At 57.8% G+C, this 61,533-nt stretch overlaps 3 protein-coding genes across 3 annotated transcripts in view; 2 read left to right on the top strand and 1 right to left on the bottom strand.

Annotated features, from left to right (window-relative positions):
• Positions 1-3,362: 3,362 nt before the first annotated feature.
• Positions 3,363-18,648, top strand: GTF3C5 (general transcription factor IIIC subunit 5; the record flags this gene model as incomplete). Its single annotated transcript, XM_079706421.1, has 11 exons — positions 3,363-3,509; positions 5,671-5,890; positions 7,152-7,350; positions 11,446-11,641; positions 12,766-12,870; positions 14,342-14,456; positions 14,839-14,919; positions 15,129-15,226; positions 16,233-16,315; positions 16,999-17,141; positions 18,018-18,648. 11 exons carry the CDS (start codon positions 3,363-3,365, stop codon positions 18,191-18,193), a joined length of 1,563 nt encoding a protein of 520 aa, XP_079562547.1. The 3' UTR covers positions 18,194-18,648.
• A 4,955-nt stretch (positions 18,649-23,603) lies between these two features.
• CEL (carboxyl ester lipase) lies at positions 23,604-32,262 on the top strand (the record flags this gene model as incomplete). The annotated part of the gene is made up of 11 exons (XM_079706661.1): positions 23,604-23,865; positions 26,104-26,254; positions 26,331-26,453; positions 26,635-26,832; positions 27,412-27,542; positions 27,690-27,797; positions 27,898-28,015; positions 29,583-29,769; positions 29,953-30,156; positions 31,349-31,546; positions 31,860-32,262. Exons 1-11 carry the CDS (start codon positions 23,800-23,802, stop codon positions 32,260-32,262), a joined length of 1,887 nt encoding a protein of 628 aa, XP_079562787.1. The 5' UTR covers positions 23,604-23,799.
• An 8,135-nt stretch (positions 32,263-40,397) lies between these two features.
• The window catches only part of RALGDS (ral guanine nucleotide dissociation stimulator), a gene marked incomplete at its 5' end in the record, with an annotated part of 24,055 nt that continues 2,919 nt past the window's right edge, over positions 40,398-61,533 (bottom strand). The window contains 17 exons of the mRNA XM_079706179.1: positions 40,398-41,260; positions 43,737-43,851; positions 45,366-45,608; positions 45,740-45,941; positions 46,252-46,347; positions 46,542-46,663; positions 46,961-46,993; positions 47,481-47,567; positions 47,982-48,050; positions 49,408-49,492; positions 49,923-50,026; positions 50,206-50,421; positions 51,172-51,410; positions 51,602-51,795; positions 52,614-52,673; positions 53,253-53,446; positions 54,357-54,467. Coding sequence (XP_079562305.1) covers positions 41,085-41,260; positions 43,737-43,851; positions 45,366-45,608; positions 45,740-45,941; positions 46,252-46,347; positions 46,542-46,663; positions 46,961-46,993; positions 47,481-47,567; positions 47,982-48,050; positions 49,408-49,492; positions 49,923-50,026; positions 50,206-50,421; positions 51,172-51,410; positions 51,602-51,795; positions 52,614-52,673; positions 53,253-53,446; positions 54,357-54,467 — 2,346 coding nt within the window. The 3' untranslated portion in view covers positions 40,398-41,084. The remainder of the gene's footprint in view (positions 41,261-43,736; positions 43,852-45,365; positions 45,609-45,739; positions 45,942-46,251; positions 46,348-46,541; positions 46,664-46,960; positions 46,994-47,480; positions 47,568-47,981; positions 48,051-49,407; positions 49,493-49,922; positions 50,027-50,205; positions 50,422-51,171; positions 51,411-51,601; positions 51,796-52,613; positions 52,674-53,252; positions 53,447-54,356; positions 54,468-61,533) is intronic.

Raw genomic sequence — 61,533 nt, 5'->3', positions numbered from 1 at the left:
AGCCAAGTGGTGGGATGGGGAATGGGTGGGGGAGTCACTGCAGACAAAGCCAGAGTGAGATTTCATTCTAGAGAGCTCACTCTTGCTTCCATAAGGAGAACAGATTAGAGCAGACAGAACTAAAGGATCATTGGATTGGGGGCTAGAGGTTGGTCAGGACCTCAGTGGACACCCTAAGGCTGTGGGTAGTTTAGAATCAGCTTTGCAGGTTCAGAAACTCAATTCCTTCAATACCCAGGGTAAGAGTGTCATATTTAGCAAATAAAAATATACCTAGCTAAGTTGGAATTTCAGATAAATAACGAAAAAATAATTATTATAAGTATGTCCCCAACATTATGTATGTATCCAATCTAATTTAACTGTGTATCCAATATTTCATCAGGCACTCTACCGACAGTGACAGCTCTCAGGACTGACTCATGTGTACCAAACTCACAGGGGGCTGATATAAACACACCAATTTATTAATTTACAATTGTGGGCAGGGGTAAAAATATACATCTGTTATTCAGATTCTCCTTTCTGGAAAATTAAACCAACCCAGAATACTGCTTGGTGAGCATGGAAGGAGAGCAAAGGACATGAGAAGTTTAAAATGACATTTCCTCTCAAGGCATGGAAAAGCCTAGAGAATTATCCTGGCCTCACAGCATAGAATCTTCTTTGATGGTAGAATATGCAAGTTCCCACAGGAGAAGGCCGGTCAGGGACTGCTAAGCCTTCATGTCCAGCCTCCTCTGGCCCGTCCTCCACATCCTCTCGGTTGATTCCTCACTGTGCTCTCAGAGGGGCCTTCTTTTCAAAGTCTCGGGGCTCCCAGCCGATGACACATATCTCACACTCAGATTACACACTTTTCTTTTAAAAATGTATTTCGTGGTCTTTGCAGCCATTTATTTGGTCTTCTTAAATCCATCTAGAATAATGAGGTAATCTCGATTCAGAAATCACTTTGGAAACTTGGGGTACCCATATCCAAGGGGTCCCTTGCTCTTACTGATTTTTATCCCATGACATCCTTAAATCTGATCCCTTCTTTCCTTTTTTTTTTTTTTTTTTAAGTATTTATTTATTTATTTGGCCACACTGGGTCTTAGTTGCCGAGTGCGGGATCCTTTTTTTTAAATTGTGGCATGCATGCAGGATCTAGTTCCCCAACCAGGACTCAAACCCAGGCCCCCTGCATTGGGAGTGCGGAGTCTTAACCACTGGACCACCAGGGAAGTCCCCAGTCCCTTCTTTCCATACTCACTGCCACTTCCCTGACCCCAGGCAGCATCTCTTACGTGGATTATGCAGCCTCTCCTGGTTTATCTGAATCCACTTTTGCCTTTTCTGGTCTATTCTCTACACAACAACCATATAGAGTCTTTTAAATGCATAAATCAGATTCTGGCACTCCCTGCATAAAACCCTTCAAAGGCTCTCCACTGCACTCAGAAAAAGCCAATCCGTTAGGTACATCCTTTTTAGGTCTGGCCTATGTCGACCTCTGACCCTTCATCTCCCCCTACTTCGCTTCTTATAGTTTTGTTCCTGGTGAATTTAAGGTTTTTTTTGGGGGGGTACACGGGCCTCTCACAGTTGTGGCCTCTCCCGTTGCGGAGCACAGGCTCCGGACGCGCAGGCTCAGCAGCCATGGCTCACGGGCCCAGCCTCTCCGCGGCATGTGGGATCTTCCCGGACCGGGGCACGAACCCCTGTCCCCTGCATCGGCAGGCAGACTCTCAACCACTGCGCCACCAGGGAAGCCCAGGTTCTTTTTTCATCGCGAAAGAATTCAGAGATGAAGCAGGGAGGTTTAGAAAGTAAAGTGAGAATTTATTTAAGCAAGAATACCCTCTGAGGGAAAGCGAGCAGACAGGTGAAGCGCTGCTGCCCTGGGTTTCTCTGGCAAGCCAGTTGTGAGGGGCATACAAAGGAAGGGGCGGAATATTCACTGGGGAAGGAGGAGTTTGGGGTTCGTATTCCCTGATTTTCATCCCAGCTCCATCTTCCCGAGGGTAGGAGGGATTTTTGTCCTTATTTAGCTTAGATGAGAATTGTCATGGCGTCGGTGCATGATGGGTATTTCTGTGAGGCTAATATTATTGTAATGAGAGCATACTGAGCAACAGGTTACATTTGGACGCAAGAGACTCCCGCCTTTCCTCACCTTTCTTTGTATGCTTCCAGGACACTTATCACTCAAAATGTGTCGTTTCCTGTCAGTCTGGAGGCTCCTGTTTTTCCTTGTCTGCCCATGGACCCCCTGCCACCTGGCCCCTGCCCCTCCGTCTCTTCTCATACGTAGCTACCTGCCTGCTGTTAACAGTTTTGTCTTCTATCATTTCCTAGAATGGCCCCGGTCCCTCCTTTCAGGGCCTTCCACAGCCGCTCACTTAATGCTTCTCTCCTCTGTTAGGTTCTGAGTAATGCCCAGCACACAGCAGGCGCTAAATAACTGTCTAAGAAACGAAGGACAGACACCCGCATTCTGCCCCGAGCTCTCACGGAGGGAGGGGGGCGCTCCCGGTTTTCCGTGTGTGGAGGTGGGCGAGCATTCAAAGCACAACTCCCAGGAGTTCCCTGATCGTCTAGTGGTTAGGATTCCGGGCTTTCGCTGCCCAGCTGCGGGGGGTTCAATCTCAGGTCGGGGAACTGAGATCCCGCATAACCCGCGGCGTGGCCAAAAAAAAAAAAAATTCAAAGTGAACTTCCCTTGCGCTCCCCATTTCCAGGTTAAACTCCTCCTGGTCTCCGTTCTGGGGAGGCCAGCAGGAGTGGAGGGCCAAGCCCCCAAGAAACCCCTCCGGCGGACCCGGCGTCAGGAAACCAATTCATTACTGGGACCTCAGCGCGCAAGAAGACTGGCCGGAAGTCTACCTCGAGCCCGCCCTCGAGCTGTCATTGGGTAGGATTCGAGGAAGGGGCGGAGACCCGGCCTAGTCCTGGTTCTTTATTGGCTAAAAACCTATGCAGGCGGAAGGAGGGGGCTGAAACTTCGCTTCCTCCTGACTCTTCATTGGCTAAAAAGTTCGGCGTGTCCCTCGGGTTCTCATTGGCTAAAAGAGTGGGCGTGTCTTACAAGCCTCCGGGTCCCTCGCGGGTTGGTGGAAGAGACAGGTCCTTACCCCGCCCCTCGAGTTCCAACCCTCCTCATTTTAAACACGAAGTTGAGGGACGGGCTGTCGTTTACCCCGAGCCTCGGGGCCTCACCTCGGGGGTGTGCTCCCAGAAGCCTTCGAGCCTCGCGGAACTCAGGGATTTAGACAAACGCGAGCGGGGAGGAAGCCCGGAACGATTCCTTCGCGGAACAGTTCAGGCGAGGCCTCTAGGAGCTCGAGGAGGGACAGCCCGCGGCGGGCCCGACGAGCAGGATGGCGGCGGCAGACCGGGGTCCGGGGGTCGCCGTCCCCGTGGAGCTGCGGCGCGATCGCCACATGGTGTGTGTGGAGTACCCGGGCGTGGTGCGCGACGTGTCCAAGATGCTGCAGACCCTGGGCGGCGAGGAAGGCGTCTCCCGGGTGAGGAGCGGGGAGTCTCCGGGGACCAGAGGGGAGGTCTGAGTCTAGACTACGGCCGAGGGGCGGGACTACCCAGGGATGTGAGGTTTCCTTGGCAACGGAGCTCGAGGTCGGCTCTGGAGCGGCCAGTGGGCGGGGATTTGCTTCAAGACCGCCGGGCGTGGACAGTTTATCCCTGGGATCAGAGGGAAAAGGACTGCAGGGGAGACCCAGAGAGGGGAAAGGGTGTCCATTCCATCCCATCATTACTGCCATGAACGGAGCTCAATTGCACCGACCCCCCCCGCTCCCCAGGATGTGCTGGGCTGCCACATCCTCATTTCACAGAGCAGAAGAATGAGGTATGGGGAGATTAAGAACCGTTGACCTACAATGAGAGGGGTAGGAAGGATTATGTTATTAGTGTTAAAAGTAGTAATAGCTAACAATTTATTCTGTACCAGCTACATTTCTAGGTACTTTACTTACATTCAATTTGCATTAGAACCCTTCCAGGTAGAAACTGTCATTGTCCCAATTTTACAAGGAAGCCGAATCATCTTGTTCAAGTTCACCCAGCAAACAGTGGAGCTGGGATGAATTCTTACCTTGTGCAAAGCTCTATGTAAGTGACTTACATGCACCAGATCTTGAAGTGTCTCTTCTTTAGAGAGTCCTTCCTTGACTGCCCTTACTAAAGTGGCTGCTAGCAGCTAACCTCTAATTCCAATCTGAAATTATGTTTTAATGTGTTTATTGTCTGTCTTGGACCTTTGGCTCTGAGGCTGTAAACTCTATGAGAACGGGACCTCCCGTGGTCCTAATATCCATCACTGTGCCTGCTTCTAAAATACTCATCAAATGCATGATTGAATCTCCACGACAATCTAGTGAGTTAGTTACCATTATTATTCCCATTTTTCTGATAAAGACACAGGAAGAAAGGTTGGCTCAGATAAGCTCCTACCTGGTACAGTGGGAATTTGAACGCATGCACATCTCCCTCTGAAGCCTGAACTCTTAATTCTGCTTCCTCATCCTTTATGAATACTGAAAAACCTTGAACCTGTCATTAAGCCTCTACAGGAGGCCAGTAGAGGCCCAGTCAGTCAGGTTTTCTTCTTTTATCCTGACTTACTTTATGGCGGCATCGACCAGGACCCTTACTCCTGCTAACGCCAGGGATGTTTGGACACAGTTACAGTGTGACCCCTTTGGGAAGAGACTGGTCCTTCATTCATTCCATTCCTGTTTCTTGTGCACCTCCTCTGTGCCAGCCCCACATCTGGGGTCATTCCCAGCGCAGCAGCCTCATAGACCTGTTTCCTGACAATAGGGGCTCTTTTTAACCTTCTTTCCCTAGATGCTTCCTGAGCACCTGCTAAGGGCCAGGTTGTGTCCTGGGTGTTGGGGAGCCAGCAGACCAGCAAGTAGATGACCTTGGCCAGTTAACATTGTTGGTGCTTTCACACGCTCACAGCTGACACTTACTGTGTCCCTCTTACCCCATGTGGGACAAGCATTCCTATATCGATGACACATTACCATGATTTAGGTGCCGGGCTAAGTGCTTTACATATATTTCCATTTAATCATTGTAACAATTTGATGAGTAGGTACTGTTACTATGTCCATTTTAAGGAGAAGGAACCAAGGCGTGGAAAGTGTAAGTCACACTAGTCAGGGCCAAAGTGCTTGTTACTTGTTGATTGCACCTCCTTTGGACCTCGAAACTTTTGTATATATGAGGCTGAATACCAGGACCTTTTGGGGTGGGTAGTTCCTAGAGAAGAAGCCCTAGACTAGTCATTCAACTCCCACCCAGGCTCTCCACGGCAGACACGCGGGTGACACCTCCGTGACGTGCTGCCCGAAGAGTAGGTGGTTACCCGCACTGACCTGTCACTCAAGAGACAATGGCTTTCCTTAACTGATAGTTATCGTCTCCAACTTTACAACCTCTTAGAAGGAAGAGACTGCCTTCATTTTCCCTACCAGATAAAAGCTAAGATACTTGGGTTTGAAAAATGAGTCTTTTGGGAATTGAAAGCTCAGAACGAAACAAAAAACCTCCTGGCCCTTCCCTGGCCACCTGGGTCGCCATCGGGCTTTCATTGAGGGAGGAGCTGCCAGCTGCTTGGCAGCCTTCTGCTTTACTCCGTCTCCTTTGACCTCGCCACAGATCTATGCAGACCCCACTAAGAGGCTGGAGCTGTACTTCCGGCCCAAGGACCCCTACTGCCACCCCGTGTGTGCCAACCGCTTCAGTACCAGCAGCCTGCTGCTCCGGATCAAGAGGAAGATGAGACGGCAGAGGGGGGCGCCGGGGCCTGAGGCTCACCCCAAGGTCACGTTCGACATAGAGAGCCTTGGCATCGTCTCCACCGTTTACAAATTTCAAGGTAACTGCAACGTGCATTCTTACCGCACTGGGTTATTTCAGGGCCCACGTCCCTCGTGCCTGCAGGAGCTGCGTGGGTCATCCACACGGTGAAGGGGGCCCGGATATGCCCAGGCGTGAGGGGCGTGGCAGAGCGCAGGCCCTGTCCAGGAGGCCCTGCTCGTTGCTGCTCGGTTTTCTGCATTCTAAAGAGAAGCTGGAATTCTCAGAGAAATCTCATTGTTAAAGCCGTGTTATGGGGCCAAATAAAACTGGTCCCCAGGCCCCCAGTTTTCAGCCCCACCCCCGCCCTCGTGTTTGGGGATCTTCTTGGTCTCGACTGCTGCGGGCCTTGCCGACCCTCTGAAGCCTTCCCAGATCACCTTAGCCCCTTGGGACCTCATGTCCTTTGAACTCTCAGCCAACTGGATGTCTCCCATGGGGTCCTCAGTCGAGTTTGCTCCCCACAGGGAACCCCTGGGAGGAGGTGCTGAGGCGTGGGGTGGAGAGGGGGAGCTGTGCCTGCCTCAGCCTCCCTCGGTCTCCCTGTCTGTGCAGTGGGAGCCCGGAGTTCCTCAGGCCCTCGTGGAGATTCAGAGATGATGGCCGTGTGCTGGTTCACGCACACTCATGGTACTTGGCGAATTACTAACAAGCCTCAAGAGTATCTGTAGTTGCAGCCGCAGTTCTGAGATAGAAGCTGAAGAAAATAAAGACTAAAAAGGAAGAGGGGGATAGAAAGTGTAAAGAAACTAAAACAGGGCCTGGGATCCCACAAGTTGAGCATTGGGAACATCCATCATTCTGGTGGAAAGTGGTATTCACCAAAGAGGGCCGTCCTTCCCGGGACGAGGCTTCCCAAGTGATCCGTTTCTTTCTCTCTCTAATTGAGCTGGTACCTCACCACTCAGTGTGTGTCCCAGACCAGCAGCATGGGCCTCACCTGGGAGCTTGTTAGAAATGCAACACCTCAGCATCTGCATTTAGCAAGATCCCAGGTGAGTCACGTGCATGGTGCAGTCTAAGAAGCACTGACCTAGACTTTATCCTCACATATCATGTAACTCCCCTACCCACCAAAGTAGCATTTATCCAAGCGACGGGGCTGAGTTCCCAGAAGCGACTCAGACGTGTAGTTTTGGGCCCTGCTACCATTGCCCGGCAGCCTCCCCTGCGAGGCCCGCTCAGTGCACCCGAGAAGACGTGGGTGCTGGTGCGTGGCAGCTGCCAGTGCCTGGGCGGGTGTAATAGGGTGTCCGCCGTCTGTCTACCTCTCTTCCCAGGAATGTCCGACTTCCAGTACCTGGCCGTGCACACGGAGGCGGGTGGCAGGCACATGTCCATGTACAGCAAGGTGCTCATGCTCAAGCCCGAGAAGGAGAGTTTCTTCCACCAGGAGCTGCCGCTCTACATCCCCCCGCCCATCTTCTCCAGGCTGGACACCCCGGTGGACTACTCCTACCGCCCAGAGACACAGCACCGGTAAGTACCTCCCTGTGGCCGCCGCCCCGCAGCATCGGGGCTCAGGGCAAGGGCCCTGCGCTCAGAGGGCTGGACTCTTCCACTCACGGGTCAGGCGGCCAGGACGGCCGGCTTTACTCAGGCCTGTGGCCCCAGCAACAGAGCAGCTGGTGACCAGGGGCCCTGACCAGGGGTGTCAGGAACCAGCCCTGGTCCCCGCGCCCCATCCGTAGGCCTTGCTCAGGGCTGTCCTCACACCAGAGTGTGAATCAGGTTGTTGCCTTTGGACTTAGACCCCTCCCCAAAAGCATGTACCTTGAGGTGTGGAGAGACAGACACCCCCGGCCGCAGGAGCCCTGGGAACGAGGTCGATATTTTTTGGAGAGCAACCTGGCAGAATCTATTACAGTTTTAAATGTTCTTTCCTGACCACCAGGCGGCCTGTAGAATTCATCCCACAGTGACTGTCGCCTCTGTGCTCAAAGATACACTGTCAAGAATGTTTTCTGGTTGGTTGTGGGTGGCAGCAAGAAGCTGAGAGGGCCTGGTGTGGTGAGAGAGCCTGGGTGGGCGGGGGCCCGTGTTCGGGTCCTGGCCCTGTGATCCCACATCGCAGGCCGGGCAGGTGAGCCCTGACCTCCCGCGTCACCCTCCCCACCTGTAACGGGGGTGATAATGACAGTAACAGTACTCGCTTCTCGGCGTTGTTAGAGGGCTGAATGCTGAAGCTTCTGGAAATACTCAGAACACTGAGTGCCGGCCAGAGTTTGATAAAGTGGGTAAGTGAGTGATCAGTCCCCTAATAGGGGTGACGTAGTTAATTAAACGACGGCCTGTCTGTGCCGAGGAAGGCCGCACAGCCTTTAAGAAAGCGGACTCCATGGGCCAACGTGGCTCGTGTCCAGAAACCTTGCGCTAGGAAAAGCAGGTGTTAGAGCAGACTCTGTGCTATAAAAGTAAACTGGGTGATAATAGAAGCCTGGAAAGATCGGGAAGATTGGGCCCAGAACAGTTATCTGCAGAGGGGTGGGAGGGCGAGAAGCTTCTCTTCCCTCATCAAGTATTTCCATCAACGAGTACTGACCGCCTGTCGGGGCCCAGGGCTCCCCTTGGAGCCAGTGTCATTGGGGACGTGACAGGCGGCTCCGTGCAGGGCCGGGGGCTGGGGAGCCGATGGAGCCCCAGTGAGGGATGAGTGGGCGGTGGGAGCCTGCGGGCAGGTGTGTGTCTTAAAGGAGGTAAGTGGGGAGTGGGCCGTCATGGACAGTGAGTGGGGTGCGGGAGGGTCCTCGGGGGAGCTGACCTTTGAAACAGACCTGTGTGATGACAGAGCCGGGCAGGTGAAGATCCAGGGAGAACGTTCCAGACCAGGGGGCTGGCACATGCAAAGGAACAGTCGGGGGTGTTGCCCCCGAAGCACAGAGAGCCGAGAGAGGGGTGGGGTGAGGGTCCCACGGGCCACAGAAAGGAGCTAAGATTTTATGCTAAGGAGAAAGGTGTATTGTTCCCTTCCTTTAAAAAATATATCCTGGGGAGTTCCAAAAGGAGAGAGGAGTGTCTGATGGACGCCCACCTACGTCACCAGCTTCAACTTTCTGCTGCTGGTTTCACCTCCCCACCACCTCCACCCCCAGCATCACAGCGCGTCCTCCAGAAACAAGTGTGTGTCTCTAACTGGGAAGGACTTGGTTTATTTTAACTTAGCCATAGTGCTGTCATCAGAATGAGCAAACGTTAACAGTGCCCTTCACGTCATCCAGGGCCCAGTCCTCACTTCGTTTCCCCGTTGCCTCAAAAGTAAGTCGAGAGCCAGACAAGGGTCGATGTCTCTCAGGCCGGTTGAGTCCATAACGCCACCCCCCCCACCGACCCATTTTCTGATTGCAGGAGTAAATTGTGCTTGTTAGAAAAGACCAGACATTACAGAAATGGATAACTGCAAGGAATCGGGTCCATTCCCTCCCTGCTGAAAACCCTAGTGTGTGCAGTTTTCTGTGCTTATGTTATACTCATTATGAGAGTTTCAAATTTTTTAACTGTACGTGTTTCTAAAATCTGAAACATTTCCCCCCTACAAGCATTTTACTCTTACAGTCAGAAACAAAAATATGTAGAAGAAGGAACTAGAGGCACCCGTCCCCTGCCCCGCATTGCCGGCCCTGATGCTGGATGGCCGCGTCAGAGTAACTGCTCTATCCTGTAGGGCCAGCAGACAGCTGTCTCCCAGCCTCTGGGAGGGGGACAAGGGTGGAGGGCCGGCTGACCTTGAACCCACAGGCCCTGTTTTTCTCCCATGTCGTTTATCGATTTTCCAGCGCGTGGAAGGAACCTGCCTTTTCTCCCAGGGCTGCCATCGATTTTTCTGCTCTGATGGCCCTCATGGGTACCGAGGACTGGCAGAGGAGGCCTGGCCCCCGCCTTGCTGGCCTTCGTGGGTCCAGGGAGGCTGAGCTTCCTATATGGCCAGTGGGCAGAGGACAGGCTGGGAAGCTGGCCTGACGGGGGTCCCCTCTCCTCGAGGCAGTTGAGGGGGGAGGGCAGGCGGCCCGCTCCCTGCTGCTGCTGCCTGGCCCAGAGGGAGCACCTGGGACTTTCCTTCGGGGGTGTCTGGGGCTTCTGGGACTTGTCTTGGAAAACAGGATAGTGTTCAGGATGGTTTCAAATGGAGTCATGTTTGTTTTTTTGTGTTTTTTTTTTGCGGTACGCGGGCCTCTCACTGTTGTGGCCTCTCCCGTTGCGGAGCACAGGCTCCGGACGCTCAGGCTCAGCGACCATGGCTCACGGGCCCAGCCGCTCCACAGCATGTGGGATCCTCCCGGACCGGGGCACGAACCCGTGTCCCCTGCATCGGCAGGCGGACTCTCAACCACTGCACCACCAGGGAAGCCCTGGAGTCATGTTTTTTTAAAAAAAGGCACAGATTTGATCCTGTCTTTGTAATTTTGTTTCCCAATGTGAAAAATCACTTTGTTGTTCTTTATAAATATGCAGATGGTATGTACTCATGTAGAAAATTACGGTAAAATGGAAACAAATTTCAAAGGTATTAATCACCTGTGTGACATCCAGGACATACTTTGAAATGCACTGCAAAATAATTGAGTGGGTTTGGGGTGGGGCCTGGATGGCGTGAAATTGGCCCTGTGACGGCAATTGTGGAAGCGGATGGTGGGCTTATGGGGGCTCCTTGTACTGTTCCCCCTGCTTTAGCGAAGCTGTGATGTTCCTGACGTCCCACCTCAGAGGGAAGCGCTCTGAGCCTCCTAGGAATCGTTGGCCCTGTGTGTTCTGTGCTGACAGCTGGTGGCAGAGCCCCGTCCCCCCCTTTTTTTTGGCCACACTGTGTGGCTTGCGGGATGGATCTTAGGTCCCTGACCAGGGGTCGAACCCAGGCCCCTTGCAGTGGAAGCTCGGAGTCCTAACCACTGGACCTCCAGGGAGGTCCCCAGAGCCCTTCTTTTAGCCTCTGTGACGAGAGCGTCTGGTAGTATCCGTCCTCCCTTCACGGGGGTATCGTCGAGATGCTTCCGAGCAGGGCAGAGGTTAGCGGCCCCGCCAGCCTCCCTGGGCTCACGTCCCAGCTCCGTCACCTCGAGCTCTGGCTCGAGGCAGGTTTCCAACCCCTGTGGCCTCAGTGACTTCATGGGAAGTGGGTCCTTCCTCGTAGGATTGTTTCGAGGGTTAGATAAGTGAATTGTGGACGCCAGTAAGCACAGCTGCGGTCTGACAGCTGATTAGTGGTTCCTGTGTGGCCGCCCGCGCCTCAGCTGATGCCACTGTCCCTGCCTGATGGGCATCTGGGCTGTTTCCAGCTTTTGACTGGCTGGATGGTGCTGTGCACGACGCGATGCAGTTCACAGCAGGGGCCCTTCCCCACGCCCCAGCCTCTGGGACTCTTGGCCTGGCCCTGCTTCAGAGCCTCTCTGAGCCGACTCGGACTTGCTGCCCCATCTCCTCCTGGTCATCAGCCTGAGAACACAGGCGCCTGCCTTCAGCGGCCAGGGCTGAGATCCTCTCCTCACCCAGATTCCAGGGAAACGCCCCCAAACGTGGGCTGCCCGTGTCCGGCCGGGCCCACGCCTGGCGCTGCCGCCCTCAGCAGCTCTCTGCTCCTAGGGAAGGCTACAACCACCCCTCCGTCTCCGGGGAGAACCTGATCGGCCTGAGCAGGGCCCGGCGCCCTCACAACGCCATCTTTGTCAACTTCGAGGGGGATGAGGTGCCCGAGCAGCCGCTAGAGGCTGCGGCCCAGACCTGGAGGAAGGTGTGCACCAACCCCGTGGACCAGAAGGTGGAGGAGGAGCTGAGGAAGGTGAGCCCCGCCCCCTCCGGCCACCTCTGCACTGGCCGCACCTTGTTTTAGGCTCATTTATTAACACATGGGAACTCTTCCCCTCCAGATGTTACATCTAAAGCTGTGCCAGTATAAGCCGTGTCTTCCCAGAGTTCAAAGTGCTCCTTAAAACTCATAAGAGGTCCCTTTGGGATGGTAAACATTGTCCACGTGTGACCTCGGCATGGAGCTCCGGGATTCCGGAAGCTTTTGTTCATCCAGTCCTTGGCTGCAACACACTAGATGGGGCACCTGGTGCGCACCAGGCCCGGCACTTCCTCCCCGTTAGAGTCGGGGTGGGCGGGGGCCCTGGGAGGAGGCGGCCTCCTGCCTTGCCCGCTGGCTTGCAGGTTCTGGAAGACCCAGGCCAGGGGACTGGTCCTTGCGTCGCCACAGGTGTGGACAGTAGGTTCTCAGCACGTCGCTGCTGACCGACGCTGCCTCTGCCCCTGTTGGACTTGACTGTCAGCTTGGTGCGGGACGGGGATGGGGTGGGATGTTATTTCTTAAGTGGTGGACACCTTGTTATGTTTCTAGCAGTCACTAGGTTGGGGGGAAGTGGGGGCCACTCTCCAAGGCCCCTCATTGTCCTCTGGACACAGCCCAATCTCCCACCTGGCTCAGGGCTGCTCCCACCCTGGCCCTCCCACTCCAGCCCCACTGGCCTTTCACAGTCCTCCCACTGGGAGGGGGCTGGGCCGTCCCCTGCGGCCTTCATCACATCCCAGCTCAGGCCCCTGCCCTCTGGGGCTGCTCAGGGTCCCAGAGCTCTGGCCTGTCCTCCTCCTGGCCCTGCTCTGGCTCCTTTGGTCCTCTGCCTCCCCGCTGCCCTTTGAGCTGCCTAAGGACAGGGACAGCATCTCTCATGGTCATTTCAAGACCCCCAGGCCCTGCAACTGCACTTGACAAGTGCTGGGCGGGCAGGGCGCTTCCGAGGGCGGGACAAGTGGGCGTGCGCAGAGGCCCCTCCCCACCTGCCTGGCCCCTGCTCCCTCCACCCCCGCTCCTCTCAGGAAGGTCCTCTGGGGCCAGACCGTGCGGGGAGCCTGGGGCAGGCGGGGAAGCTGCCTGTGCTCTTCTCAGCCTCTGCCTTGACCCTCCAGCTGTTTGAAATCCGCCCCATCTGGTCACGTAACGCTGTCAAGGCCAACATCAGCGTCCACCCCGACAAGCTCAAGGTCTTGCTGCCCTTCGTGGCCTATTACATGGTGAGTGTCTGCCCACCGCCCACCTTGCTTCCCAGCTGGGTTGTCCTGACCCCTGACGTGCCTCAGAGCCCCAGCAAGAGCAGGAGGCCCTGTCCCAGCACCCGGAGGATGGCTTGTTAAAGGGCTTATACTTTTTTTTTTTTTTTTTTGCGGTACGCGGGTCTCTCACTATTGTGGCCTCTCCCGTTGTGGAGCACAGGCTCCGGACGCGCAGGCTCAGCAGCCATGGCTCACGGGCCCAGCAGCTCCGTGGCACGTGGGATCTTCCCGGACCGGGGCACGAACCCGTGTCCCCTGCATCGGCAGGCGGACTGTCAACCACTGCGCCACCAGGGAAGCCCTGGATTATACATTTTTTAATGGCCTTGTATGGAGAGTTTTCTAAGGACCAGGCGCTGGGTTAAGTGCTATGTGCATAGCATCCTTTCTTCTTCCGTGGGGGATGGCAGCAGGGTTTGGACCTCTGATGAAGAGGCTAGGCTCAGATTGGTGACTTGATGGGCCAAGATCCTACAGCCAGGGAGTGGCAGAGCCCCCTGGGGACCCTGGCCTGTTTGGCTGCAGCGCCTGGGCCCCTAACCACAGTGCCACCTGCCTTCACGCATTCTCCCTGGGTTGAGGGGCGTTCAGTAGGGGTCACATGCGCCTTGGACTCAGTCCAGGAGGGCATGGAGATGGGGCTGTCATCACTGAGATTCCCCAAGGTGCTGTGAGGAAGAGCTCCTGCTGGCCAAGGGTCCCACCTGGGGCCTGGGGAGGCAAGCGGACAATGTGACCGTGACCGTGATGGCCAGGAGGTGGGGGGCATGAGACGGGCTCATCCCTCCTGGGCTTAGACCCAACATCACAAACTGCTGCCTGCCTTTTAGCATTGGCTTTCTGGACACAGGGACCTCGGGGGCACTGTTTGGGGACAGTGCCTCCATCCATTAGCACAGTTGTCACAGTTGTGACAGTTCTTGAGCTCTTGCTCTGTGCCAGGCACTGTGGTGAGGGCTTCAGGGGCACCGTCTCATTTAATCCTCACAAAAACACCATCTGGGGCTTCCCTGGTGGCGCAGTGGTTGAGAGTCCGCCTGCCGATGCAGGGGACACGGGTTTGTGCCCCGGTCCGGGAAGATCCCACATGCCGCGGAGCGGCTGGGCCCGTGAGCCATGGCCGCTGAGCCTGCACGTCCGGAGCCTGTGCTCCACAACGGGAGAGGCCGCAACAGTGAGAGGCCCGCGTACCGCAAAAAAAAAAAAAAAAAAAAACGCCATCTGACAGGAAGACCAAGGCTTGGAAAAGCCAACTGACCTATCTGAGGTGACCGAGCCACACGTGCGAGCTGGGGGGCAGGGTTCCAGAGCCTGTCCCCAACTCTTGGGGGTGTGGTGCTGCCCCATCTGGGCAGCCACCTGGGCCCGCAACTCAGGGGGGCTGGGGATCGGCCTTGACCGCACTTCGCACTCCCGCCCTTTCTGTCTCCAGATAACAGGCCCCTGGAGAAGCCTGTGGATTCGATTCGGGTACGACCCCCGAAAACACCCAGACGCCAAGATTTATCAAGTCCTTGACTTCCGAATCCGTTGTGGAATGAAATACGGTAAACAATTACTGAAACCTTTGCTTTCCTTTTCCCTTTATCGCTTTCTGTTTCCAGCATTCTCTTCTGTAGTAAGAATATATCCACGTGGAGAGGATATGTTCCCCACTTGGGGGGACTGTTAGGGACAGAATAGCGCAGACACGAGGACCCAAGCTCTCGTCCTGGCTCCTGTGGTGCAGGCCAGGCGTCCCGTCAGTCTCCTGCCCCCGGCCCGCGGTGACCCCCCGCACACAAAGCACCAGGACGCGGCGGCTCCTGTCACTGCAGCGGGGGGCCTGAGTCCCCTTCTCAGGAGCCGCCCCAGGGAGCCCCCGTGCGCCTGTGGCTGCCAGAAGGGGCTCTGTGCCCACCCCACCTGATGCGCGCCCCCCTCCGGCAGGTTACGCCCCCAGCGACATGCCCGTCAAGGCCAAGCGCAGCACCTACAACTACAGCCTCCCCATCACCGTCAAAAAAACGAGTAAGGGGCTCAGGCTCCCTCTGCGGATCAGGCGCTGGGGAAGATGGGCATCCGGACGGCGGGATGGGAAGGGGCTTCCTGAGGAGGTCGCTCCAGGGCACTGCTGGCCCGCGCACCCCGGGGAGGGAGGGCGCAGCCAGGCGGGCAGGGCAGGGGGGCGGGAGAAACACCCCCCCGTATTCCAAAGCCCTGCCGTGGTCCCCTCGCAGGCAGCCAGCTCGCCACCATGCACGACCTGAAGCAGGGCCTGGGTTCCTCGGGGTCGGCCAGTGCACGCAAGTTGGCCTCCAACAAGTACAAGCTCAAGGTCGGTGTCCCCTGAGCTGCCTGCCTGGGTGAGGGCGTGGGGAGTGGGGAGCGGCGGCCCCTCCCTCGGGCAGGCCCAAGACCTCTCACACAGCCCCCAGCCCCGCCTGTGACGCCAGGAGGGGCTCCGACTGAGGCCGCTCTGCCCTCCCAGTGCCTTTACGTGACTCCCACCTCCCGGGACAGCCTCTGGGCGTGGGTGCTGGGGACCGCCTGGGCACGTCTTAGGGAGGGGCTCAGACGCCAGCAGCCCCGCGTGGCAGCCACGGGGCTAGTGAGCATCAGGCGCTGTGGGCCCGAAGCCAGAGCGGACCATCTGCACCCCGGCCGCAGGCTGGACGTGGGCCGCCCTCACAGGCTCAGGCTCTCGTTAGCACAGGCACGCAGCAGGGGCGGCGACTCCCGGGGCCCTTCCCGTGCCTGGCCGACGTGAGCTGCTCCAGGCTCGGGGGCGGGGGAGGGCGTCAGGGTGGCCCCCTCCCTGGAGTCACCTGCCTCGTAGAGGGGGTGGGGCGGCTGTCTCCCAGCAGCGTCAGGTCTCCGCTCCTCAGGGAGGGCCCGGACCCTCGCCAGAGCAGCCGTCCTCCTCCAGGACTCTTGTCTTAGGCCTTTATCCCCACCTCTGGAACTGGCCTGCAGGGCCACCTAAGATGACCGAGCAGTGGAAGAGAGACGTGCGGAGGGCCCTGCAGGGAGGCGCCGAGGCAGAGCCCAGCCCCGGCCCCCGGCGGCTCACGGTCCCAGGGCCCAAGGGAGGGCCTGGCTGCTTCGACCACCCCTCGACGCCTGGGGAGTCGTGGCTCGTTTTCTGCACACCGGCTCCCCGGCCCGTGGCTTGTCTGCCTCGCCTGGATCCGGGGAGAAGAGCCAGGCCTGCCGGGTCCCGGGAGCAGGAAGCGCAGCCGCCCTGGGAGAGGCGCCGTGCGAGCCACGGCTTGGGGCTCTCCTGTGCCGCCCGCCCCGGGGACACTCCCTCCGACCTTGCCGTCTCTGCCCTCCTTTCTCAGGACTCGGTCTACATCTTCCGGGAGGGGGCCTTGCCACCGTACCGACAGATGTTCTACCAGTTTTGCGACTTGAACGTGGACGAGTACGTACGTGCGGGGCCCCGAGACGCCGAGGTGGGGACCGTGGGACTCGGGGTCAGGCAGAGAAACCAGCCGGGGACCGAAGTGTTTCCTGCGACTCTTCCACTCCACGTCAGCCTTAATCTCTCAGCGAGAAGGTCGGCCGCCTGGGAGTCCTCTGCCCGGGCTCGCGCGGCCCTCGGGAGTAGCTTCCCGGGCGCATCTCGGGCCGCACCTCTGAGCAGCCAGCTGTGCTGCGCGCAGAGCACAGCGCTGGGCCGGGGTCTTTGCCTTCCTCCTCCTTTGCCCGCATGGGGGTTCCTGACACGGTCCCCAGTCCCTGGAGTTGATCAGAATCCCAGAAACCTTTAAGCCAGTTGTTCCTAGTGATGTTTAAAAACCTGGGGGAGGGGTGCTGGGGTGGGAGGAGGCGGGAGCATGTTAAACCCAGCCTGGGACCTGCTGAACGCTCAGGCTTTCACCAGGCAAGTGGGCCGTAGCACACGTCCGCCTTGTGTGCAGTGTGGGGATCGGGGCCCCGGCTGGGGGCGTACGGCTTTCGTGGACGCCCTTTGTGACCGTGCTCGTCCCTCGGGATGGTGCTCTGAGTGCTGTTTTTCTGAGCACAACCCCAGCTCTGCCAAAACCGCTTACTGGCACCTGTGAGCAGAGACCCCACCCTGGAACTCTGTCTCCCAATGCCCAGGCTGCAAAAGATCATTCACCGCAATGACGGGGCTGAAAGTCTCTGCACAGAGCGGGACGGCTGGTGCCTCCCCAAGACCAGTGATGACCTGAGGGACATGATGTCCCTCATGATCCGGCACACCATCCGCTCCAAGAGGCCTGGTGAGAGTGCTCGGGGTGAAGGGAAGCCCTGGGTGCTTTGGGCCCCCCTCTGGGGCCCGAGCAAGTGTCCCTAGTGGACCTCCTCCCCAAGAAGTAGCACCCAGGTGGGAGCCTCTTGCCCTGACAGTGGTGGGAGGGAGGCCTTTGGAGCCAGGGCTCAGCCCTGGGGGTTGAAGGCAGGAGACGGGCCCAGAGGGGTGGGGCTGGAACAGGGCCAGTGCTGCCAGGGGGGCCGCCGCTTTATGCCCTGACGTCACCCTACACCCTCTGGCCACGTGTGGGCATGTTGCTCCTGTCTCCCCTGGGAGGGCAGGGAGGGCAGGGACGGCGGGGCCTGGGCTCCTGTCGCCTGGGCTCCTGTCACCCCCCAGCAAGGGGGGTGAGCCCTTGCTGCACTGCAGGTCTGATGGGGCTGGGGGAGAGCAAGCGAAAGTGCCCCTGTCGGGGGCTCCTCCCAGGCTCGGGGAGGGGGCGGCCCAGACCCACCAGCCCCTATGGAGCTGATGGGAGTAGGGGTTCTCAGCCTCCTTTAGGACGCAGCCCCCCTCTGAGAGTCCAGTTGAGAAAAGCACTGACACGGAGCCCTGCACACTCCTGGGGAGTCCACGGGACCCATGAGCTTCCCGAGGCTCCTCTGGGGAAGAGGTTTTCAAGGCCTTTGGCCTCAGTGTTCCCTGAAGTGCTTGTTAAACTGGAGTCCCAGGTCCCCCAGCCGTCCTACTTCCCAAAGCAGCTTCTCTAGAGCTTGAGCCCAGACACCCGTATTTGTAGACAGGCCCCCAGGAGCCGAGGGCCTCTGGCTGAGACCCGCGACAGCTGGTGTGGGTGCGCCCAGGAGCCAACGGCGGGACACACACGGCCTGTCTTTTGGCCCAGCTCTCTTCTCCAGCCCGGCCAAGGCTGACGGCGGGAAAGAACAGCTGACCTGCGAATCTGGGGACGAGGAAGAGGACGAGGAGGACGAGGACGAGGACGAGGAGGACGAGGAGGACTTCAAGCCGTCGGACGGGAGCGAGAACGAGATGGAGACGGAAATTCTGGACTACGTGTGATGCAGCCCTGGGCTCAAGGCTGGGCCCCCTGACCAGGCCTGATGAGGGACCCAGGACAAGCCGGGGCCCCCTGGTGCTGCCCGCAGCAGCCAGAATGGCCCCAGGCGGCCCCGCTGAGGAAAGCAGCCGGGTACGGCTGACCCTGGTCCTGCCTGGGGCCGCCCTCTGGCCCTGGGTGCCTGGGGACATCCCGAAGCTTGTGCCCCGGCTTTGCACAGCCGCGAGCCAGCCCGGTGTCCCTTGGGCTGAGCCAGCGCACAGTGCCTCCCTCTGGCTGAGACCAGCAAGCGCTGGAGGTGCAGATGGTGCCGCGGGGGAGGGCCGGCCCTGGCTGCTGCTGAGGCTAGGACGGGGCGAGGAACCTGGTCCGTGGTCACAGGTGGCGAAGACTCTGCCATTGTGTCTGGACCCCGTCCATTTGGGGTAACCTGGCAGAGGGCAGGCCCAGCTGGAATTGTCCGTATTAAACACATTTTCCCAAGGAGTCTTGGTGTCTCAGTGGGGATGTCAGGGCCAGAGAGGGGTTTCCTCTTGCCTCTGGGCTTGGGATCCCGCTGGACACCGTTTGTCCCTTGAGTCGTTCACTCAGTGACCTCGTGGTGGGTGATGCCGGGATGGTTGAGAACAGGCCTGATGCCCCTCGCACGGTGGGCCAGGTGAGAACAGCCAGAAGTAACTGCAGCCGCGGGGGGCCCTACAGCCTCACGTTCATCCCTTCCTGTTCCAAATGGATGTGTTCTTGAGAGGCTCACGGGAGACAGACCCTGTCTCAGGGCTGCCTGGTGTGAAACCAGAGGTTTCCAGGGGTTGCAGGGTCCCTGGGTGGGGCTGAACCTGCCCTCCCCGGGGAGTAACCCCCCCACACACGCTGCCTGAGCCAGAGATGAGCCCCGTCACCCCCTTCCTCAGCCAGCAGGCTGGGCCACAGAGTGTGACCACAAGTTCCAAAGTCAGACAGAAGCCCCCTCCCACGACAGGTCAGAAACCCTAGCGGCTCACAGTTGGCCTGAAGTGGTCAGTTCTGGGAACCGGCCCTGTAGAGCTGAGTGCCCCAATGTGCCTCTCGCTCCCGCCGGGGATGAGGCGCAGCTGCCTGGGCCTTCCCCCTTCCCTCACCTCCGTACCACTTTGGCTCAGGCCGAGGTCTCTGCTGGGGGATCTTAGCTGCGGCTGGTCCCACTAAGCCATGCTGCTAAACTCAAAGCTCAGGGGGAGAAGGTCTGGGTTCTGGCCGCCCCCCCCCCCCAGAAGCTGCCTTGGTCCCTGTGCAGAGCTGAGAGAGGCATGCTGGGGGACAGGGACACTCCCTCTGCAGCTAAGCCCCACCTTACCCAGAACCTGCCTTCTATGTGCCGAATTGGACGGGCTTCCCAGGTTCTTGAAAAGTATTCAGGGATTCCCTACTTAGAAACCTAAATACCTACACACACACACCCTTTTAAAAAGCATTTTATTATGGAAAATAGCAAATATACACAGAAGTTCTGAGTATTGTATAATAAGCCCCTATTTATCCATCATATGGCTTTATCGGTTACCTTCTACCAAACTTGTTGCATCTATTCCCCACGGTTGTGTTCTGTTTCGTATTTGTGTTTTGCTGGAATTGTGTTAAGGAAATCCCCTACTTCAGTGTGTGTCTTGACACATCAGGACTTTTTGTTTTCAAAGCACAGTGACACTGTCATCACACTTAACAAATTAACAGCAATTCAGCTTCGAATGTGCCCATCCAGTTGGGAGGCACCGATGTCTGCTGGGTCCCTTTAGTGACATGAGCATTGACTGACCAGCAGATTCAGGTGCTGTCACCCTCATCCACTGGCCTCATTTATGGCTCCATAGCAATGACCAGTGATGACCAGGGGGATGCTTTTAGCTTTGTAATGATCTGTTTCAATCAGTTGCAGTCATGCTTTTTGCTGCCCTACTTGTCTCATCTCTGGCCTGAGAGCAGGCCCAGGTTGGGTCTTGTGTCCTTTGACGCACCCTCTGGTCTCCCATGCCTTCTTGCTTCCAGCCACCATGATGGCCCAGGCTCCTCCACTGCATTTCCTATCTTAGATCCAGCCTAGCCGTTGCTCCAGGGTGCCACCCTCCTTGGTGTGGAAATGGTGTTTAGACACCCCAATCTGGGCACCAGGGGGTGCTTGTTGCTCCTGGGTTTTCTTTACCTCTGGGGCTTTGGATTACACAGAGCTACGAAATGGACACTTTTTTACCAAAAAAAAAAAAAAAAAAAAAAAAGTTGTGAGTTCATATAGATATCTCCCAATGAAAATGTAAGATTATAAGGTTTTACTTCTCTGCGCAGCATGTGGGATCTTAGTCCCCCGACCAGGGATTGAACCCACACCCCCTGCATTGGAAGTACAGAGTCTTAACCACTGGACCGCCGGGGAAGTCCCTCTCTGATCTTACTCTTATTTCTTTTTCCACCTATGCTGAAAATCTTATACCACTAGCATAATTACTTTTCCTCCTATAACATACATATATTTTCAAAATAGAAAATATTATAATCATATAAATTATCAAGTATACAAATTTAAATAACAAGTGATAAATTATATAAAGTAACCTTTGATAAAATAATACGACCATCAAAGATCATTTAAGATTCTGTTGCACTCGCTTTCTCCTTAGGATAACTGCTGCTATGAACATACAGTCACGCCTCCAAGTCACTTGAACTAACTGTTTTCTCTGGCTAGAACACCTACTGATATAGTTAGGTTCCCTAAAACTTAAAATGGACGTTTCTCTGCCTGAAAACAAATTTTAAATGTTCCTTTTGAGCACCTTGTAAACAGTAAGAACTGTAGACCCTGATAATTATTGTGCTATGAACCTCTCAGACATCGCTCCCTGAGCAAAGGTATCAGTGGGGAAGTTAAGAGAGGTAAAGACACATGTCCAGATCCCACAGCTATCGAGTGGCAGTGTCAGGGTTGGACCTGTGTCTGTCTGATTTACAATGTCTGCAAATGTTAACACAGGTGCATTTGCCCTTACAGAATGTGCTCCAGCCCAGAAAAACATTTTTTAAAAGTATTTGTGCCATTAAATCAATTTCGTTAGTTTTCTACTTTGTCAGTTATACCAATTCAGAACTTTTGATACTTCCAACCTAGACTCTTTGGAAGGTCATAGATGCTCCAAGCATACAGTGGTAACCATGGAGTCTTTCTGAAGGAAAACATGCTTACCCACAAATATGTGGATCAAGTTTCAGGGGCATCCAGGCTCCCATGGCCTGTCCTTAAACTTCCTAACAGGTCCAGGGACCAGGATTCAAAACTCCCAGTTCAGACACTTGGATTAAGTTTTCTCCACCAAATTACCATAATGCGGCTGATACGTAACAACCACACTGCTCCAAGTTTTGTCTGATTTTCCCAGTTTTTTGTGAGAACCAAGGAGTCAGAAGATTGCCTGAGAGAGGAAAAAGCTACAGTCGAGGCCGTGCACAGCAAATCCCACACAATCCACAGCAGGGGGACCGAGGTGGCCCAGGCACGCAGGCCAGCCCCTCTTCCAGGTTAGAGTCCCAGGGCTCTTGGGAGATCTGTCAAAGAAAAACCAGACTACACTCCAATAAAAATTATTAAACACACACACACACACACACACACACACAGCTGGACAGTTGTTAAAGCAGCAAAAAGACTTTTTTTCTTTTTTTTTGGCTGCGCCGCATGGCTTGTGGGATCTTAGTTCCCCAACCAGGGATGGAACCCAGGCCCCCCGCAGTGGAAGCGCGGAGTCTTAACTACTGGACCGCCAGGTAATTCCCCAAAACAGATTTTACTCAGGATTATTGCAATAGGGAAAGAGAGACTTCCATATAGAGCTGAGCTCAAGTCCAAATACAGCCTGGGCAAGTGGGGTTTCCTAGCCAAACAAGGGTGAGAGAGAGTCTGTGGATGGAAACTTACTAAGAGGAGACACCAGGGGAGAGGGGCTTCCGGAGAGACTGACCTAACAGGATTCTTGCTGCAGACAGACCAGGGCGGTCAGCGATCAGCGGTGCGGGGGACGGCAGAGGATGGGGACCCCAATCAGAGATCACGGCGGGGCAGATATGGAGGGTGGGGCATTCCGGTTAAAGCAATTTAGCCGGATTCTTGCTAAAACTGGACAGTGCAGAGTTGAAGAAAAGGTCAGGGAGCCTGAGTAGAGTTTGGTCAAGGAGAGGATCTTTGTCAGACCTCAGGCAGTGGCCAAAGCTTTCTTGGCTGAGATGAATGCCCCTAAAGTTGGTCTCTAACACAGGGTCAACCAATGAACACATTGGACAGACCCAGCCAGGAAGCCGGGGCGGAGGTTTTTTTACTGGACAGACAGTGTTAGAGTCTCCCAGGCACTTCAGGGCATGCTTGTCCTGTGTCTACCGATCACCTACTCTGTGCAGGACCATGTGAGGCCCTCACTAGTAGATGAAGAGGCAGCCACCCCCCTATTAGTGAACCGCAGGCCCCCTTCCCTCTCCTGCCCGCTTCCTTTCCTCCTCGGCTACTATAAATAACACTGCACTGAACATCCTGGAATGGTCCCCTCCCCCCTATTTAGAATTACCTCCTTTAGAACAGATTCTTAGAACTGGAGGAGCTGGGCAAAGGTGTGAGTCAACAAGTGCATTTCCTTGTCACTGGCAGCATCCCTCAAAACCTTTGTGCCCCGGCCCCACACTCGCCAGCCCAGCCTGCACGGCCTCTTCCCAGCGTCCTGACTCCTTCCCACCTACAGCCGCCCACCCCTCCCCACCTTTCTCCAGCCTCTCTCCAGTCACTCTGCGTCACAAAAAATCTGGGCACAGGAAATGGTAGGCGGACAGGCAGACAGACAGATGGACAGCTGTGTATCTGTAGGTTCCCTGTGGCCAGAAAGCCCGGCCCTTCCTTTTCCCCGGGAAGCCCTCAAGGCTGGGCTGGATCTCTTGTCCTGCCCTCCCAGGACTGTGCTGCTGACAGCGAGAAGCCCTCATACTCCAAGGGCGGGACCACCTCATGATGCTCAGCTCCCCACCCCACCTCGAACCGCACAGCCAGCCGCTGCCCAGTAGCCCGTGGCCCTCTCTGTCCCAGAAGTCACGCGCCCAGTTGCCTATCAGCACCCACTGCTGAGCTGCAGGCACGGCATGGGGACGAAGCAGGCCCATTTCCCCAGGAGCGAAAGCAAGCCCTTGTCGAGGCGCCAGAATGCAGTGCGCTTTGCACCCAGCCAAGCCCCAGCCCTCCCCACGTCCCCTGCACCTGTGCCATCTGCCTCTGTTCCCAGGTAGGCAGTAACCTGCACAGGTGCACTGTGGGGAACAGGTCACACGGCAGCAGCCGACCCTGGGAAAGATGAACTGTCCCAACGTGTGTGTGTAGGTTTGTGTGTATACGTGTGTTTGCACGGGACCTTGGCCCAGCCCGAGCCCTCCTGGAAACAGCAGGTGTCTCCTGACCCCAGGTACACCGCCTGGAGTTCGGCCAGCCTGGAGGAAAGGGTAACGGTAGGAGGCGGGGGAAAGGGTCCCTCCTCAGGCAGCTCTGGGCTGTCTCCAGGCCCATAAATACTGCAGGCCCAGAGGGAGGGCCACACAGAGGCAGCCACACACCATGGGGCGCTGGGAGCCAGTGGTCTTGGGCCTTGCCTGCTGCCTGGCTGTAGCGAGTGCGGCGAAGGTAAGTGAGGGTGCAGCAGAGGGGTCGGGCCAGGGGAGGGGTCCCTCTCTCCTCCGCTGAGCCAGACCTGGACACTGGGGACAGGGCCCAGCAGAGGGAAGACAGGCAGACAGAGTCACTGGCAGAAAGAGCCAGACTGAGAAAGAGAACCCGACAACAGACGAATCCGCCTTTCCCGGGCACTTACTCTGCATTTTGTGCTTTGCTCTTCGCAGGATGACTCAGGCTGCCAGATAAAATACTGGGTGCCCGATTCAACTTGAACTTCACATAAACCACGAGTAATTTATTTTTGGTATATGTTCCACCCAATATTTAGGACATACGCTAAAAAAAAAAAAAAAAAAAAAAAAATCATTATTTATCTGAAATTCAAGTGTAACTGGGCAACCTGAACTTTTATTTGTTGAGTTGGCCACCTGACCCACAACACCCCTCTGGCTCCTTCCCCTCTCTAGAGATGTCAACGTTGCCCCTCTTTTCTGGAAGGGGAGACAGGGGCCCAGAGCAGACAAGGGGTTTGTCCAACTTCACACAGCCACAGTGGCTGAGCAGGAACCTGGAACCGGGGCTGGTCCGACCCTGGAGTCTGGCTCGAAGTGTAACCTCCATCTCCTGGCCCCCCACCCACCTGCTTGCTACAGCTCCCCTCCCCAGTGAGAGTCAGGAGGCCCAGCCAACCCTCCTGGGGCAGCCATAACGCCTGAGCTCCCTCACTGCCCTCCTGCAGCGTGAGGGACTCAGGGCAGGGAAACACTTCCAGGGTGGAGAGAACAGCCCCACGCAGAGCGGACCATGCCGGTCCCTCCACCCCTCATGCTGATCTCTCAGGCCCTGCTCTTCCCACCCTCTGCTGTCCCGAGGTTCAAACCCCTGCTGCCTGGTTCTGGGCACCTTCTGCCCCCGAGAGAAGGTCACTCTTCTTCAGGGGGGGCTCTTTTCTGGGTGCTGAGGGGGCCCTGGTTCCCTCCGTGTTGCTCCAGAGCCAGCGACGCCCCTCCCCACCGGCCTTGATGGCCAGGGTCCCCATGCCCTGCCCCGCCCCGGGGCCCTCAGGCTGATCTCAATCACACAGACACTTCTGAGCTGCTACCCGCCCGGCGCTGACCTGACCCGTGCTCTCTCCCAGCAGCCAGGGAGGCTGATCGGGAAAAATGCCTGGAGGCCGGGGGTGTGGAGGCTCCTCGGGGACTGGACGGGGAGAGAGAGAGACAGGGGCCAGCCTGGGCTTGCCGCCTGGGCCCAACCCCCAGGCGCCCGGCAGGTGTTGCTTCCAGCCCCTTCCTCTCCAGTTCCAGCCCGCCTGATCCCCAGCCCGGCAAGGCAGGGGGCCCCTCTCAGCATAGACTTCGGAGGGCAGCTGGGATCCCGCCAGGCCTGGGATGTGGGGCTGCCCTGCCCTTGCCCACCTGGAACCGAGCGCAGGTGAGAGCCAGGAAGCATGGACCTGTGCTCACCCCGGACCATGGGGTGAAGCACTGAGAGGGGAGAAGGGCCTGGCTCTGAGTTCAGACAGCAGTTTCCCAGCAGCGACTTCAAACAGGAAAGCCTCAGTGTTCCCTCCAGGAACAATGGGTAGATGAGCACTAGCCCCCCGGATGCTGGTGAGGATTGGACGCATTGGTCTACGGGGGGCCAGCTCTGCGCAAGGGCTGGATATGCAGCAGCGGTTCCGGCGCCCTTGGGGTGCTGGGTTCTTTCCCGGCTTGGAGCACAGGGGCTGTGAGGACTTGAGGGGACACCGTCAGGGGAGATGAGCGGAGGAGAAAGACGGGCCCACCGCTCAGGGAGCGCACGGCTGGGCGTGAAACATTCAGTGTCCATGGTGCACCTACCACTGCTGGCAGCTGGACAAGCAAACGGGCCACGAGGGAGATACTGTCGTCACCCATCTTACAGGAGGGGAAACTGAGGCTCAAGGGCATAGGTGGCCACAGCGAGAATCCAAACCTCCACCCGACCTGTCCCGGCCTTCTTGGAAGGCTTTCCTGAGGACACACTGCTTGAACCAGCCTCCTCGGAGATCCAGGGAGCAGCACACCCAGGGGGCGAGTGGGGAGTGAGCCCCCTCCTCAAGCAATGGGGGCAGGTGGCAGGGGCCTCGGCCTCAGGTGCAGATGAGCCCCTCCTTGAAGCTGTCTCTGGGGAGCCTCTGGGCACCCGGGGCCTGCGGGTGGGCTCCCTGCCCCCAGGGGCTGACCGGCCCAAGCCCCCCTGATCTCCCACCTCCCATCCCAGCTGGGTGCCGTGTACACAGAGGGCGGCTTCGTGGAAGGCGTCAACAAGAAGCTGGGCCTCTTTGGCAACTATGTCGACATCTTCAAGGGCATCCCCTATGCCGCCGCCCCCAAGCCCCTGGAGAACCCTCAGCAACACCCCGGCTGGCAAGGTGGGTGTGGGTGAGGGTGGGGCAGGCCCTGTGGCTGGGGGCCCATCCTCATCCCACCCCCTCCGGCCGTCCCCAGGAATTCTGAAGGCCAAGAACTTCAAGAATCGATGCCTGCAGGCCACCATCACCCAGGACAGCACCTACGGGAAAGAGGACTGCCTCTACCTCAACATCTGGGTCCCCCAGGGCAGGAAGGAAGGTCTGCTCCCCCCACACACCCTCCAGCTCCCCGGGCCCTGCAGGAAGCCCCCAAGTGGCCAGAGGCCCGGTCCCCGCCCCTGGGTTGTGTCTGGGGGCTTCAGAGCTGAACTTCCCTGACATCAGCACAGAGCGGGGAGGGGGCTCATCTGGGGTCCCCGGGCCTGCTCCCCCCGCCTCAGTCTCCAGAAACCTGCCCGTCATGATCTGGATCTACGGAGGTGGCTTCCTCATGGGGGCCGGCCACGGGCCCAACTTTCTCAGCAACTACCTGTACGACGGGGAGGAGATCGCCACTCAGGGAAACGTCATCGTGGTCAGTTTCAACTACCGCGTCGGCCCGCTGGGCTTCCTCAGCACCGGGGACTCCAACCTGCCAGGTCCGCTGGGCACTTGGGGCACTGGGTGTGGGAGTGAGCATGCCCGGCCCCTAAGCTCTGAGCCCAGCGGGGACACCCCTCAGCAACCCTTGTCCTGAAACAACTCCCGACATCCCCCCAGAAAGGCCCAGAATCCTGCCTGCAGAGTGAGGGAGCTGGAGCTGGACCGTGAGACACAGCTGTAGCAAAAGAGAAGAGGTTGCCAGCCAGACCCAGAGAGAGCCGGGGGGAGGGACAGGGAGCCAAGTGAAAGAGACAGGGGCTGGGACACCGAGGCAGTGACTCGGGACACGGAAGCCCCAGGACAGACGAGAGGGCCTGTGGCCCAGCGGGAGACAGCTGAGCGGCCCTGGCCGTCCTGCGCCCCTTCCCGAGCCTGGGACCCGCTCCCACAGCTCCCAGCCCGCCAGCCTCCTGGGGACGCTGCAGGACGTACCATCCTGGGGCTCCAGAGGGTCTCCGCACAGTCGGGGACATTCTCATCCCACCCACACGGACAGCGCACCTTGTGTGGGCCGGGCCCCTAGCACCCCGGTCTGGGCTGAGGGTCCCCGATGAAGGCCCCTGCCCTGTCCCCAGGTAACTACGGCCTTCGGGATCAGCACATGGCCATCGCTTGGGTGAAGAGGAACATTGCAGCCTTTGGGGGAGACCCTGACAACATCACCATCTTTGGGGAATCAGCCGGGGGTGCCAGCGTCTCTCTGCAGGTCTGGGGACCCCTAAGGGGGGTGTGGGAGGGGGTGATGCGGATAGGGAGTAGGGGGTTGGAGCTGACGTGTGGGGTGTCCTTGGCCGAGCCCTGGAGACGGGGGGCGGGAGGGCAAGGCTGGTGACAGAACCTCTGTGTATTGCAGACCCTCTCTCCCTACAACAAGGGCCTCATCAAGCGAGCCATCAGCCAGAGTGGTGTGGCCCTGTGCCCCTGGGCCATCCAGAAGAACCCCCTCTTCTGGGCCAAAAGGGTAAAAGGAGGAGCTGTGGGGGGGAGGAGCCTTCCTCCTTTCCACTCTGTCCTGGACCCCGTGTTCTCTGCCCTGAGCACTGCCTCTCCCCAACCCCCAGATCGCAGAGAAGGTGGGCTGCCCCTTGAAGGATACTGGCCGGATGGCCAGGTGTCTGAAGGTCACCGACCCCCGTGCCCTGACATTGGCCTATAAGATGCCCCTGGCAGGCATGGAGTGTGAGTAGGGGCTGCTGGGCGGGAGACACAGGGGCTCCACATTGGGCTCCAGGTCTGATCCTGGCTCTGTCGCCAGCTCGCTGGCATCCCCAGGCAGCTTGCTGCCACCACTGCCCTTGCAGGCCTCAGTGGCCTCGGCCGTAAGGGGAGGAGGGGCCGTTCTTTCCTCTTGTCTTCGGTGGGTCACGACCCCTTTGAGAAGCTGATGAATGTTTGGTTCCCGTCCCCCAACAATGCACACATATGCAGTCATCTGTACACAATTTTTGGCAGACTCATGGACACCAGACCAAGAGCCTCTGTACTAGACGAACATTCATTCCTTCTTCCACTCATTCATTCAACGACATTTCCTGAACACCCCCTGTAGCATTTGGCCCTTCCAGCTCTGCTACTCTGTACCCCAGGAAGGTCAGGGGGACCCCAGCAGCAAAATCCTATGAGTGTCAGTCTCATCAGCCCAGTAGGTGAGAATTCTCTCTTGCTCCTTCTTCTAAGGCAAAGCATAATGGGACCCCATCATTTGTATTTTACCTAATGTGAATTAAACCATAAGTGCTAGGCAAAATGAAACCAAAGCAAACAACATGGCCCCAAACGCAAACCAACTTCATGTCTGAGGGTTCCGCATCTGGGGAGTCAACCAACTGAAGATGGAAAACATTAAAAAAAATAAAATTCCAGGAAGTTCCCAAAAGCAAAACTTGAGTTTGCCTCTCCCTGGCAACTATTTACATAGCGTTTGCATGGCATTTACAACTATTTACATAGCATTTACATTGTATTAGGTATTATAAGTAATCTAGAAATGATTTAAAGTACACGGGTGAATGTGGGTAGGTTATATGCAAACGCTGCACCATTTTATATAAGAGACTTGAGCACCTGGATTTTGGTGTCCTGGTAGCAATACCCGTGGATTTGCAGGAATGCGACTCTATTTCCTTTTGAGCTGAACTGGAGGGAAAACGGGCCAGGCCTAATGAAGGCAGGGCAACCCTCTGCCCCGAGCCAGCCATATGGTCCTTTCCAGGCCAGTTCAGGGGTTCTCGCACCATTTCCGGCTAACAGACTGGAACCCAGCGCGGAGAGGGGGCACTCTTTCTCCATCGGTCCCCTCAATGATTTCGAGGCCTTCCTCCTCCCTGATTTAGGCCCAGCAAGAAAAGAGGGACAGGAAAGGGACATCAGCTGCAGCGAGAGGACAGTCTTGGCCCCTGGACCAGTGGTTCTCAACCTGGGCGATTTTGTGCCCAGGGAACACGTGGCAGAGTCTGCAGACACTTTTGGTGGTTGCGGCTGGGGAGAAGGTGTTACTGGTGTCCAGTGGGTCAAGGCCAGGGAGGCCGCTAAACACCCTGCACTGTGCAGGACAGCCCCTACGACAGAATGATCGGGCCCGAATGTAGGTAGCGCTGAAGCCGAGGAGCCCTGGTCTCCATCAAAGGTGGCAGATCTCCACCGCGGCCTCAGGATGGAGTCAGCTCCTGGCCCGGAGGTTGAGGGGCGGGGCGGGTGGGTACCGGAAGGTGTGAAAACCTGCTGCTCTCCCCACCCCGCACCCCAGACCCCATGCTGTTCTACCTGGGCTTCCTCCCTGTCATCGACGGAGACTTCCTCCCCAGTGACCCCATCAACCTGTACGCCAATGCTGCGGACATCGACTACATAGCAGGCACCAACGACATGGACGGCCACATCTTTGCCAGCTTTGAGATGCCAGCCATCAACAAGAACAAAGAGGCCATCACAGGGTAAGTGGGGGGGTGGCACAGGGACAGTGCCCCAGGGCAGCTGGGGGAGGCATCGACCGAATGAGGAAGTCCGCACCGTGGCAGTGATGGGGGGTCGCCCGTGGCCTTCTGCGGCATATAGGGGTGCAGATACCCTTCTGTGGGCATGGGGTGGAGGATCCAGTGTCAGCTTGGACTCTGCAGGGAGGACTTCTACAAGATGGTCAGCGGGTTCACCGTCACCAAGGGGCCCAGAGGTGCCAACGCCACCTTTGAAGTCTACACCAAGTCCTGGGCCCAAGACTCGTCCCAGGAGAACAAGAAGAAGACCGTGGTGCACTTTGAGACCGACGTCCTCTTCCTGATGCCCACGGAGATCGCCGTGGCCCAGCACAAGACCAAGGCCAAGTGAGGAGGGGGGCGCGGGGCTGGCCCACCTGGGATCACGCACCTTCCCAGCGAGGCCTGTGAAGGTGGGTGGCTCCCAGGTGTCCGAGAGGCCCGGGAAAGGCATGCTCAGTCCCCGCCTGTGCCTGCACCATCTGCCAGGCCTGACGGGGCTTGAGAGGGCCCCTCTTCCCCTCCCAGCCTTGAGGGCTTTACAAAACCCTCCTGTGACCCTCTGCCCAGTGCAGCCCTGCACGCTCTCCCGTGCCCCGTAGCTCTTCCCATCGGAAAGTCCTGGAGTCTGCCTTCCATCCCTCATGCTGTGTAGAAGGAAGGAAACACTGGGTGATGTTCTCTGCCGTGGGTTTTGAATTCGCCAACTTTCAAAATAAGCATGTGGCCACATTAAAAACCTCCATATAATAATAGCCAGTGAAAATAAAAAATAAGTTAGGAATGCTTAAAAAGTAGAAAGATAAAATTACACCTAGAGGTCTGGGATGAAAGCTTTGCAATAAATTTAGCTCTGAGGTTCCTGTCAGTCAAAGCAAAAAGGGAAACATCTGAGGGCATATACTACCTTGTCCAATCAAATCAAGAATACAAATTCACTTGCAGAGAAAAACAATCTGTTTTTTTTTTTTTGGCTGTGCCATGCAGCATGCAGGATCTTAGTTCCCTGACCAGGGATTGAACCCGTGCTCCCTGCAGTGGAAGCGTGCAGTCTTAACCACTGGACCGCCAGGGAAGTCACAAAAACAATCTTTCTTGATACTGAATTATGAAAGGAAGATGCCTCCCTACGTTTGGTGGAGGCGAAGTATGAATACAATGGAAATTGTAGAACCCATGCAGTCATAAATTTGGCCACAGCTTTCCTTCCCCCAGGTGTAATGACCCAGATCCTTCCCGAGTCTTTTTTTAAAAAATACTTTATATTTATTTATCTATATATCTATTTATTTATTTTGTCCATACCACGTGGCTTGCGGGATCTTAGTTCCCCGACCAGGGATGGAACCCGAGCCCTCGGCACAGAAAGCGCCGAGTCCTAACCACTGCGCAGCCAGGGAAGTCCCCTTCTGAGTCTTGTGGGAATTCCCCAGACCCTTCCCTGCTCTCCCCATGGCCTTCCCCTGGGGCCCCATCTCCAGGGTGGGCGGCCCCAGGTGAGCACCCTGCCAACACGGGTGGTCTCCACTGCCCTCCTCAGGAGCGCCAAGACCTACTCCTACCTATTCTCCTACCCGTCTCGGATGCCCATCTACCCCCGCTGGGTGGGGGCTGACCATGCAGATGAACTCCAGTATGTCTTCGGGAAGCCCTTTGCCACCCCGCTGGGCTACCGACCCCAAGACAGGGCTGTCTCCAAGGCCATGATCGCCTACTGGACCAACTTTGCCAGAACTGGGTAAGGCAGCGGTGAGAGTGGCCTCCTGCCACCTTGCCCTGCAGGGCTGGGGTCCAGTTCCTGTTCCCTCACTTACACCTAACCTCCCTGAGCCTCGGTACCCCCATCTGTGTAAGGCTCAGAGCTCCTGGCTGGGCCTCAGGATGCGCACGTGCCCAGCCAGTGCCCAGGAGACAGGGAAGTGCTTACGGGGCAGAGGGTGGAGGACTGCCCAGGAGAGCCGGGGCAGAGCCGGGCCAGGGTCCTGGGTCTCCAGCCTGCCGTGAGCCCCTGCGCCCCAGCCAGCTACCCAGCCTTTTTTCTCACTCTGCAGGGACCCTAACATGGGCCACTCGCCTGTGCCCACGCACTGGGATCCCTACACCCTGGAAAGTGGCAACTACCTCGAAATCAACAAGAAGATGGATGGCAGCTCCATGAAGCAGCACCTGAGGACCAATTACGTGCAGTACTGGACCGTGTCCTACCAGGCACTGCCCACGGTGCTCGGTGAGGGGGCCACCCCCGCGCCCCCCGCGGGCGACCCTGAGGCCACCCCCGCGCCCCCCGCGGGCGACCCTGAGGCCACCCCCGCGCCCCCCGCGGGCGACCCTGAGGCCACCCCCGCGCCCCCCGCGGGCGACTCTGAGGCCACCCCCGCGCCCCCCGCGGGCGACTCTGAGGCCACCCCCGCGCCCCTTGAGGTGGCTCAGATGCCCATAGTCATTGGCTTCTAATGTCCTTGGCCTCCAGAGGCCCCAGGGTGGGACCCCAGGGCCCACCTTCCCTCCCGAGCTCTTCCTGAATAAAGCCTCATCCCTCTCTGTCTGGCATCTCCTTTTGCTCCCAAGACCCACAGCTGGAGGAAGGGGGGCCCTCAGCTCTCGTGACAGCACCAGGCGCCCGGCCCAAGGGGTTCACCCTGATCTGTCAGCCCTCAAGCTCCAGGAAGCTGACAGGACCATCCTCATTCTGGAGAGGAGGAAACAGGTTCAAAGAAGTGAAGCGTCAGGGCCAGGACTGGGATTCCGGCGTGGGTCCCCTCCACACAAGGCTGGGCTCTGCAGGCGGTGGCCGCCTCTGGACCAGTAGAGCCCAGTCACGGCCAGGTCCTCTGGGGTGCGGGGAGGGACCTCTGTGTTCTAACTACGGTCTGGGGAGAGAAACGAATTCTGCCTCCAGCTGGATGCGAGTCAGTGAGAGGGTAAAAGCATTGCACTGGGAGGATCAGAAGCAAAGGGTGCAAGAGAGCTGGGCGTTGGGCAGTGCCCGATGTCCCTGGCAGAGCCGGCGGCGGGAGGCAGAGGTCAGAGTCAGGGTCATCTCCACCTCTGGGAGTCTAGCCCAGGCACGTGCCCAAGGTCATCAGAGCAAGATTCAAACCCAGAGACTCCACAGCCAGTGCTTGCAACAATGCTGGGGCTTCTTCTCCCGGCTCCCCTCCATTCTTTAGTCATGTGGGGTGGGGGTGAGGGATCAGAGATTCCGGAGTCCTGAGCAGCTCAGCCTGGGGGCGGGGGTGGTGGTGCGAGTGGTGCAGCAGCACCGGGGGGCCAGCCGGCCACCCTCCCTCTCCAGCAGCCGATGGAAGGCTGAGCCCGGGCAGCGAGTCCTGCAGCCCCACGCAGCAGAGCTGAACAGGGGGCAAACCTGGCCCACCGAGGAGCAGGGGTCACCCCAGGCTGGCCTGTGACCACCTTGGCGGCTCTGGGCTTCCTGGCCTGGTCGGGTGTAAAAGACTGAGGGAGATAGCCCCTTGCTGCAGCGTGGGCTCTCCCGGTGACTAGCCCTGCTCTCGGCCAATGGAGCCCAAGGATGCGATGTATCCCTGCTCTGCGCGCACATGACTTCTCTAAGTGTTTCTAGCTGCTGGGTCTGCTCTCAGGAGCCTCCTCTGGGCCTGGACAGTGCTGCGACGTGGTACTTCTCCCCCTTGCTGGGGGAGAGAACAGCTATGCCTATCATTCAGGAAATCATGTCCCTGGATGGCTGGGCCTCATCACAATGGCCGGCATCCGGGTGTGTGCTCAGTCCCTAGGCTGCACAGGCCTCCCTGGCAGGGGCGAGCCCTGCTGTGTGTCTGGGTGACACTTGCAGCCGTCGGGACAACTTGGGGACGCCTCGTAATTCGTGTGGCTCTTGCCTTTCCAGGCTTTATCCAGGGGATGAAGCTGAAAATACCAAGGTGCAGGCCAGAGGCCTGTCCAGAGTCCTGGAGGCTCCCTGATGGGCCAAGTGGTAGCCCTTTAACTCCTATCATGATGAAGCCCCGGGGGAACACACAGGTGAGCTCAGGTCAGAGTCTGTTTGCCACCCTGATGAGATGTGGTGCTTCAGTATGTCATTGGCAAGGCTGTGCCCAAGCGTGTCTGTGGGTTGGCCGTCTTGGGGGCATCCCCCCCTCCCCGCCCCCATGCCTCATCTTTCAACCTTCCCCATGGGAAAGGTTCAAACAACCCCCCTCCCCATGACATAGCCAAAACACAGACTTGGACAAAGAACGCAGCCATTCTAGGGGACTGCAAGCTCTAAGGGCTCTGGCCCAGCTAACCTTTAGGACAAAGTCAGTACCAACACAACTGCATTTGTAAACTGGTGATTGTGTAAGACGGTGGACCTCAGAACCACACGGCCTCTGACTTTATCTTGGCTAGAGAGGGACAATGCAGGGGTCCGTCACTGGCAGGAATCAGCCTCCTTATCCTGGCAAACTAGCGCTCACACGGGATTCATCAGACGCCAGCCCGGATGAGTGGCCACCATGTGCCCGACAGAGAGCGGCAGGACGCCTTCTAGCGAGTTTCTGGGTGAAATCAATTGTATGAAGAGTTGCAGAAAATCCTAGAGTTGCTGTAAATCCTAGTTCACAAGAGCAGAAATCCTTAAGGAGTGAGGCCCAGCTGTAGCCTTAAAAGCTGCATCACAAATACTTCCCCCGGACGGGAAACCAGCAGGAAAAGGAATTCTGATGTCAGAGACAAGGATTCCAGGAGGTCAAGGGTCGATCACAGGGCCCTGGAGCATGCAGAGCCCCCGCTGTCCATAGCCCACTGGCTAATAATGACCCCCTGGCCTGTTCCTTCCCACATTGCACTTTTTGATCTGTTGACAATTTCTCCCCACTTAGTGCTGATGAAATTCCAGAGTTTGACCTTGAAATCTACAAGTGGTAGGCTGGTGGTCAAGACACTCTAACAGGACGAGGAGAAAATGCTCCCTCTTCCTCGAAACCTGTAGAAATCAGCTTGCATATGTCAATCCCAGTCTACTACATATAAAATAGATAACTAATAAGAACCTACTGTGTAGCATTCTGAACTCTACTCAGTATGCTGTAATAACCTATATGGGAAAAGAATCTAAAAAAGAGTGGATATATGTATATGTATAATTGATTCACTTTGCTGTGCAGCAGAAACTAATACAACACTGTAAATCAACTATACTCCAATAAAAATTAAGTAAAAAAATATTTTGCCAATAAGAAAAAGAAGAAAAGCAGCTTGGAAGGAAGTTATTTTTTAAGAAACTGGGATAAAAATATATATAACATAAAAATGTTAATTTTATAAACAAATAAACATTTATTTAAATATTAAATTATTAAATAGATTATTTATTTAAAGATTATTTATTTATTTATTTATTTATTTATTTATTTGGCTGCGTCGGGTCTTCGTTGTGGCTCTCGGGCTTCTCTCTAGTTGTGGTGCGCAGGCTCCAGAGCGCGCGGGCTCAGTAGTTGCGGCACGCAGGCTCTCTAGTTGTGGCCCACAGGTTTAGTTGCCCTGCGGCATGTGGGGATCTTAGTTCCCCGACCAGGGATCGAACGCACGTCCCCTGAATTGGAAGGCAGATTCTTAACCGCTGGACCACCAGGGAAGTCCCAAATATTTTATATTTAAAAATATGATTCAGTGACATTAATTCCATTCACACTGTTGTGCAACCATCACCACTATTTCCAAAACTTTTCATCACCCCAGATAGAAACTTTATACCCATTAAGCAGTAACTCCCCATCACCCCCCACCTCCACCCCAGTAATCTCTTCTACTTTCTGTTCCAATCAATTTGCCTGTTCCAGATATTTCTTACAAGTGGAATCAGTGTTTTCAAGGTCCATCCACGTTGTAGCATGAATCAGAGCTCCATTCCTTTTTAGATCTGAATAATATTCCTGTGCATACTGTTGACGTACAATTGTGCATAGTATTCTCTCATAATCCTTATTTCTGTAAAGTCGGTAGTGATGTTCCCACTTTCACTTCAGGTTTTAGTAATTTGAATGTCTTTTTCCTCTTTTTTTTTCTTTAGTCAATCTAGCTAAAGGTTTGTTAATTTCGCTGATTGTTTTTCAAAGAACCAACTTTTGGTTTTGTTGATTTTCTGTTTTTCTACTCCTCTGTTTTGTTTCTCTCCCTATAATCTTTATTATTTCCTTCCTTCAGCTAGCTTTGGGTTTAGTTTGCTCTTTTTCTAGTTCTTTAAGGTGTAGGGGTAGGTTACTGATTTGAAATCTTATTTTTTAATGTAGGCATTGACAGGAGTAAAATTTCCTTTGTACTACTTTTGCTGCATCCTATAAGTTTTTGGTACATTGTTTTTGATTCCTTTCATCTCAAGGCATTTTCTAATATCCCTGTGACTTCTTCTTTGACCCACTGGTTGTTAAAGAGTGTGTTGTTTAGGGCTTCCCTGGTGGCGCAGTGGTTGAGGGTCCGCCTGCCGATGCAGGGGACGCGGGTTCGTGCCCTGGTCCGGGAAGATCCCACATGCCGCGGAGCGGCTGGGCCCGTGAGCCGTGGCCGCTGAGCCTGCGCGTCCGGAGCCTGTGCCCCGCAACGGGAGAGGCCACAACAGGGAGAGGCCCGCGTACCGCAAAAAAAAAAAAAAGAGTGTGTTGTTTAATTTTCACATATTTATGAGTATTCCAGCTTTCTTCTCCTATTGATTTCTGGCTTTATTCCACTGTGATTGGAAAAGATACTTTGCATGATTTCAATCTTTTAAAACTTACTGAGACTTGTTTTGTGGTGTAATATGTGGTCTATGCTTGAGAACACGCCACATGCTCTTGAGGTGTGTTCTCTGTTATATTCTATATACGTTAGCTAGGTCTGATCTGATGTACGGTGTTGTTCAAGCCCTGTTTCTTTTTTTTTTTTTTTTTTTTTTTTTTTGCTGTACGCGGGCCTCTCACTGTTGTGGCCTCTCCCATTGCGGAGCACAGGCTCCGGACACGCAGGCTCAGCCTCCATGGCTCACGGGCCTAGCGGCTCCACGGCATGTGGGATCTTCCCGGACCGGGGCACGAACCCGTGTCCCCTGCATCGGCAGGCGGACTCTCAACCACTGCGCCACCAGGGAAGCCCAAGCCCTGTTTCTTTACTGGTCTTCTGTCTGGTTGCTCTAGTCATTATTGGAAGTGAGGTCTGAAGTCTCCAACCATCTCTTTCTCTCTTCAATTACATCCATTTTTTTTTTTTTTTTTTTTTTTTTTTTTTTTTTTTTGCGGTACGCGGGCCTCTCACTGCTGTGGCCTCTCCCGCCGCGGAGCACAGGCTCCGGACGCGCAGGCCCAGCGCCCATGGCTCACTGGCCCAGCCGCTCCGCGGCATGTGGGATCCTCCCGGACCGGGGCACGAACCCACGTCCCCTGCATCGGCAGGCGGGCTCCCAACCACTGCGCCACCAGGGAAGCCCAATTACATCCATTTTTGCTTCATGTGTTTTGGAGATGTGTATATGTTTACAATTGTTCTATAATCTTGATGGATTGAAACTTTAAGCGATATAGACTTTCTCTCTTGTTACCTTTTTGACTTAGTCTGTTTTGACTGATAATAATATAGCCGTTCAGCTACCTTTTATTATTTTCACAGAATATCCTTTTCCATCCTTTATTTCAACTCTTTCATATCTTTGTAGATAGGTGGATCAGGTTTTTTAAAAATCCATTTTGGGCTTCCCTGGTGGTGCAGTGGTTGAGAGTCTGCCTGCTGATGCAGGGGACACGGGTTCGTGCCCCGGTCCGGGAGGATCCCACATGCCGTGGAGCGGCTGGGCCCGTGAGCCATGGCCGCTGAGCCTGCGCGTCCGGAGCCTGTGCTCCGCAATGGGAGGGGCCACAACAGTGAGAGGCCCGCGTACCGCAAAAAAAAAAAGAAAAAAATTTGTTTTTGGCCACACCTCGCAGCTTGTGGGATCTTTAGTTCCCTGACCAGGGACTGAACCTGGGCCCTCGGCAGTGAAAGTGCAGAGTCCTAACCACTGGACCACTGGGGAATTCCCTTGGTTGATTTTTTTTAATAGTGCACCATTTTGATTCCTTTCTTTCCTGTGTATTTCTAAAAAAATATTTTCTTATTGATTGCCTTTGGGATTACAAGGAACATCTTAAACTCATAACAGTCTAGTTTGAATAATACCAAATTAGTTTCAGGAGTATACAAACATGCAGCTCCTATGATCTCCATCCCTCCCCCTTTATGTTGTTGTCGTCACAGATTATGTCTTTATACATTCTGTTCCCATTAACACAGACTTATACTTATTGTTTTATGAATCTGCGTTTTAAGTCATATAGAAAAAAAGAAAAGGTACAAACAAAAGTGCAACAATATAGGCTTTTAGACTTACCTATCAGTTACCTCTCCTAGTGTTCTTTACTTTTTCATATGGCTTTGAGTTACAGTCTAGTGCTCTTCCATTAAACCCAAAAGGCTCCCTTTAGCATTCCTTGTAGGCAGGACTATTAATAACAAACTGCCTTAACTTTGTTTATCCGGCAACATCTTAATTTCCCTTCATCCTTAAAGGATAGTTGACTACATATAGAATTCTTCTTCTTTCAACACTTTATTTTTTATTTTATTGTTTTTGGCCACACCACTTGGCATGCAGGATCTTAGTTCCCTGACCTGGGATTGAACCTGTGCCCCCTGCAGTGGAAGCACACAGTCTTAACCACTGGACTACCAGGGAATTCTCATCTTTCAACACTTTAACTATGTCACTCTATGGCCTTCTGGTTGCCATGGTTTCTGATGAAAAAAATCAGCTGTTAATCTTATTGTGGATGGACCCCACCCCACCCCTTGCACATGATTGTTTCTTTCTTGCTGCTTTCAAGATTTCCTTTTTGTCTTTCAACAGTTGTGTTGTAATGTGTCTTGTGTGGCTCTCTGAGTTTATCATGCTTCGAGTTCACTGAGCTTCTTAATGTGCAGATTTATGTCTTTCATCAAATTTGAGATGTTTTCAGCCATTATTTCTTCAAATAATCTCTCTCCTTCTGGGACTCTCTTTATGCATATACAGTTACATTCGATGGTGTCCCCATAGTCCCTCTGGGTCTGTTCAATCTTCTTCATTCTTTTTCCTTTCTGCTCCTCAGGCAGAATAATTTCAACTGCTTTAGTTCAGATTCTTTCTTCTGACTGCTCACATCTGCCACTGAACCCCTCTAGTGAGTTCTTCATTTCAGTTATTGTACTTTTCAGATCCAGAATTTCCACTTGGTTTATTTTTATAATTTCTCTTTACTAAATTCCCTATATGTTCTTACATTGTTCTCTTGATTTCCTTTAGTTTTTTGTCCATGGCTCCTTTCGCTCACCGAGCATATTCAAGGCAGTTGACTTAATGTCTTTGACTAGTCATTTTAATGTCTGAGCCTCCTCAGGGATAGTTTCTGTCCAATTCTTTTTTTTTTTTTTTTTTCCTGTGAACAAGCCCTATTTTTCTGTTTCTTGATATGCTTTGTGATTTGTTGAGACCTGGATGTTGAGTATCATAATATCGTAACTCTGGAAATCAGATTCTCCCCCTCCTCAGGGATCGCTTCTGTTGCTTGAGGGCTGCCGTCTTCCGTTTCTGTAGTGACTTTTCCAAACTGTTTTTGCAAGGCCTATATTCCTTGTTGTGTAGTCACTGCAGCTTCTGCCCCATTGTCTCAGGGGGTCAGTGTGTGACCTGACAGAGATTTCCTTAACAGTTGAAGTTCAGCAGCATCACCCTTCATCAAGCACTCTCCTGGCTGTTGTGTCTGATGAGGTTCCAGAGTCCCAAAATTGTTGATTCTGATAGTGTTTTTCCCCCCAGCTTAACTGCTGTTTCCATGGAGAGACTGATCTTTACTCCACCATTTTCTGTTAAAAACGTTATTTTTATTTATTTTAAAAATATTTATTTATTTATTTGGTCGCACTGGGTCTTAGCTGTGGCACGTGGGCTCCTTAGTTGTGGCATGCGAACTCTTAGTTGCGGCATGCATGTGGGATCTAGTTTCTTGACCAGGGAACAAACCCGGGCCCCCTGCACTGGGAGCGCGGAGTCTTAACCACTGCGCCACCAGGGAAGTCCCAAAACGTTGTTTTTAAAAACACTGGAATTTCATAGGTTGCTGCTATGCCGTGTGAAAGCACTTCCAAATTCAAATACCAGGGGTTCTGAGGGGCTGTCTCAGCTCATGGCCCAGTTTAGTGATACTGAAGTGGACATCTGCTCTGTGGAAGGCGGACTTCTCTGTCTCCTTAAGTGAACCAGAGAAGGGTGGCTTGCCCTTCTTGCTTTCCCTGCCCTTCTTTATTTCCTGTGTAAAATAAACCAATAACCCTGCAAGATTTCCTATGTGAACATGGAATGTGAGAGTCTGTATCTCACTTCAATGAGCACAGGCAATGAGAGAACAATACCACAACTCCCAGGCTATAGTAGAAACAGGGTTTTAATATAATATTCAAGTCTAGCATTTGCTATTTACAACAAATAAATATTGCCCCTCCCCAACTGGTAAACATGTTTTTCACCTTTTTTACAAATATTCAATCCCCCTCCCCTCCCCCCCGAAACCCTCCTTTCCCACCAATCCCCGTCTTGTGTGGTCTCGTAAAGCCCAGGATGCAGTGGTGAATGGCACTTACAGTGTCATGAAATCTGACATCAGTGGGACTTGGCCGAGACCGTCCTCACTCACCGGTTAAGAGTGTGGTCCGTGAAGGGGGTGTCTCTCTCCTCTGCCAGGGGAGGGCTGGAGTGGGCAGTGGGCGAGACTCCCTCATTTTCAGTTGGCCCTGATGATGGAATCTTTGGTGCAGCCTGAGGAAGGCCACAATGGTGGGAGGAGAGAACTGCAGTGGTCAGACCCGGTGGATGAGTGGTACCCTGGGGTGCCCATGGGCACAGGTGGCAGTGGCCCACACCTGGGAAGGTGTGAGGGAAGTGTACGGAGGGCAGTGCCCGGCGGCATGCAGGGCTCCGTGCCCATTGGCAGCGCTCCTTGGCAAAAGTCAGCTAGTCCTCTGGTTCCAGAGAGCAGAAGGCACCTAAGGCAGCGAGTGGTCCACGGGAGGCCAGGTCAGCCCATCGACTGGCAGGCATCAATCCCGGCAGCAGGAGAGGTTCAGGGTGAAACTGGAGTCTGGGGGTGGCCTGGGCTGGCAGGTTGGGACCAGGTGCCCACCTGGCCTGAGCCACTGTAGTCTGTAAGTGCTTAGTTGCCCAGCCAGCTAGACCCTGGAAAGGGCAGCTCTGTGGCCGGCCAGCTAGGGACAAGTTAGAAGATGCCCTTGGCAATCTTGAGTCCCTTCTGCTTCATGCGGGGGAGGGTAGAGCTGGCTCCATGCCTGACCTTTGCCCCCTTGGTGAAGGTCCGTTTCTTTAGGACAAAGTCATAGTTGGCAGTAGAGTTCATGGCGTAGAACACATTGGCGTTGTCAGGGATCTTCAGTTCTGGTCGGGGAGGGGCAGAGGGTCAGCTGTGCTTACGGGGGCCCCACTGGACACCCCACCACTGGAGAGCCCCCAGGAGGGCAGGACTGATCCAGAGACCTGAGACCCCTCAATGCAACTCCAGGACCACCAAGGACCCCTCTTAATGACACCTGTCTGGGACAGACTCTGCTGAGGCACCGAGGGACTTCCCTGGTGGCACAGTGGTTAAGAATCCGCCTGCCAATGCAGGAGACATGGGTTTGATCCTTGGTCTGGGAAGATCCCACATGCCGTGGAGCAACTAAGCCCACGTGCCACAACGACTGAGCCTGTGCTCTAGAGCCCGCGAGCCACAACTACTGAGCCCGTGTGCCGCGGCTACTGAAGTCTGCACGCCTAGAGCCCATGCTCCGCAACAAGAGAAGGCACTGCAGTGAGAAACCTGCGCACCACAACAAAGAGTAGCCCCCTCTCGCCACAACTAGAGAAAGCCCACGCGTAGCAACAAAGACCCAGCGCAGTCAAAAATAAAAAAATAAATAATTTTTTAAGAAAAGAAAAAAGGAACTAAAAAAAAAAAGGGACTCTGGGGACTTCCCTGGTGGTGCAGTGGTTAAGAATATGCCTCCAACACAGGGGACATAGGTTCGATCCCTGGTCCGGGAAGATCCCACATGCCGTGGAACAACTAAGCCCATGCGCCACAACTACTGAAGCCCGCGTACCCTAGAGCCTGCGCGCCACAACTACTGAAGCCCGCACACCTAGAGCCCGCGCTCTGCAACAAGAGAAGCCACAGCAATGAGAAGCCTGTGCGCCACAACAAAGAGTAGCCCCCGCTCGCCACAACTACAGAAAGCCTGTGCACAGCAACGAAGACCTGACACAGCCAAAAATAAAAATAAGAATAAAAATAAAAAGGACTCCGACTCCAGGAAGCCCCACCTCAGTCTGCAGCTGGCAAAGGGTCATCCCATCCTGCCCCCTGCTGCCTTCACTGAGCAGGAGCTCCAGCTGCAATAAGCTTTCTAGAACCTAGATCACCTCCCCGGAATCCTGCACAACTCAGGACAAGGGCTCTGGGGCCAAGTTAAGGGTGGGCTTTGCCCCAGGCCTCCTGCATAGGGTTCCAAAGGGTGCCAGGCTCCCAGCAGGTACTTGCTCTTGGCTCTGTTTCCCACCCTCTCCTCTGGCCTTGAGCCGGCTATTCTCCACTGCTGGGCTGGAACATGTGTGCTCTGGGCTCCATCGTGTGGCTCTCACTCTGGTCCTTAACCTGTCTAGGTCTCAGTCTTCCTTTTCTGTAAGATGGGGGTCCCACCTGCCTTGCCTACCTCACCAAAATGGTGCAACAAGGTAAGAGAGGATTTAGAAAACAACTTCTAGGGATCGTGGTGAGTCATTGCTACCTGTCTGGGTAATGGCTGTGAATGCGGGATCAGCTCATGGGAAAGGAAAGAGTGATGATAATCTTTGCAGTTATGGCACATCTATGGCACACGTACACACATGAGCATATAATCCATGTATATATGGATCAACTCACTACCTATTTTATCTCCATTGTGGGGATGGGAAAACAGGCACAGAGGACTTTGCCCAAGGTCTACAAGCCGTAGCTGTCTGGTTCCAAGTCTGTGCTTGTTCTTGATCCTTTCCCTTTCCCAGTTTTTAGAATACCCAGCTGCTCCCTAGTAGCCTCTGTGTTTAGTATCTACTATGGGCTGAAAGTTTGTGTCCTCGCTAAATTCGTTGAAATCCTAACCCCCAATGTGATGGGATGAGGAGGTGAGGCCTTTGGGAGGCCATTAGGTCATGAGGGTGGAGCCCCACGAATGGGATTCATGCCCTTATGAAAGGGACCCCAGAGAGCTCCCCACGCCCTTCCACCATTTGGGTTCCCAGGGAGAAGTCAGCCGCTGGCAACCCAGAAGAGGGCCTTCACCAGAACCTGACCATGCTGGCACCCTGATCTTGGACTTCTAGCTCCAGAACTAGGAGAAATAAATTTCTGTCATTTAGAAGCCACCTGTGGTGGTATTTTGTTATAGCAGCCAGAACGGACTAAGACAGTGTCATACGTTCATGGATTTTCACAAATTCGATGTTTTAATCCACGGTAGTCATGATCCTTTCTGAGGCACTCATTTCCCATCTTAGCCAGAAAAACGCCCTTTTGTATGGCCTGTGGGCTCGGCCATCCGGCTGCCTGGCCCCAGGAGAAAAGCCTGTTCTCTCCCCTCCTCAGCGATGCTAGCACCGAACGAGGTCTCCCACTGACTGTTCACGGCCAGGGAAGGGCAAGGGACAAGGGTCCAGCAGCCACCAGGGGCCAGTGAGGAGACACTGGGGGCATCCAGAGCTGCCCCTCGGCAGGTCCGCGTGTGGACAAGGCCCACGCCCACCCTGGTGGCATGTCTTCTGGGGTGGTGGGCCTGGGGCACGGTGCCCCCCTGCCCCCCGGCCGCATCGCCCACCTGACACCCTGACTTACTTCGATCATCCGAAATAAGCTGCACCAGCTCGTAGTCTTCTGGCGCATCCTCATCCAGGTTGTGTTTGTCCATGGCTTTGCGGATTACAGCTGGAGCCTTGTCTTGGCTGGTCACCTGGACAGGGTGGGGGACAGGCCATCAGGGCAAGGGTCTGGCGTAGCTTGAGGGTCCAGGGTGCAGCAGCCAAGGGCCCTCAGAGCTGCCTCGGCACTGTGCGCACAAGGGGCTCACAGCCTCTGACCGGATGCTGGGGCCAGGGGGGTTGTGCCTCCTTCTCCTGCCCCTCTGGGGAGGCCTCCATGTCCCCCGATCACTTACCCCCCATCTCCTGCAAGCCTGCCACCTCCTCCCAACACCACCCAGGGCAACTGCCTGCCCCCGGGGCTGCTCCCCTTAACTGTCCGCCTTGATCCTGCCCATCCAGGACAACGGTATCACTGCACCTGGGTACAGAAGGCATCTAGTCCCAGCCCTGCAGGTGAGAGAGGAGGAGCTGGCTGGATGCCCAGTGGCCGCCTACGTGCCAGGCCTGCACTGGCTGGAGGCTGCGGTGGTGGAGAGTGCAGGCCGACCCCTGCTGCCTCGACCCCAGGGGCCAGAGCACAGGCGGGCCTTAGACTTGGGGTGGCACGGGTGACGGCGTTAATGGGGCATCTGACCCAGTGTGGGAGGATGGGCGAGGGTTCTGGGGGTGCAGATGGCTCACTGGCAGCCTAGTTCTGGAGGATGAGAGGAGTCCCCCCAGCCCCCAACCCCCCCTCAACATACACAGTGTTTGTGGGCAACTCGCACTGGCCAGGTCTCGACACCTCCAACTACCGCCGGTGTCTGACACTGCCGGCCACCTCCGCGGCCACCAGCCTGGTGCAGCCACTGCTATCCCCCCTGGACTGCAGCAGCCGCCTCCTAACTGGCCACCCTGCCTCTGCTGGCACCAGCCCATCGCCCACGGAGAGGCCGGAAGCCACTGCTGCCCCTCCTGTGCTGCAACGAACAGTGCTCCCACCTGTCTCGCGTGAGGTCCAGGCCCCCGACACTGGCCTGCTCTGCCGACCCCTACGCGACCCCCGACCCCTGCTCCTTCACTTCGGACCTCCTGCTTCTCCTCCAAGCCCCAGGCACACCCCCGTCCTGGGAGGCTGCACGCTGCTCCCTCCTCCCCCACTACACTCGGGCCCTTTATGGGTGACGTCCTGCCCCACTGCTGATGTAAACCCCTAGTCCACCACCCCGGCACTGATCACCATCCATACACTAGCTGTTTTTTTTTTTTTTTTTTTGCGGTACGCGGGCCTCTCACTGTTGTGGCCTCTCCCGTTGCGGAGCACGGGCTCTGGACGCGCAGGCTCAGCGGCCATGGCTCACGGGCCCAGCCGCTCTGCGGCATGTGGGACCCTCCTGGACTGGGGCACGAACCCACGTCCCCTGCATCGGCAGGCGGACTCCCAACCACTGCGCCACCAGGGAAGCCCACACTAGCTGTTTTGATTCCCTTCCCTGGTTGACCCTCTGTCCTTCCCAACCCACTAGGAGAGCAGTTCTGGGAGGGCAGGGATGACCCATGGTGTTCAATATGGATTTGCTGCCCGGCAGAGTGAGGGGCCCGTGGGGACGCCTGCCCGGCTCACCAGGATGCTCTTGTACATGTTGCCATTGTCCACGTCCAGGCTCACCCGGATGATGCAGCAGTCGCCCACCTGCTGGTTGTAGAGGGGCAGAGAGGAGCTGTAGCTGCAGACCCCTGACACGGAGCGCTTGTGGGTGCGCGTGGTGGCCACGGGCGTGGTGGAGGCTGAGGAGGAGGAGGTGCTGCTGGAGGCTGAGCTGATGCCGGAGGTCTCCGGGGATGACTGGGAGGTGGACTCCCAGAACTGCAGGGGACGGCATGGTCAGCAGAAGCCCCGGGCCACTGTCCAGCTCTGGGGGCTTCTAGTGTGCAGTGGGGAACTCTGGCCCTAGGAAGGGCTGAGAAGGGCTGTCAGGGAGGGGGTGGGGCAGTCACCTTCTTCTCCTGGCCGTCAGGGGACTCTGGGACAAAGCTCATGTTGATCTCCTCCACATCGGAGCTGGAGGAGCCGGCTGAGTGGACACTGAGTGCGTCGGCAATGTCCCCGCTGCTGAGGTAGGGGCCACACCTGAGCTGGTCACAGGACTTGGAGTGGCAGCTGCTGCTGGTACTGAGCTCCGTGCTGGGGGCCTGGCGGCTGCATGGAAGGGCTGGCTGACTTGGGGGAGGCCTCTCCCGGGACACAGCCCACCCCTGTCCCCTGCCCTCTGTGCCGAGTGCTCAGGCAATCACCCCATTGGCTCCAGCGTCTGACAGATCATTTAGCATCACCCCATTTCACAGGGGGAGAAACTGAGGCCCAGAGGGGTGGAGCAAGTGGCCTAGTCACAGGGCTGTCGGCGGGGGAGCTGGGATCCCAGTGCCAGCTGCCTGACTCCTGAGCCCACTCGCAGCCCGAAGCTTCCCTGAGCCCCGAGGGAGCGCCCCTGCCCACCCGGGCACTCAACTCGCTCCAGCGCTTGACGATGGCCGTGCTCTTCTTGACCTTGAGGGTGTTGCTGGCCGACTCGGAAGGGGGCTCCAGCTCACATGACAAGGTGTAGCTACAGGGCAAAGCGGCGGCTGTGGGGAGTCGCACTCGGGTCTCCCTCCCGGTGCCTGCCCGGCAGCTGGAGTCCAGGGGCCCGGCCGTCACCAGCGACGGCACCCAAGGCTGCCCAGGATCCCACGCCACAGGCTCTCTGGAGCTGCCCAGGGACAGCCCACGTGTGCCCTCCCAGCGCCTGCCCGGACTCACCTGTCAGCCTCACTGAGCCGCGCCATAGCCCGGAACCAGGCCCCAAAGTGCTCGTCGGGTGCGATGCTGTAATTGTTGCAGGCCGACTGGAGCAGCTTGATCTGGGCAATCACTTCGAATTCCTGGGGCCAGAGGGAAGGACAGGACGCTGACGGTCTGGGTGGGCCGGGCCTGTGCCAGCCTCTGGGTCCCCACTTCCCACCCTGTCCTCACAGCCAGGTTCAAACAGCCCCTCCAGGAAGGTGTCCTTGATTCGACCTCCTGCCCCATCCTCCCGTGGGAGAGGCTCCCCCCACCTCTGTATCCAGCTCTCCCCAAAAATGTAACAGGGAGGGGTCGGAGCCAGCTGTTCTAGCCAGGTGGCTCTCTGATCCCGCCCCCCACACGGGCCCCCTTCCCGTGAAGCTGCGGCTGCTCACCTTCCTCCTCTTCTCGAAGTTGATCAGTCTCCCCTGGAAAGCACACGGCCAGCGTCCATCAGAAAGTGTCCCCTAGCCCATGACCACCCCTCACGGGTCTCAGGCTGCACTACCCAGAGCACGCACCAGGGGGCAGCACAGCGCACACCTGGACCTGGGTGGGACCCGGGTGCCAGGGCGGGGTGGGAGGGGCGCCGAGGCTCAGGGGTCTGAGAACAGCTAGAGAGACTGAGGCCTTGGGCAGGAAGGCCAGGTTGGCCACATGTGCCTGACCCTGGAGGGCCCAGCCTCTCCACCCATGGCCGCCACCTGAGGGAGGGGCTGTGTCCTGCTGGGTCAAACCCCCTGCAGCTCTGAGCCCCACCAGCCGGGCACCAAGCTCTGTTCACTCCCTGCCGAGATGGGCAGGTGTCCCCGGGACACAGGGACGGCCACGGGGCTCTCGTAAGATGAGGTGCACCCTCTGCTGAGAGCTCAGGGCTCAGAACCCCCACCCCGACCCCGCCCCGGGCTCACTCACATACAGATAGTCCTTCATTGCGGTGTCCAGCATCACCAGGTCTGTGAGGAACGTGCCCAGGTAGGGAACGGTGCCCTGGATGACACCCTGTGACAACTGGGCGGGGTGGGGGGGAACTGATGAGCAAGGCCCCTCCCCTGAAAACCCCTCAGCCCCACCCAGGCCTCCCACTTGGAGCAGCCTGGGGACCTTTAGCCATTTCCCCCAAATCCCCCTCCCAGCGTGCATGGACCCAAACTCCCCCAAGTCACCTTGCAGGCTTGGTATTTGGCAAATCCCCAAGATCTATGGCCCCCGGGCCCTCCCCCTCCCAAATCCCCACTGGGCCCAGCTCTTCCAGGCCCCAGCTCTGGTGGCTGCTAGTCGCCCTGACACCAGCTGGTCAGGGCGCAGCGCCCCCAGGCCCCGGAGGAGGTCGGTCTAAGGGTCATGTCAGGCAGCGCAGCCACAGGAGCGGGGGCTCGGGGCGGCCCCTCCTCTCCCAGCCTCGGGCACACTCACCACCTCCTTCGGCCGCCTCTGGGCTCTCCTGGGGTTCATCTCCAGGGTGGCGAACTTGGAGGTCCCCTCCTGCAGGGCCAAGCGCAGGGTCGGTGAGGGCTTCCGCCCCTCCCCCCCCATCAACCACCAGCAGACCCGACCTTGGTCCTGGTCACTGGTGCAAACGCTCCAGCCATCCCAGCGTACTCCATTCCTAGATCTGCACCCCTGCTCGGGTGCTCACGGGGTGCGGAAACGCGGGCCAGCGGCCCGGCCTCCTTGGAAAGTACAGATGAGGACTACATCTGCCCCTCGCGGTCCCCAAGGACTCAGCGCCACACCTCCATCACTGTGGCCGTGCTGTTCCCCCCGACCCCCCGTCTCTGCAGGAGGGTAGGAGGGTCCTGCACAAAACTCACGCAGATTTCCCTTCCCCCTGGAACCTCACTGCCTCTCCGTGAGGTTGGCACCCCAGGGTCAGCACTCCCCCACTTTCCAGATGAGGAAATTGAGGCCCAGAGACAGGCAGCGCCTTGCCTCTGAATGAGCCTCAGAAGGGCTCAGAGGAGAGCAGGAGGCCCTGCTGCCCACCCCCCGCCCTCCACGGACCAGGTCCCAGGCTCAGAGCCTCTGGTGTGTGCCGGCCCCCAGCCGGGAGAGCCATCGAGAGAGGGACAGGGACTCTGGGGGCGCCTGGCCGAGCAGGGTGTCTGCCGTGCCAAAGCCTTCACAACCCCACGGAGCCCCTCGGGATGTCCCCTGCACAGAACTCTGCCTTCATCCACTCAGGAGGGGGTCTCCTTGGTGCCACCTCTGAGATGGTGAGCTGGGGCTGCTGGGAGCACTGGGTGGTGACACTTTGCTTCCTCTTTACATGGAAGTTTCTGGGGAAGGACCCTCATGAATGCATTAGCACCCCCCTGCACTTGCCACAAGCCAGGTGGGGCGTTTGTCACAGCCACCAAAGGCCCTGTGGTGAGACTCTGAGAAGAGTCCCTGGATTCCTTTGCAGTGTCTGCCCTGAGGCAGAGGGAAGAGCTCCCAGCCCCAAGATCTACCTCCTGGGTCTGCTCATTTGGACGACGGCTGGGCGGCCCCTGCGGTACCATCCCTGGGCAGGCGGAGTGCCTGGCCCTCGGAGGTGAGCGCGGACAGGAGCAGCAGGGCCTGGCCTTGTGGGGACGGGCTAGGCTGGTCTGGGGAAGGAAGAGACCCTCACCCTCGACCTCATCCACCCTGAGTGAGGACCCCGGAGACTCTCATCCTGCCCCTCACCCGCCCAAAGCTCTGGAACAGCCCAGGGGCCCTGCTCCATCCCCGTCCTAGGGCCTCCTCTCTCCCAAACTGCCCCCCACCTGCCCACAGACCTGACAGATCTCATGAGAAGCTTTCGAAGAAACTTTCAGTGGGAACCTAAGCCCCTCCACCCCAAGCCCCCGGACTCTACCTTGATGAGCAGCTCTCTGCTTAGGGAGTAGTTGTTCTCATCTGAGAAAATCTCCGACAGCTTCTGAAAGATGCGGAGGCTGTCCCTGGGGGAAGGAAGGAGAAAGGAGGGCATGGTGGGGAGGGGTGCGGGGGCAAGAACATTTGAGGACCCAGAGACCCCAACTGCCTGGATGGGTGGTTTCCAAACAGAGTTCCGCTGGACCCTAAGGGCTCGGTAGGCCTGGAGGGGTGGGTCTCACGTGGGTCACCGGGGAACCCCATTCCCAGACGACTGAGCGGCTCTGTTTTGGCTAGTTCTGATTTTAAGTGCACAGAGTCGTGTGGTTGAAGTAGACACATGAAAATCCCCAGCGTGGCTCAATCCAGTACCTGCCAGAGAAGGAGACCAGGTCCTGCTGGCCCTGAGACCCCGCCCCCAAGATGCGCTGTCCCTGGGCAGGTTCCAGGCAGCACCCAGCCCCGTGGGAGGCCCCGGGTCCACCCTGGAGCTCCTCCAGGGAGAAGCCTGCCCACCTGGAAACTTCTTCCCACGTCTTCTTCAGCCGGTGGATGGAGTTGCTCTGCAGAGCAGAGAGGATAGCGTACAGGGACGAGAAGTTCTTGAGGACCCGGCACTCCTGGGAGGGAGGGGCCAGGCTGTGAGGGGGGCCGAGCTCCCGCCTGCTCCAGCTTCAGTCCCTCTTAGCGGGGAGCCCCCCTCCCGGATGGGGCAGATGCCCCGGGAGGTGCTCCTGGGGTCGGATGAGATCAACCCAGGGGCAGAAAGGGCTCCCCCGGGCCCTTGGCGGCCGCGTACCCTGGCCACCTCGATCCAGTGCTCCACCACCCTGGCCCTGGCGCGGGCCGTCACGCTCCGGTCCCCGAGGCAGGTGGTGATGACGCAGTTGGCCACACTGTTGAACTGGGCGACGGTGGCACGGACGGTGGGAGCCAGGTGCTCCTTGCCCCTCTTGTCCCGCTGGGACCAGATGGAGCCCAGGCAGTGGTAGGGCACCACCTTCTTGAACAGCTCCTGGGGGCAGGGGGAAGGTCACCCGGCTCTGCCGCACCCCAGCTCAATGCCCACAGTCCCCCCACCCCCGGCCCAGGCAGGGTCACTGGTCGGAGCTGGAGCTCTGGAAGCCGGGGAGGCGGCTCGAGCCCGGCCGGGGGAGGTGCGGGGAGGTGGTGTCTCTTGGTTTTGTTCCCTGCCCACTGCGGGCATCCGGCACAAGGTGACCCAGGATGACCCGGGCAGGAAAGAGAGGTGGCCACCTTCCCCAGTCCACCCTAACTCCCAGCATGAGATGCGGCTCACACCTGCCCATACCAGGTGGTGCTTTTAACCCTTGATCACGCCTCAGGCCTGTCCCCTGTCCAGATGCCCATTCACGTGGGCACTACAACCAGAGGCTGTGTCTGCTGTCTGCCACGGCTTCTCGCACGCACCAGGTGCGGGCTAAGTGCTGAAGCTGGTGAGGCCTCCTCAGCAGACGTGGGGGGCAGGGGGCGCGGCCCATGGAGTGAGCGCCCGTCCGCTACCGGGTGGGCCAGACCCCGCCCAGCTTTCTAGCGTTCCACCTCATCCCACCCAGACACCGTGTGCGAGGGATGGGGCCCGGGTCCACAGCCTGAGGGGAGTCGAGGCCTTCGGGTGAGGAAACCTGCCCAGGCTACACGGTTTGTCATGGGATTTGGGGCAGGACATCAGCTCTGGACAGGGCAGGGCAGACGCCTGAAGGAAGGTGCACCCCTGCCCGCCCTGCGGAGATGAGCTGCCTACCGCGTCCATCAGCGTGAACTGCTCTGCCACCAGGTCGGGCGGGAACGCCAGGAGGTGAGGCTTCTCCTCACCCAGCCCATTCTCTGCAGCCACAGGCGAAGGCCAGGAAGGCTCTGGGGCTGGAGCTGGTGCCGGTGCCAGAGCTGGCTCGAGGTCTGGACCTGGCACCGGCCTGGGTGCTAGAGCTGGAGCCGGCACTGGCTCGAGGGCTGCAGTTGGCTTCAGAGCTGGAGCCAGAGCTGCAAAGAGGAGTGGAGTTCAGCAACACGCCTGCCTTTTTTTCCAAGACAGAAACCACACCACTGCCCTCTAAGACAAGCCTCAGCTCAAGAAGCACCCCAGGACGTCTTCCCCAACAGCGGTCCCCACGTGGATGGTCTGAGGCAGCCTCGGGGGCTCCTGCGTGTCCAGCACCGACCCCTCTCCTCACCCTCCAGCTCTGCCTTGGTGAGCTCTGTGTGCTCCAGCTGGGCCAGAAGAAGGTGGGCCCGGCGCTCCAGGTCGGAGCCGGGCATGTTGAGCTGCACGTAGGCCACCAGCTGCTTGAGGCAGGGGAAGTCCGGGGGCTGACAGAAATCCTCGGAGTACTGGTCCAGCCAGGTGCCCAGGATGGAGGAGACGGCACTGGGGGCAGGCAGCAGAGTCAGGGGCCTGGCCTTTCCTTCCACGCGGCCCTCCCCTGGCTCCCCCATGGGGGCTGGGCTTCTGGGCCCGCCCCTGCCCCACCCGCACTGGGCTGCCAGGCAGGGGCAGGCCTGGTCGGCAGTCTTGGTAGGAAGGGGCCCTCCATCCCTGGTGACCACCTCTCCCTTCCTCGGGGGAGCCTGACTCTCTCCTGTCTGCCCCCAGCCCCCCGGGCCCTCCCCACTGGGAAGGAAACTGCAGGAGGGCAGGGAGGGCAGTGCCCGCTCTGTTCATTGCGCTGGCCTGGCCGCACACAGTAGGCGCTGCATAAACAGGGGAGGCAGGAGGGGACAAGCAGAGTGTGCCCCCTGCCCGGCCTTCACGGGCCTCGCGCACCTGAACCGGAAGCTCGCGCACCGACGGCTGCCTTGGTCTGTGCGCCGGAGCGCGGGTCTCGTCCTCCCAGGGACGCTATTCTTGGTGATGGGGACGTAGCCGGCCCCCTGACCCTGACTGAGCTCCCATGAGCCCCAGCTGAGCACTCACACTGGGCTGCGAGGCTGAAGTGTCAGCAGCTTGCCCCCCACACCTCCTGTCCTGGGCCCCGGATCTGAGTGGGGATGGATGCTCTCAGGGGCCGGCTCTGAGCCCCCAGCCTCCCCTCTGCTCCCTGGGGACATGGGACCCCAGCCACAGCTCTCTGACTCCTTTCCTCCTGCAGGAGGAGCCCCCAGACCTCAGCCCTCCAGCGGGAACCACAAGATGTGTGGCAGCCGGGTTCTGCCCAGCCCCTCCCATCAGACCCAAAGTCTACTCACTTCTTCAGTTGGTCCTGAGGTCCGCCGTCCTCGCTGGAATAAGGGAGGATGCACCCGTATCTAGAGGAGGCCGTGAGGGCGTCACATCTACCGTACCTGCTGTGACGTCTAGTGTTACTGGCTGACCCCCCGACTAGGATGGAAGCCCGGCAGGGCAGGGATTTTTGTCTGCACCGTTCACTGAATTAAGCCAAATGCCTAGAAAAGTGCCTGCACACAGTAGGTGCTTCGTATGTATTGCTGAATGAATGAGCCCAACCAGCACCTTACAGATGCCTGAGTGGGCCTGGGCCCTCAGCCAGCCCCCAGCCAGCCCTGCTCTGGCTACTCCCAGGAAGAACCCCTGAGACAGAATCTGGAACCTCCTTTACAAATGGGAAAACTGTTCTGCCCAGGGGCTGGAAGCAGAGAGCTTCTCCATGGGGAGAGGAAAACCTTAATTAAAGCCGCCCCAGCCCTCAGCAGCCCTTTCCACAGGGCCGGGCGAGGGGCCGCACCGTCCATGCTTATCCGACAGTCCTGGCAGCCCGGCCTTCACGTGAGCAAACTGAGGCTCAGAGAGGTAAAGCGACATTCCCAAGACACACAGCCAGTGGGTGGGCGGGGAGCCACTGTGCCGGGGAGGGGCGGGGCGCTCACCTTTGGAACAGCAGGTCCAGGACCCGCTGGGTGGTGGTGAAGGCTCGGTAGGTGCACAGGAAGATGGTGACATAGGAGAGGTCGCTGCCCTGGAAGGCGGGTACCAGGTGCTCCACCAGCTTCTCCAGCGTGCCTGCCTTCACGGTCCGCACCTTGCAGGTCTCATACAGGTTCAGGGCTGACTCATTTTCATACTGGGGTGGGACAAAGAGGGACAGACAGTCAGCGACAGCACCGTGGCCCACTAGGAGGGCAGGGGTTGGAACTCAGAGGAAGTCCCAGGCGCCCGGTGACTTCGGGATGGAGATGGGACGTGAGCGCCCCGAACAGAAAAAGGGTCTCAGCTTTTGAACTGGAGGTGGGGGATGATAAAAACTAGCAATACCAACACCTTCCGGTCATTTTATTAGCTGAGTAATTATAGCACCTTGCCGTATTAAGGGCAGAATCCCCGTGATCCCTGGCAAGGCACCCCCATTCTAGAGATGAGAAAACAGAGGCTCAGCCTGGGGTGGAAGGGCACGGTGTGTTAGGACCCAGAGGCTATTCAGGGCGGCACTGTGGAAATGGCTGCAGAAAGGAATCCCGTCAAGGTCCACGGCAGTGAAAGGCTGAGTTATGGTTGGTGCCCAGCCTCCCTTCTGAAATGTTACGCCTCTGTCAGGCCCCCGCTCTGACCTGGAGGGGTCATGGAGCTGTGTTCCGTGACGGCAAGGTGCAGAGAACCATGTATAGTAGGCTGAGCCCTTTTTGGGTTAAAAAAAAAAAAAAAGCCCTACTAAGTAAGGTGATGAAAGCCTTGGAGAAGGTATGGAAGGACAATCGTTAAAACCAGAAATACTGGGGCAAAATGAATAAATCATCCCAGTCTAACATGAAGTGGGAATAGCATGGAAGCGTCTTTTTTTTGATGTTCATACATATAAGTGAACAGTGAACTATGCACTTGGCCCAGCCCAGGGCTGGACAGTAGGGGAGGGGTGGGGGCCCAGATTCCTTTGGGAGCAGGACTGGGGGACCCTCAGGCAGGAAAGCCCTGGGAGGGAGCCCAGTGGAGTGGCCAGGGTGGCCCCTGGGTCCTGGAGCCCCCCCAGCCACACTCACCCCGAGCCAGCGCTGGCCCTTGCTGGCACCGTGGGGCACCTGAACCCTGCGCAGGGAGACAGAGTAGATGACGCCGTTGACCAACTCTTCGCCGATGTCCTGCGTGGAGCTCTGCAAAGACAGCGCCCGGCCGCCGGGCGGGGTGTCGGGGCCCGCCTGGCTGTGCGGCAGGGGGACGCCCCGTGCCACTTCCTGCTCCCTAGATGAGGCAAAGCTCGGTGGCCACAGACACCTCCAGCCCAGAATGAAACAGGACGACAGCGGGAGGGCCGGGGGTTACTATCGGGGCGGCAGGCACTGACCCCAGGACGCCCCTCCTCACCCCACCAGCCGTGGCTGGGTGTGAACAAGACATACCCACTGGGGTTCCAACGACAGCATACCCCTACCCGGGGGGGATCCCCCCGCTCCCGCCCCCACCCCAAGGCGAGTATTCTTATCCGGTCATTTCACAGGTGACCACACAGAAGCCGAGGGAAGAGCAACCCATCCAAAGCCATGCCACGGAGGGTTAACAGCAGAGCTGGGACCCCGAGGCCCTAACTCAGCCCACTGCACCTAGGGGGCTCTGGCCCCCCCGAGAAGATGCCTCCCCCAGGGCGTGAGGCCCCTGGCTCCCTCACCCTCACGTGCCCAGACGGCCCCCGCAACAGCTGCCCCGGCCCTGGAGTCAGCCTCCCGGGTCTGGGGCAGGTGGGGGCATCCTCGACGGCCACAGCCAAGGCCACTTCCTTCCCTTTCTGCTCATTCAGTCTTGTGCCTTCTTGGGCAAGAGGAGTTCCCAGTCCCCTGTTCGTCATCACGTGTATGGGGACGGCATGAGAATGACGACAGTGCTGGCGTCCGGGCTGACGCCTGGGGTTCCACAGAACTCCCAAACCACAGGACTTTGGCTAGGCCAGGAAGTGGGGGTGGCGGGGATCATCTGGCTGCTCCCTGGACCCCGGGCAGAAAGACCCTTGTTTTAAGAGGCAGTGATCCCGGGGCTTTCCTGGTGGCGCAGTGGTTGAGAGTCCGCCTGCCGATGCAGGGGATGTGGGTTCGTGCCCGGGTCCGGGAGGATCCCACATGCCGCGGAGCGGCTGGGCCCGTGAGCCATGGCCGCCGAGCCTGCGCGTCCGGAGCCTGTGCTCCGCAACGGGAGAGGCCACGACAGTGAGAGGCCCGCGTACCGCAAAAAAAAAAGTAAAAAAAAAAAGGCAGTGATCCCTCCTGCTGGGCAGGCTGGCCCGGGGGGCTGCATCAAGGCCTGCCAAGGTCACTCAGTCGTTGCTGCCCTGGGTTTCTCCCTCTCCACTGCAAGCTCACCCCGTCCCCAGACGGGGGCAGTGAGAGAGGGGGTTCTGGGAGTACAGAGACAGACCTCTGAGAGTTCAGGGAGGAGGGGGAGGTGCCAGCTGGCAAAGGGCCATCAGTCACATGGTCAATGCCAGCAGCTAGGATCACGGGTCACTGTCCCAGCTCGGGGTGGGTGTGGAGCTCACAGAAGGCCCAGTGGAAGTGCTGACTCAGCCTGGGCCCCACCGACAGCCCTTCCCTAAATCCCTCGGCCTAAGCTGGGCCCCTGGGTAGGAACCAAGTGGCCAGTGTCCTGTGGGCTGTACGCCCGGACATCAACACCCCTGGGGTCAGGGGCTAGGGAGTGGGGGTGGGGCTGGACCTCCTGCCTCAAGGGCTCTGGGAGGCCTGGGAGCCATCCTCCGGAAATCTACTTCCTCTGACCCAAGGCCGCCCTCCCACCCTGGGCATCGTACCAACAGGAAAGCTAGTGCAATCACACCGGGGCTCCTGACCCTTCACCTTCGGAGACAGCCAGGCGTTTCTTGGAAGTCAGCAGGGAACCCGCAGGTAGAGGGCCCTCAGCTCAAGAGCCCACGCTTGGGGAGGTCCAGCCCTTCCATGGAGGAGGGGAAACTCCTCCTCCTGAGGCAGAAGAACTGAAATAGACGCGCACTGTCCTCCCCTGGGTCACACTTCCTTCCCCGGCCTAGAAGAGGCCGCGGTGATGGGTGATGTCAGGGGCCTGCCATCCACCTGCGAGACCAGGGCCCTGTTCACCCACCCCTACCTCTCCTCAAGGGTCCTCGACTGCCTCTCGCCAAGGCTGCTGCCTGCCCTGGAAAGGCCCGTCCCTCTCCGGGGGATTCCAGCCACTTCTGGTCCAGCCTGGAGCCAGACAGTGCCCTGAGCACCCAAGTCACTGGCAGCAGTTTATAGAGTTCCCGTGCTGGACCTGCCTGACTGTGGGCACGGGACTCGAACCCCGTGGGAGCGCACACAGCACCTGGCTCCCAGCGGGGCCCCATCAAGGCCTGCTGGACAGAAGCGCTTCCTGGCCAGGCCAACCAATGGGAGGCCTCGCCATCCCTGAGCGGGTCTAAATAGCGGCTCTGCAGTGAGCCATGGGCCTCGCTGGCAGCCGAGCAGCTGGCTGCCCTGCCCAGGCGTCATGTGATCCCGAGCCCTTCCCCCACCCCGAGGGGCCCCCTTCTGCCAGCCCGGTGGGGGGCAGGGCAGGACGCTGAGAGCCGCACATGCTGGGCCAGGGGGAGTCACCGCCCTGTGGCACAGATGGGGAGCTGCTCCAGCCCCGCGGAGCTAACCCTGTCCTCTCCGGGCCCTTCGCCGCAGCCCAGCAGCAGGAACAAAACCAGATCGTCCAAGCAGCGCAGAGAGCAGGCGCCATTTAAACCGTCGACCAAGAGACAACGGCGGAGCGGGATCCAAAGAGAGCTGCCCGCATCCTGGGCACAAAGCGGCAGAGTGGGGCGTCTGCTCCGCGCTCCCACCGCGCTTCCAGGGACAGAGAAGGACAGCGGCCGACAGCCCTGGCACCTGCCCCGGGACCCTCTGGGGCAGGAAGGGCTGGGCCCTGGCCCCCACAGGTGACCCATCCTGTTGGCAGAGCAGACAGCACACAGGCCCGGGAACAGACAGCCCGTGTGGGCAGCACCAAGCCCCTGGGGATGCTCTGGCAGGGGCTGGGGAGCTCCCGGGGGAGGGTATGGCCGAGCAAACAGGAGATGCCCTGGGGGGAGGCGTCCACAGGGCAGCAGTGAGCTCTTAGGGGGAAAGAACGCCAGGTGGGTGGCTGTGTCCTCCTGTCCCGCCCCAAGCAGGCACCCACATATGTTCCCAGGGCCCGGGGACCCAGCTGGCAGCTGGGCCTTGCACACACTGCCCAGCCTTCCACCACTTGGGTCTGGAGCGAGGGTGGTGAGATGCCTCCAGGCCCTCGTGAGCAGAGGCTGGCAGAACAGGCACCAGGGTGCCCCACACCCCGCGGTCCCTCGGAGCACAGCCCGGAGCCCCAGGGACAAGGAAAAAGCCTGGGTGACATGTTAGTGTGTCCCCTGATCAGCCTTCTTGGGGTGATGGGCCAGCAGGATGCTGTGTCCCCAACTGACTGCAGGCCGAGCCCCGATTCCCACAAGACAGAGTAACAGGGTTGCCGGGGGCCGATCCCACCCTTATTTCTGGAGAGAACAGAGGGGACCTACTACTGGGCCTTTTCCAGCCCTGCCATCTCCCCGAGAAGGCGGCTCGTGCCTGCACACACGGGGGTGGCGCCTTCTCCCATCCTGGTGACCTCTCTCCTCCCACTCAGCTGTACATTTCCTGTGGAAGCTACAACTAGAGACCATGCGGGGCCTCCAGACCCACAGACGCCTCTGGCTGCAGACCGGCTCCTCCTCACTGGCCAAGGGCTCACGGAGGAGGAGGACCTGAAGCCACACCGTGGTCTCCTCCCTGGGGCTGCACGTGGAGAAACCTGGTCTCACTCAGGCGAGGGCGGGGGAGTGGGGTGGTGGTGGCCTCCACGTGCATGAGATCACCGCCCGGGGACCTCACGGCACCCGCTGAGCTGCTGCTCAGGCCCACTGAGTCACAGAGGTCACCCGAGGCCCTGACCCAGCCACCAGCCAGCACCCTGCAGCCCTGGGCACATGAGGCCCCTCCTCCAGGGCCCACCGGACCCAAAGGTACTGTCTTTCCTGCAGGGCTCTGGCTCCCAGCTCAGCTGAGCCCTGCAGCCCTTGGCCTCAGTGAGCCTGTCTGGGAGATGGGCGAAGGGCGGCAGGGGTCACGAGAGGGGACGTGAGCGGCAGGATCGGCTCGGCGCCAGGCACACAAAGCACCCAGGAACGGGACCTGAGGACGCTGTGGCTGGGGAGCTGACGATGGACAGCGAGCAGGGGAAAACCTCCCGGGAGACCTGCCAGATGCCCGGAGAGCTGGAGGAGAGCCAGGTGAAAGGCAGGGCGGGTCATCCTAAAACTGTGGGGAGGAGGGAACCAGGCCTGCGGCTGTCCGACCTTTTAGCCTTCTGTCTGAATGCAGCAGCCAAAACACGAGAGGGATCAGGGATCAGAGAGGGCTGCTCGGTCTCTCCGAATCCCAGGATCTGGGGACTGTTTGAATACAAAGTCGAGCACCCATTTTACAGAGGTGGAGACCAAGGCCCAGGGGAGATGGTCAAGTAGAAAGTGTCCAAGCCCTGGTTCATCTCTCAGATTGTGTGCCCTGGGAGGGAGAAAGAAAACGCCAAATGTGCGTGGCCCTCCCGGTGGGCGACGGGGCGCCACCCTCGGGCCTGCCCCCACCTCAGGTGGGTGTCCTGCACCCTGAGCCCGAGGACATGAACAGACCCCCAGTGAGGACTCAAGGTCAGCCCTGGATGGGGGTGGCCACGCTCCTGGTCCCCAGGCACCACAGCCCAGGAGTGGCCTTAGTAGGGGACCACACGAGGTGCCCTGGTGGCAGGGCAACCGGGGAGCTCAGTGACCCCGGAAACTGTAGTTTGGGGACCAGCCTGTGCTGAGCCTCCAAAGACACTGACCCATCTCCCCAAGAACCTTCTCGGCCAGCCCGAGCCTGGCTACTCGTCAGCATCTAGAAGAGAAACGTGCCGCCTGTGGAGAGCAGGGACCAGACCTCAGGCTGGCCTTGCCCACCTCGTCCTCCTGCCCCCCCAGGACCGGCTCCCGACCATCAGGCCTCTAGGGGCCAGGCCTGCAAGGGGGCATGGCTGGTGACAGCTGAGGAGGAGGGTGGCCTCTCACGAGGTGGTGGAGGGCGGGCCAGCTGACATCAACCCCACTGGCCACAGCATCCAGCACTTGAGGGCATTTCCCAGGTGTCAGGCCCTTTGCACACTCATCACATTTAATCCTCCCGATGCCTCACTTGATGTGGCGAAAGCCAGGCGGGGAGCTCAGTCCCGTCAGGAGCCAGGAAGAGGCAGCCGGGGCAGGGATTTGAACCCTGGCCCGTGACAGCCATGTGCTGTGGAGACACACCTAGGCCTCGCTCCACCGGTGGCTGCCACGGTCACAGCCTCAAAGTGCAGTTCAGCCCCTGCTCACACACATGCTAGAGGGAGGGAGACCAGAGACAGAACAGGCTTCCTCAGGTCACACAGCCAGAGGGGGGCGGGGGGGCGGGGAGTGGCAGTTCCCTCGTACCCGCACCTCTCCACTGAGAGGGGATTGGTCGGGGCTCCTGCCACAGGATGGCCAGGGCACCCAAAGGCCTGGGATCAGCTACGACAACCAGGCCTGGGAAGCACCATGCTGACCAGGCTGGCCAGCATCCTCCTGGAGCCCTGGGCACGGGCACTCCCCTGGCACCTTGTCAGAAGACACAATCGTGGCAGCCACGGCCTGTCCGGCTCTGACGCAGTACCAGGCACCACGGGGACTGCTTGTCAGGCCGCCTGTCTCTTTCGGTCCTCACCAGAAGCCTAGCGGGGCAACTGGAATCAAGTCCAGATAAGGAAACCAAGGCCCAGGGAACGAGAGCACGTCTAGGGCTGCGAGGGGCTGAGCTGGCCTTCCAGCCCAGCTCTCTTCCCTCCAGAGCCCAAGCTCTGGACCAGCATGGGCGACGCTGCCCCTTGGGTCAAAAGAACATCACGCCTCCCTCGAGCCCGCAGAGCTGGCTGTGCCGGCATCTGGGGGCTCCCTGGGGAGGAGAGGAAAACGCCGGGCAACACGTACTCCCTGAGCTCCCAGAATGCAGGCCCCTGTGCTGGGTGCCTTCGCCCTGCTCACCAAGCACCCTTCTGGAGATCACGGGCTCACCCCCTCCCCCGCCCCCCGCTACAGCTGGTCAGGGGATGGAAACCGGAGGCTGCTCAAAGGTCTGCTTCTCCTGCACTGGGCTGCAGGTTTCAACTCCCACCTCCTCAGAACTGGGTTGGGGACAGTGGCTTCACTGGAGCCACGTGTCCAGGAACGCGGCACTTCTGGGCCTGAGAGGCCGGACGCCGAGCCTGAGGCAGGGCGGACACAGCACGGTGCCACACTGGGAGGGCCTTATAGGCAGCCAGTCCTCCACTGCCTGGGTAACACCTCCCCAAACCGCCCCCACTGGCCTGCTTGGAGGCTGCAGGTGGCCAGTGCTAAGTCTCCTCCAAACCCTCCTCACCAGCAGTGAGGAAGGGCCTGGAAACGGCTAACTTCCAGGCTGAGGATGGGGCCCCAGTCCTGCCTGCCAGCGGTCTAACACCTCCCAGCACTGAGCCCCCACCCGCTCCTGCCCCAGGGCCATCCCGGAGCCGCTGGGGAAACAGCTCAGAGTGCCCAGTCCGGAGAAGTCCTCCCCGCCAGAGAAGGAACAAGGACCCAGTACCAGCCAGCCTGGCCCCTGAGGAGTAAAGCAAGAGGGGAACCCGAGAGTCCATGGGGGCCCAGCAGGTGGCAACCGGTCAGGCCCTTCGTGAACTTGACAGGCTGTGCAGCTGCTGGAGGCTGCCCCCTTGGAGCCTGCCAGGAAGCCTGGCTGGAAGATGACAGTACACAGACTTACACACACACACACACACACACACACACACACACACACACACACCCCCCACCCCACCCCACCCCACCCCACCCCCCTCTCAGGTCATGCCTCTTGGCCTAAGGCTAATGAGCCCTGGGGGTTAGACTGGAGCCCTGCACACCGTGAGATCAAGAGACCAGACAGACACACACACACACACACACACACACACACACACACACACACCCCACCCCACCCCACCCCACCCCCCTCTCAGGTCATGCCTCTTGGCCTAAGGCTAATGAGCCCTGGGGGTTAGACTGGAGCCCTGCACACCGTGAGATCAAGAGACCAGACAACGGGGAAGGAGGCGGGGAGGCTGGAGGGAGACGAACCTCCCCTGCACATC

Source organism: Hyperoodon ampullatus (assembly GCF_949752795.1).
Source record: "Hyperoodon ampullatus genome assembly, chromosome: 6".
Lineage (NCBI taxonomy): Eukaryota > Metazoa > Chordata > Mammalia > Artiodactyla > Ziphiidae > Hyperoodon > Hyperoodon ampullatus.
Note: the sequence above shows the minus strand (reverse complement) of the source record. Positions and strands in the feature narration are given on the sequence as shown.